Here is a 60,948-nt window from a genome sequence, read left to right on the forward strand (position 1 = left end):
CCCTTTCAAATTTCTTCCCTCGCATGAAAACTTGGTAAGACCATATGGTTTATTTTCTACAATTCAAGATTTTATTGGTGCATCGATCGCATGGCCCTATCCATTCATCTCGGTATGTATTTGTTAAACTTGTGATACAAATAATTTTAATATCATGGAACTTAATGCTTATACATGGATGGTTTATTTGTAGGTAGTCCATGAGGATTGAGGACACATGATGACTCAAGATTTGATGCTTCCTATTTCTTTAATTGCTTTTAATTTCTTTTGTTAAATGTTAAGACTTTATGGTAGATAATGTTATCACTTATTTATGGTTAGTGTTTTTGTTATGAACATGCTTATTTGAAATATAATGAAGTTTTATTTCTTTCATTAGTTGATGTTATACAATAACTATTAGGATGTTATATGTTGATGGTCTGTTTATAAAATTGGTTTTATAATCTTATTTGAGATATTAGGACCATTTTCTTGATATTAAAGTAGCTATAACGTTACATCATAAGGGTCCTATAAATTAATTTTTAAGGGTGATTGTATGTGTATCAAAAGATTAAAAGTAGATAATCACATATTAGAACATTGTAAAAGTGTCCTAATATGTTCTTTTTAGGACGCTATTTAAGTTGTCTATAGACACATTATGCGACCATAAATTGGTTTCATAATCTTATTTGTTATATTAGGACCTTTTTCTTGGTACTAAATTAGCTATAATGTTACATCATAAGGGTTCTATCAATTAATTTCTAAGGACGCTTATAAGTGTATCAAAAAATTTAAAGTATATAAGCACATGTTAGAACATCGTAAAAGTGTCCTAATATGTTTTTATTAGGACACTATTTTGGTTGTTCAAAGACATATTACGCGACCATAAAATTGGTTTCATAATCTTATTTGAGATGTTAGGACGCTTTTTTAGTTCCGGGACTTATTACGACCCCTTTACATGAAACGCTTTTACCGTTGGTCCTATTAAATGAAAGGTCCTATAAAATAACATTTTAGGACGCTTTTGCGCGTACTAAAAACCTAGTTTTCTTGTAGTGTTCACAAAGAATCACCTCTCCTTTCCTCCTTCTTCTCGGATTCAACCAACATCAAGAACATCCTCGGATTTGGCTCGGGATCACCAATCGAAGGCTTCATCCTTGCATCAACTTGAACACCTTTGTGTCTCACTAGAATCGGTTAGTGTTATGTTGTTCACTAAGTATTTGTTGCTTAATGTTGATAAGTTGCCTTAAAATGGTTGCATGATTTGTTGGTTATTTAGTGTTGTCCGATTTGTGTTAAATTGCAAAATGGTGTGTCATCCGAATGGTAATAGGGGATTTATGCATGATTTTGGGAGGTATATTGATGAAAGTGATTACTTGATGATTACTTGTTACAAAATAATACTTGCATGATGATTGTGTGTCTTAATAGTCGTGTTATCCGGTTTTATTATGATTGTTGGTTAAATATTGTTGATGTTTACATGTTTGAATGTATGAATATTGTTTGAATATATGAAGAACATGTATGAAGGTTATAAGAATATTCAAAATATGTGATTTTGATCTGTTTTAGACACAAAATAGACAAACAGACATGTTTTAGTGGCATAGTACACAATTTACATGAAAATGCAATATCATTGGATAGTACACTGCACAGGTTCTAGAAGGTCTTCATGTGCACGTAATCACGGTTGCGAGTCGCAACCTTTGGTTGCTACTCGAGACCACAGCAGGATTTGTCGAGACCTCCCGATTGCGAGTCGTAATCAACGCGTATCGAGTCCGGTTGCGAGTCGGAACTGCTGGTTGCGAGTCGTAATCTCTGGTTGCGGCTCGTAACCAAAACGTGACGAACCGAGACCTCGGTTGCGAGTCGCAACCTCGGTTGCGAGTCACCTTTGTCTCGACTGGGCTGTTATTGGGCCAAAGAACTTGTTGGATTATCTGTTAAATGGACTGCTTGTGTAACTGTTACTGTTTAGGCCCAATACCCCAACTGTTTGTGTATTCGCATGTTATACGTAATTGCTATATGTATTTCCATACGTGTTCGCTATGTGTTTACTTGTACCCGACTTGACCCATATTTGGTAACCATGTTAGGACGTGGTGACCAACAAACTTGACCGGGTAAAAATATCTACCGAGCAACCCAAGGTGAGTTCACAACTTAAAAGCATGCGTCCCGGTGGTTTGGGACACGAGACTAAAACAACCCTATCCCCTTGTAAAGGGGATACCATTTACATTCCTTCCCTAGTTACTGGGAACAAACTTACTTTTCCTTCCCTTGTATTGGGAAACCTTTTAGTTAATTACTGTTTATACGAAATGCAACCAAACAGCACTAAACGCAACTCTATCACTCAAGTCCCTACTACATAATACCGATTAGTCGCCGGGGCCAGGCGAACGGGTTATTAGTTGATAGCGCTATTTAGGTTTTACCAACCTCACACCGTGCCATGGTTTGGGATCGGTCGTGAACTAATGTACTCAGGCATCCGTCAATGATGATAGAACATTGACATCGGGGCATCCTGCGGAAACGCATTCGGTTACCTAGTGTTCGGTATTGGAAAACAGTTTAGTCGCTAACTTTTGGGGTAGCTCCCCATGGCATGTATAAACGGATAAATTAACTGGTGAAACAAGTTTTTGGTAATTAAAACTGGACAACTAGTGAACTCACTCAGCATTATTGTTGACCCCCTTACTGCATGCTTTGCAGGTGGCCAGTGACTGGAGCAGCTGCTTGGGATGTGTAGTGGTCGTCTGCCCGTGTGTTGGGCATTTATCATGACTTACCTTATGAACATTATTTAAAACTGTTTACTTATGCTTCCGCTACTCATTACTGTTTGAACTTGAAACCTTAAAACTCTGAACTTGATATTTGCTAATCTTATGGTTAGTAAGTATTACTTTTTGTTATCAATTTAATTGGTCAGTATAATTGGTGGCTGGATCCTGGTCGGTCACGCCCTCGAAGCGGGTGTTATCCGCAGGTGGATTTTGGGGGTGTGACAGATTGGTATCAGAGCCATTGGTTATAGTGAACTTGGTTTTAAAAAGGGGAAAATCTTTTTGAGAAAAACCAGACTATAACCCGTGACTCGTGACGACACTACACTCCAAGCGCAAGACTCGACTTACCTGACCTTATAGCTCGGACCCATATCTGCTTGCTCGTTTGTCTTATGTTACTGCTTTATTATACGTACTAGTTTGCCTGATTAGATAGATATGCCTCTCCTCTTCTATCTTATTCTCGCTATGTTGCGACACCACACTCATGATATGTTTTCTGGTTATGAAGACAATGAGTGGACGCGGACGAGGAAACGTCAACATGACTCAGGCTCAGTTCTCGAACCTGCTCAACACGGTGGCTGCAGCTTTCGCAGCTCACCCTATAGGTCAGCCTGCGCCTGTGCAACCACGTGTTTGTACTTTCAAGACTTTTATGGATTGCAAGCCTCTTCCTTTCAATGGCACTGAGGGTGCCATAGGTCTTCTGCACTGGATCGAGAAAGTGGAAGCTGTCTTCGCTGTCTGCGAATGTCCTCCAGCAAATTGGGTGAAGTTTGCTACTGGTACCCTTGAGGGTAGTGCGCTTTCGTGGTGGAAGGCACAAATTCAAATGCTTGGTTTGGAGACTGCTAATGCTACTGCGTGGGAAGATTTCAAGGATATGATCAAAGAGGAGTATTGTCACAGGGATGACATCCACAAACTCGAGGACGAGTACTATGCTCTCAAGATGGTTGGGTCAGAGATTGAGACCTACACCAAGCTGTCCAACGACTACGCTGCTCTATGCCCAAACTTGTCCAGACCCATGTATCGGAGAATCGAGTTGTACATCAAAGGCTTAGCCCCAGAGATCAGGAGTCATGTGACCTCGGCTAACCTCACTACTATACAGCCTGTGGTTCGTCTCGCCCACAAACTCACCAACCAGGCTGTGGAGGAGGGCAGGTTGCCCAAAAGGATCAGTGCTACAGAAGGAACTTCCAGTGATGGTAAACGAAAGTGGGATGGAAATCAGGGAAAGGATGCTAACCCTACCCAAGCCCCAGCTCAGCAAAGGAAAACAGATAACAACAAAGGCACTCAGCAACAAGGTGGCTATCGAGGAAGCTACCCTAAGTGCAACAAGTGTAACAGGCACCACAATGGGGCATGCAACAAAGGTCAGTGCCAGCGGTGCAACAAGATGGGGCATGAAGCCAAAGATTGTAGGAGTCAGTTCCCAGCAAGACAGAATCAGCAACAGCCCCAGCAGCAGCAACAGGGAAACAACCGTGGGTGCTTTAAGTGTGGAGCAGAGGGGCATATGCGAAAGGATTGCCCTCAACTGAACCAAGGCCGCAACAACAATAATCGAGGTGCTGGAAACAACGACAACAACAGGGAAGCTGGAAACAATGTCAGAGCATTTGTGATTGGGGCAGCTGAAGCAAGGAACGACCCTAATGTGGTGGCGGGTAAGTTCCTACTTAATGATCGCTATGTTTCCGTATTATTTGATTCTGGAGCCGATGCTAGTTATGTGTCCCTACGAATTAGTAAGAAACTTAAGTCCCCTCTCACGCCGTTAAGCGCCAAGCGCATCGTCGAAATAGCTAATGGTAAGAACCTCGAAGCCTCGCACGTCATTCGTGACTGCAAACTAGAATTGTCTGGTCAGACCTTCCGTATCGATCTCCTCCCCATAACTCTTGGAAGCTTCGACGTCGTCATCGGCATGGATTGGTTATCCCAGCATCGCGCTGAAATTCTCTGTCAAGAAAAGGCTGTTCGTATTCCTCGCCGTTCTGGCAAACCCCTCATCATTCAAGGCAGCAAAGGCGGAGAAGTCACAAGCATCATCTCATTCTTAAAAGCCCAGAAGTGTTTACAAAAGGGGCACACCGCTATCTTAGCACTCGTCACCGATACCCACGAAAAGGAAAAGAGAATTGAAGATTTTCCAATAGTACGCGATTACCCCGAGGTATTTCCTGAGGAACTACCTGGACTCCCTCCTCACCGTCAGGTCGAATTTCAAATCGAGCTAGCTCCTGGAGCAGCGCCTATAGCTCGTGCGCCTTATCGACTAGCCCCTGCCGAACTGAAAGAACTCTCTGCGCAATTGCAGGAACTATTGGACAAAGGATTTATCCGTCCTAGTTCATCACCCTGGGGAGCACCAGTACTCTTTGTTAAGAAAAAGGATGGCACATTCCGAATGTGCATCGACTATCGTGAGCTGAACAAGGTTACCATCAAGAATCGTTACCCTCTCCCGCGTATTGACGACCTATTCGATCAGTTGCAAGGATCGAGTTACTACTCCAAGATTGACCTGCGATCAGGCTATCATCAGCTTAGAGTTCGCGATGAAGACATCTCTAAGACTGCGTTCAGGACTCGTTACGGTCATTACGAGTTTCTCGTTATGCCTTTCGGAATGACTAACGCGCCGGCGGTTTTCATGGATCTCATGAACCGGGTGTGCAAACCCTACCTTGACAAATTCGTGATAGTGTTTATCGACGACATCCTGATCTACTCGAAAAGCCGAGAAGAGCATGAGAAACACCTACGCCTTATCCTCGAACTCTTGCGCAAAGAGCAGTTACACGCCAAATTCTCGAAATGCGACTTCTGGCTCCGCGAGGTCCATTTCCTTGGGCATGTGGTCAATAAGGATGGAATCCACGTCGACCCCGCTAAGATCGACTCGATAAAGAATTGGCCTACGCCCAAGACTCCAACTGAAGTCCGTCAATTCTTGGGATTGGCGGGATACTACCGCAGATTCATCAAGGGATTCTCAAAGATTGCTCAACCCCTCACGACTCTCACTCAGAAAGGCATTGCTTACGAGTGGAATGAAGCTCAGGAGTCAGCCTTTCAAAGGCTGAAGGATAACCTCTGTAGTGCTCCTATTCTCTCGTTACCTGAAGGTACTGACGACTTTGTGGTTTACTGCGACGCGTCTATCCATGGGCTCGGTTGCGTGTTGATGCAACGCGAGAAAGTTATTGCCTATGCTTCTCGACAACTCAAGACGCATGAGAGAAACTACACTACGCATGATTTGGAACTGGGAGCGGTGATCTTTGCTCTTAAGTTATGGAGACACTACCTGTACGGCACCAAGTGCACCATTTACACCGATCATAGAAGTCTCGAGCACATCTTTAAGCAGAAGGAATTGAATATGCGACAACGACGATGGGTCGAACTCTTGAACGATTACGAATGCGCCATCAGATACCATCCGGGCAAAGCCAATGTCGTGGCAGACGCCCTCAGCCGAAAAGACACTATCCCAAAGCGCGTGCGAGCATTGCAACTTACCATCCAGTCTAATCTCCCTACTCAGATTCGTAATGCTCAGATTGAAGCATTGAAACCTGAAAACATCAGGGCTGAGTCCCTGCGAGGATCGAGACAGCAGCTAGAACAGAAGGCAGATGGTGCTTGCTATGTAGCGGGGCGTATTTGGGTTCCCCTCTATGGAGACCTGCGTGAACTGGTGATGGACGAAGCCCATAAGTCTCGTTACTCCGTACGTCCTGGTTCGGATAAGATGTACCATGACCTGAGAACCACATATTGGTGGCCTGGCATGAAGGCCCACATAGCTGCATATGTCAGCAAGTGCTTGACTTGCTCAAGAGTCAAGGCAGAACACCAGAAACCAGCAGGTCTACTCCAACAACCAGAAATCCCGAAATGGAAATGGGAGCAGATTTCCATGGACTTTGTTACAGGGCTACCTAGGTCCCAACGCGGAAATGACACTATCTGGGTAATAGTAGATCGGTTGACCAAATCCGCACACTTTCTGGCCATTAAGGAAACAGATAAGTTTTCTACCCTGGCAGACGTGTACTTGAAAGAAGTGGTTTCGAAACACGGGGTGCCAACCTCCATTATCTCCGATCGAGACGCTCGATTTACTTCGGATTTGTGGCGAGCTATGCACAAGTCCTTTGGCTCACGTATAGATATGAGCACGGCTTATCATCCGCAAACGGATGGGCAGTCTGAACGCACCATCCAAACCCTAGAAGATATGCTCAGAGCATGTGTGCTCGACTTTGGCAAGAATTGGGAGAAACATCTACCGTTAGTAGAGTTCTCATACAACAACAGCTACCACACTAGCATTCAGGCAGCACCTTTTGAGGCATTGTACGGTCGTAAATGCCGATCACCCCTCTGCTGGGCGGAAATTGGCGACAGCCAAATCACAGGCCCCGAGACGGTGGTGGATACAACGGAAAAGATTGCCCAGATCAGACAACGCATGGCGGCAGCTCGTGACCGTCAGAAAGCCTACGCTGATAAGTGTAGAAAGCCACTAGAATTCCAGGTCGGTGACCGGGTTCTACTTAAAGTCTCACCCTGGAAGGGTGTGGTCCGCTTTGGTAAACGGGGCAAGCTTAATCCGCGATACATCGGACCTTTCGAAATTACCGAGAAAATCGGTAAGGTTGCTTACAGATTGAACCTGCCTGAGAAACTGAGTGCTGTGCACAACGTATTTCACGTATCTAACCTAAAGAAGTGCCTATCAGATGAAACACTTGTGATTCCTTTTAAGGAATTGACTATTGACGAACAGCTACACTTTACTGAGGAACCGATTGAAATCACTGATCGAGAGATCAAAACCCTCAAACGTAGCCAAATCCCTCTTGTACGAGTCCGTTGGAACTCGCAACGCGGCCCAGAGTTTACCTGGGAGCGGGAAGACCAGATGAAACACAAGTATCCCCAACTGTTTCCAAACGAAAACTCCAGCACTGAAGCTACGAACGAATTTCGGGACGAAATTCCAAACTAACGGGGGGATGATGTGACACCCCGTTGAAACGCTTTCACTTACGCTAGCTTGACAGTGGCTGCCTTAACTTTCGGGACGAAAGTTCCTAAAACTTGGGGATAATGTGACACTTCGGATTTTCCCGGACAATCTTTCGATGTAACACGTGTGTACGTATATTATTAAATGAAAAATTATGAATTGCTTGTTATTACGTGTTGTGTGCATGTATGTACGTATAGATATACATATATATATGCGAGTTATATATTAGAGCCGAAACCGTAAACAACCCGACTCGAGACCCGGTCTCGAGTGAACAAGAAGCATTGGGCCGGCTCAGTTGGGCCACCCCACTTGGAACCAAAACCGGGTATAAAACCCAAAACCCTCACAAGTCTCTCCTTTACACCCTCATTTTCTCTCACACTCTCACACTCTCCTCTCACACTAAAACCCTAAAACCTTCACAAAGAATCACCTCTCCTTTCCTCCTTCTTCTCGGATTCAACCAACATCAAGAACATCCTCGGATTTGGCTCGGGATCACCAATCGAAGGCTTCATCCTTGCATCAACTTGAACACCTTTGTGTCTCACTAGAATCGGTTAGTGTTATGTTGTTCACTAAGTATTTGTTGCTTAATGTTGATAAGTTGCCTTAAAATGGTTGCATGATTTGTTGGTTATTTAGTGTTGTCCGATTTGTTAAATTGCAAAATGGTGTGTCATCCGAATGGTAATAGGGGATTTATGCATGATTTTGGGAGGTATATTGATGAAAGTGATTACTTGATGATTACTTGTTACAAAATAATACTTGCATGATGATTGTGTGTCTTAATAGTCGTGTTATCCGGTTTATTATGATTGTTGGTTAAATATTGTTGATGTTTACATGTTTGAATGTATGAATATTGTTTGAATATATGAAGAACATGTATGAAGGTTATAAGAATATTCAAAATATGTGATTTTGATCTGTTTTAGACACAAAATAGACAAACAGACATGTTTTAGTGGCATAGTACACAATTTACATGAAAATGCAATATCATTGGATAGTACACTGCACAGGTTCTAGAAGGTCTTCATGTGCACGTAATCACGGTTGCGAGTCGCAACCTTTGGTTGCTACTCGAGACCACAGCAGGATTTGTCGAGACCTCCCGATTGCGAGTCGTAATCAACGCGTATCGAGTCCGGTTGCGAGTCGGAACTGCTGGTTGCGAGTCGTAATCTCTGGTTACGGCTCGTAACCAAAACGTGACGAACCGAGACCTCGGTTGCGAGTCGCAACCTCGGTTGCGAGTCACCTTTGTCTCGACTGGGCTGTTATTGGGCCAAAGAACTTGTTGGATTATCTGTTAAATGGACTGCTTGTGTAACTGTTACTGTTTAGGCCCAATACCCCAACTGTTTGTGTATTCGCATGTTATACGTAATTGCTATATGTATTGCCATACGTGTTCGCTATGTGTTTACTTGTACCCGACTTGACCCATATTTGGTAACCATGTTAGGACGTGGTGACCAACAAACTTGACCGGGTAAAAATATCTACCGAGCAACCCAAGGTGAGTTCACAACTTAAAAGCATGCGTCCCGGTGGTTTGGGACACGAGACTAAAACAACCCTATCCCCTTGTAAAGGGGATACCATTTACATTCCTTCCCTAGTTACTGGGAACAAACTTACTTTTCCTTCCCTTGTATTGGGAAACCTTTTAGTTAATTACTGTTTATACGAAATGCAACCAAACAGCACTAAACGCAACTCTATCACTCAAGTCCCTACTACATAATACCGATTAGTCGCCGGGGCCAGGCGAACGGGTTATTAGTTGATAGCGCTATTTAGGTTTTACCAACCTCACACCGTGCCATGGTTTGGGATCGGTCGTGAACTAATGTACTCAGGCATCCGTCAATGATGATAGAACATTGACATCGGGGCATCCTGCGGAAACGCATTCGGTTACCTAGTGTTCGGTATTGGAAAACAGTTTAGTCGCTAACTTTTGGGGTAGCTCCCCATGGCATGTATAAACGGATAAATTAACTGGTGAAACAAGTTTTTGGTAATTAAAACTGGACAACTAGTGAACTCACTCAGCATTATTGTTGACCCCCTTACTGCATGATTTGCAGGTGGCCAGTGACTGGAGCAGCTGCTTGGGATGTGTAGTGGTCGTCTGCCCGTGTGTTGGGCATTTATCATGACTTACCTTATGAACATTATTTAAAACTGTTTACTTATGCTTCCGCTACTCATTACTGTTTGAACTTGAAACCTTAAAACTCTGAACTTGATATTTGCTAATCTTATGGTTAGTAAGTATTACTTTTTGTTATCAATTTAATTGGTCAGTATAATTGGTGGCTGGATCCTGGTCGGTCACGCCCTCGAAGCGGGTGTTATCCGCAGGTGGATTTTGGGGGTGTGACAAAAGACAAGCCAGTCCCCCAAATCCGCCCAGCGAATTCACCACTGCTAACTTGTACGCTGCTCTGCCCCAAAACTGGTTGAACATAAAAGAATCCGAATCCTGTAGCTTTGTCTCCTGTATAGCGAGAAAGTGCACCCCATAACTAGTTTTTAGACCACGAATCCATTCTGATTTGCGAGAGTCTCGCACCCCCCTCAAATTAACGGACAGACAATTCATGATGAACCGTTATCAACACCTTCTTCAACTACTAATTTCTCGGCGGCTTCTGACTCAAATCCGTTGAGATTGATACCGATAATAGACCCAATTCGAATAGTCTCCTCGACCTCCTGCCTCAAAACTTGCGACTGATTTGGTTCAGGATCAACCCTATCTTCCACCTGGTTTGAGACGTGTATATCTTCAAATCCACCAGAGCCACTTACCTCCCGATTATTTCCAATGGCATCTGAAGCTTCAAAGAAAACTCCTCTAAACCGTAATTGATACCTAAGGGGGAGTTCAGATCTATCTGAGCAGCTGGGGGAATCAGCGAATGGTAAACGGGTCTTTGGGCCGGCCCTTGGATAGAACCAAGTGATGGTGGGCTTCTTTCATCTCAATTTCTTTTACCTAAATTTTGGGCCGGAGTAGGGCCTTCCCCATCAAGAGAATTATTAGGCCCACTAAACTTCTCACAAGAAATATATTTGTTTGAACCACAGTCCCCAACATTACCATTATTTGTTGACTTTATTTGACATACCCCCATTCTCACCATGAATATTGGGAATATGAGTCACGTGTACCCCTTCCCCATGCAGATTGCACTCCTCCACATTCTCTTGATTGTCGACTGACGTTTGGCCTACTGAAGTCGATTGGGCTCCCGACACCCTTCCATTGTCCACCGGTTACGTTTCATTTCCTCCGGCCGGCAATTCACTCTCCCCGGCAACCGGTTGATCGTCATTGATTTGATTGTGACTGCCCCCAGACAAGATGTCCCTAATTTCACCTTCTTCAACATCCTCCATGTCTATCGGACTTTCCTCTTCCTCCGACTCAGACTCTAGTTCAGAATCGCTGGAATCCATCAAAGAGTCACTATCACAATTGAATGAACACTGTTCACAGGATTCCACCACCCGGGCCGTGATTGTCTTCTCATTCCACTTTAGAACCACCACCTCATCGATTTTTGATATGGAGGGAGTAGCAATCATAACCGATCCATTAGAGTTATCCTCGTTCTGCCAAGAAAATGTTGATTTTTGAACCACCTCGCCAAACTGACTGCCAATCTTATCAAACAGTAAACCATCCCGGATAATAAACGGCACACCAAGAATGTACAAATTAACCAGACGAACAGACGGGATATCCTCTCCATTCCATAAGAAAAACTTAGAAAAAATCTTCTGAAAAAAAACCGAGTGTTTACCTAGTAAATCCTTAGCACTCGTCTTATCATTGCACGTAATCATGAACATCACTCCCCCAATATACGACAGACCAGCTTCAGCCAACCCATCAGCAGACAATGCTCTTCTAATATTACTGATAGGTTGCATCGCCTTCACATAGCCAATAATAGACCTCTTGATGCAATACAACGGATAAAGGGATCCTTTACCATCCACCATGACGACCTTTGCCTCATGAATTTTCCCCTGGGTGTTACCTCTAACCCGGTCAGCATATGATGTCCCATTTTGAACAAATGCAGGCCCAGCAAAAGTCGGACCCGGAGGGTGAGACTTCATGGATGGATTCCCTTGAACATTAGTTCCACCAGTATTATTATTGTTAGTGTTGGTATACTCTTTTGGACGCCATTCACTCCGACCATAACTATCTGGGGAATAGTTGAACTTATTATGGTCTTTATCATACTTTGCTAGTGACACCATGGCTTTCATTCCAAACATTTTCACAGTATTCATCGACGATAGGGTCTCCTTCATATGTTCTACCCCCACATACCTGACAAATCCAAAACACCTCCCCCGAGTATCCCTTTTCCGCGCCACGTAGACATCCGAGATAAATCCATATTGCTGGAATGCCCTCCATAAGATGTTCCTGTTAACTTTATCCGACAGGTTTTGAATCAGAAAGGTCCACTCAACACCGTCACCTTTACTTTTTCTGTTTCTCCGGTATTGAACATTATTCCAAGGGCCACCATCTTCAAGCTCTCCTTGTCTACCATTCATCATTGCCTTTTAGATTACCACAGAGCAACCGAAGTGGCGAATGGATTATGCATAAACCCGATTAAGGAGAACGGTTAGATCTAGATGAACACAAAGATTCGATCGATTAAACCCCGCACACTAACCAGGTTTAGGCAATCATCGTCGAGCACACTAAGCGTTATCCGGGCGGCGAGAAGCCCCTTTTGACAATTTTAAAGTACCATTTGTTAACTAGAATTCAGTCTTTCATTTTTTTAACGGCGAAAACTTCTATATAGTCTAGCAAGAAACTGAGAAGACATGCAAAAACATCAACCGGACAAAACAAAGGTAATTACAACATAGCAACAACATCAAAATCAGACCGATTCACCCAAGAAGAAGCTCGGATCTTTGATCTGTTGCACACCCACAAATACGCGTCTTCCTTTAAAAGTTCCACCGTCTTCTTGACCGGAACAAACTTATCTTTGAAAATCTTCTCATATCTAGCAAGCCATATTCTCCAAACGGTCGCAATGTCTATCATGTGAACAAGATTCTTCCATCTCTTGGAACCTGGACTCGAGGAGATCACCTCAAAAATGCTGGCGAGAGTATTCACGGAATTAGGCACTTGAATCCTAACCCATACGAACACCTACCACCAAATACTTATAGCAAAAAGGCACAAAGCGAAGACATAATCCTTAGTTTCTGCCATATAGCGGCATCTCCCACAGTTCAAGTCGGTAACTTAACTGGAACACCTCAGATTTAACTTAGTGTACTTTTTTACTACATAATAAAAAGGGTAAATTACTTTTTGAGTCTCTGTGTTTTATAGGTTTTAACTAGTTGAGTCCAAAAGCAAAAAGTTTAACGACCTGAGTCCCCATATGCATTTTCTTTAACCATTTGAGTCCAAATTTCTAACTCCATCCACCAAGTTTGTTAACTACAAGGGTAATTTTGTTTTAATATTATATAAAATTAAATTATATATATAATACCACCTACCTGTACACACACACACACACTCTCACTTCTCTTTCTCACTCTTACCATCTTACCACCACCGCACCGTCACCACCCTCCCCAGTCCCCACAACACATCCACCACCCTCTCCAACTCAAGACGGCGGCTGGGTATCGCAAATCCGGTGCTGGGTATTAAAGACGACAGCTGGGTATTACAAATCCAGACGGCGGGGATTGTCAGGATAGGTATTGCCACCACCACTGCCACCTACCCACTCTTCACCCGCATCCGCCTGGCCACCAAACAAGGCGTCCCCGTCATCCACAAAATGATCCACCAAATGGCAGTTTAAAGTTACCCCCCTTTTCACAACCCTCAACGTCGGACACCAAATGCACCCACTTCCCCCATACCCACCTTCTGATCATCATCAAAATCACAAATTTTTACCTAAATAACTCGATCAGCACCCCTAACCCACAAAAACAAGAATGATTTAAAGTTACCCCTTTTCACAACCCTAACTAACTTTCACTCTTACTTATACATGCCTGATGTTAGCCCTCCTAATTTTTACACAAAATTAATGGATTCATGATATGTTTGTGATGAGATCCATGTGGATTCCGGCTTTTTACCAGCACGAGCCAATGTCTGGAATTATTAGAACAACTTCGAGATCAGAGAGTGAGAACCATTTTGTAGGTCCCGAAATCGGAGGATCGATAACAACCTAATCCTTGTTTATGACAAACAATGTTACGGGTGCGAAATCCCCGTAACTATGCCAAATCAAACACAGTTATGCAAGAACACGGTTTAACCAATGAAATACAATCTATTGATTAAACGGGATGAGAACCAGATCAAACTGATACACACACACAATTTGACAGAGTAACTCTAAGGGTATTCTCTTATCTCAGACTTCTAAAGTGAGACAGAAAGTGCTTATATATAGCAGCCGGGCCAGTGTTCGACGAAACACAAGGTGGGTCGACGAAACAGAACTGGGCCATAACACTAGGCCATGAGAAGCCCATCAGACGACGAAACAAGTTTGTTTCGTCGCTGACCATGACGAAACAGAATTAAATGACCAAGGCCTGTTTCGTCGTTATATCTTCGACGAAACAGCCTGTTTCGTCGAAGGCTGCAATATGTGATCTGTTTGATGCAAACTGACAGTTGCAGCAAACCACAAACAAACACAAACAAAATGACAGAAATACCCTTGTATGCAACATCCAATGTTCAGAGACCATTACATAACAAAAGGAGACAAACAAGTCGGACACAAGCGGATAGGAGGATATCCGACTTGGTCGACGGCAAATACAGACTCGATAAACGATAAAAGACCGTACAAAATACATCGTAATTACAAGACAAGTGACAGACACAAAAGTGCATCAACAAACTCCCCTTGTCTGTTACTCGTCTTCGGTCTTCGAATCTTCTTTCTTCAATGTCGTTCGGACCACGAACTGCCCGCATGGATTCCCCGGTAATAGCAGAAATAAGCGACGCGCTGAAATTTCAACGCTTGTTGCGCGTCCTTGTCTTCGTAGAAGATGTCGTGCCTATACAACTTTTCAATGTCTGATGCGAACATGTTAACGATCCACATCGGATCCAACATCCTGAAATTTTCACGATCGCCATTAAAAACGATCACAGCCTCGTGTGTGTCGGAGTCATAACACCATAACCTCATTTCTCCAAGAAAATCTTGCTTCATCGGCATCAAGGGTATCTTATCCACCACTTTCGCTGGCTCATAAACAAGCTTGTATCTGCCAGTGTTAGTTGCCGGATCAAGAGTAAACTTGATTTGTTGATAAATGAGGAACTGAGGCTTGTATGACTTGTCTTTCCAGCAAGACTTCTTGTTCATCTTTATCAGTCGTGCGAATAAGGTTGCACCTTCAAAGTTTGAGCGATTTATGAGCTCAATCTTTGTCAGTGCTGCCACATCGTAAAACGGCAAAGATAGAATGCTCAGCAACGACCGAAAGTATTGTATACCAAACTCCCGTTTGATGGCGACGCAATGTATTTCTTTCACAAACATCCAGCAGAGAATTCGCCCACTCGGCTTCGCTTTCTCGGGCCGTAAGTAATCAACTTGAGCAGCCTCTGGTACCGGCTTGGAAACCTTCGACAAGAACCGTTGGCGCCACGCGGAGAACGCATCTGTGGCATTTTCTGATGAATCACGGTTCTTCAAATGCTCATCAATGTCTTCCACATTTTTCTTTAGCCAATCGTCATCAAAATGGGCGAATTCAGTCCCATCTTGTCTAACATATGAAGACTTCTTCTCATTTCCCTCAAAGACTATTTCTTCAATGTTTCCAACATCAGTAAATTCCGGCTCACTAGGCATCTTTTCAATCTCATCGTCATCAATATCTCTCATTGCGTTTAGAGTAATCAACAGCTGATGTGAGAGATCCTCAACAATTTCGCCTTCTTCAAGAAATTCGCCAGTAATTGGATGAATAACCTGTAATGCCAGATAAGCTGAGCTAGGAACAGAAGATATACCGGTCAAAGCTTCAAGCAGTTGTTCTTCAGCAACTGTTCCACTGGAGGTTCCTTGAGAAGATCCGATCACTGATGGTTGAAAGACAACGATTGCAGAAGATGTAGCGGCGGGTGGCTGCTGTGATGTAGCAGAACTCCTTTAAGATCTTCAGCTAACTTTTGAAGTACAGAACTCCTTCTCTCCCTCTCTGCGTCTGCAGCTTTCAAGCGTACATTTTTAGCTTTAAGTAGATCAATCTCAGCTTGTTGGCGTTGTATTATGGCTTGTTGTTCACCAACAGTGGACTTCAACTGATCTATGTCCACCTGATGACTGATCTGATCATTTTTCGTGATCTTAATGAAATCAATCTGTCTCTGAATACACCACATGAGTTTCTTGAATTGGTTCTTGAGGATCAGATTGCCGAGCTGGAGTTCTCATGTATTTTCTAGATTTCTTCTTCTTCTGATGTTCAGCTGCTTTCTCAGCTTTCCTTTTCTTTGAACGTTCCGCTTCAGAATCAGAAGGAACGTATTCTGGATCATCTTCCTGCCGGATCTTTCTGAATCTTTTAACACCACGTTCATCGAGATACATTTCGTATCCAGGCTCGAGTAGATAATCATCACCAGAATCAGAATCGGCCTCGTCATCGCCACCTGCCGATACACCACCTGCTGATGTACCACCCGCTAATGTACCACCTGCTGATGTACCACCAGTTGTACCAACACTAGATGCACCAACGGCACCTGTATCGCCACCATCATCACCTTCATCATCACTCTCCGACATGTCTGAATCAACTGGATCTGGACCAAACTTTTCACTCATTTTTCTTTTCAACTCCGGCTCTTCGTCATCGGATTGACTGTCATCGAGACGCCACTTATCATTATCAGGAGCAACGTAGGCAGTATTTCCTAGCGCACCGATCAACTTTCTTGGAGGATCACTTTCTTTGTATCTTTTGTGTGCAAGATTCTTGATTATCCTCAAGGAATTGAAGTTCATTGCCTCTATCTTCAGAATGTCATTGTCGGCTTTAGGAAGACCACAATGTTGAACATTCATAATCATTTGAAGAAACCGCGAATACATCCAGAACTTGTTCCCGGTTATTCTGCTTCCAATTCTAGTCATGTTTTCCTTCATATTGCCGAAGATGTACTTTGAGATGCTAAACGGTTTGTTCAGCACCAATGCCACCATGAAACCAACTAGATCATTGCCAGCCATGTCCTATCCGGCACGTCTATTGCAAAGGCACTAAATGAGAACATGTAGCAGAAACTTGTAGCGTAAAGGCATATCACCCTTGTTGATTTGAGTGCTGCAGATGTCTCCTGTACAATTCATACGTACTAAGCAGCCTCGCGTACACATGATAGGAATAGAATCAGGAGTGTCCGGATGGTCTTGCAGTTGTAACACATCGTTCAGGATATCCGGAGAGACTATGACATCCAAATCGTTCACACGGCCCTTAATAACATCCTTTCCATCCACTTGCACAACGCTTACGGAATCCCAAAACGCTTTGATAAGAGACTTGTAAACCGGCGTCGAGAAAGTGACAGCATAATTTATCCGCGACTCTCTGATCCATTTCGTTATATCTTTCAGTTCATCAAGCTTTTCTTCCAGATCCAGATAAGCGATTTGATTATGACGCTTTTCAGACATAATTTCCTCTTCCGTCTTGTTCTCTTTCTTTGTCGTGGGTTTCCATTTGCCTTCTTTCGGTGCCATCTGAAACTGAAAATGTCCACAATAAGCAACAATCATATCACATATGCATTTAGACATGTATGGATACAAGTTCATGTATCCAATTGGCAGTTAACCTATCAAAGCACATCTACTATGAACACACACCAAACGGTAAAATTTGCCAAGGCATGGACGACGAAACAGACATCATTCGACGAAACAGATTATGTTCGACGAAACAGAGTTTGACAGTTGACCAGCTCCGTTTCGTTGACCATTTCGTTCCGTCGATCGGTTCCTCGACGAAACGGATCCAATTCGTTTCCAGTTACACGACGAAACAGATTCGTTTCGTTGACTGTTCGTTTCGCCGACTGTTTGTTTTTCCGTAGTTAGGGTTTCTCTGTTTCGTCAATTTTGGGGGTTTCTTTGTTTTAACCGATGATCAATAATCAAACAATTCATCTATTTGATAGTTATGATACCCAAGACAAATAGAAAAACAACCTTAGATGTAACATCGACATCAGTTATATCAGAAAACCCACCCAAACAAGTCAAACAACAAATAAACCCACATCCCCTGTTTTTTTTACAAGAACCCAAACCCAGATCAAAGCACATACACCCGCATAAACCCTACATCTATCTGATTTCATAAGATGCCATACTAGAAACAAGCGTAAATCATGAAATCATTAGGAAAACAAGGGTCTCCGACGTTTCAAACAAAAACATACGGTTCACAATGATCGAGGCATAAACGGTATATTTTTATACCTTTAATTTTTGTGAGTTTTGAAGGTAAAATGGGGATTTTCAGTGATGGTGAAAGGGTATGGTAAAAGGGTATGGCGGGGAGTGTTTAGAGAAGATGAACAGGGGGTTGTTTGAAAAAGTAAACAAATATCTGACCTGCGACCCTTATAAACACCGACTCCACTCGACGAAACAGAAATCTCGACGAAACGGAAAATGGGCTTCGGTGAAACAGACAGTTGGGCTTGGACTTGGGCCTTGGAAGTTAGCCCATGACGAAACAGACTGGGCCAATTTCGTTTCGCCGTTACCTCGACGAAACGGCCTGTTTCGTCGATGACCAAATATGTCTGACCAAGGTTGACCAAAATGAAACTTTGACTTTGACCAAGCTTTGTTTCGTCGATACACATCCGTTTCGTCGACCATACTTTGATTCGTCGACATCATTTTAAAACACACTAAGGCATGAAAATTTTTCACACCGAACAAACAGATTTTGATTAATTGAGCACTTTTCCATTTTGTGTGCGTTTTCAAATGCAAGGACGTTTGATGAAGTAGGTTTCAGGCTTCCGGCAATAACACCAAGCTACAACTTTGGCTTAATCAAAAACGAACTTACAAACTACACTAAAAACAAATTTAAAGCGTGAAAAACTAAACGAAAAGCAATTGAAAGAAATAAACAACTGTACAAGTGCAAACTTTTTGGGAGTTTCAAGGATAAGGAATCATACCAGCTTACGGTCTTAGTCAACATGATTTTGATTTCTGTTTAAAGCTCTGGATAAGTATACTACCTCGATTATCGGTATTGTTGTCCACATAAACTCAAGCTTATCAAACGTAATCACAATTAAGAGATACGATTTACGGTAAGGATTATACTTACAAGTCGATGTGACTCCACTCACGACACATTCCCGTATCAAGGTATGTACGAGAGTTCATTTTACTGGTGACTATACCGATTATCATCTGTTTGACCGTATAGCGATGTGAGATACTCACTTTTTTTGATTTGAAAACAATCCCTATGTGATAGAATCACTTATTGATGAGGAACTTGATTTTCGATGATGCATGAGGGCACATGAGCAAGTCCATGAACAGGTCAGTACTTTCGTACAGCAGAGAGACCAACTTGACTCCCGGATAAATGTGATATTTTACCACTTATTTGTTTGGACATGTGATTGTTGATCACTTGTTGATGTCGAATGCAATATGTATACGTATGTATGGTATCATGGAAGATCTAGACTTGCGTCCCCGTTATTTTTCGGTAAAAGATACAACCATGATACCCAGATGATAAGCAGCATAAAGACCGAATATCTCTGAACCTCGGCAATCTATCAAACGAAATTTCGGTACCAAGTCCATATGCCAATGAATGGTTCCCACCTGACTTGAAGTCTGTTAGGTTTGTATCATCCTGCACATTTTAGTTTGATTGTGAGCCTACCGATGCATCGTTAGTAGAGATACTTATCATTTGTTTAACATTTTTGAACACGTTGACCGACCACACCAGTGAATATCATCATCTTCCTTTTTCCAAGAAACTCAGTTTTTCATTTTCTAATTTTTTTGAATTTTTGAATTTTCAGATTTTTTTTTTAATATTTTTTCTGAAATTTTCAAACGAAAAGACATCTTTTTGGATTTTTTTTATTTTTTTAAATATTTTTGTATTTTCTTGAAATTTTCTCCCCATAAAATGCTAAAAGGTTACGAAAAAGAAAATCTTTTTGTATTTTTAGAGTTTTGAAAGAAAATATTTACAAAAACGATTAGCCAAAGAAGTTTGCTCAGGTATCACCTTAATGCCATTGAACAAAAGTAGATAATCAAACCGTGATTTATCAAAAGCTTTTGTAAACAGGTGGGCACGTTGGTGATCGGTGGGGATATGAACGACATCGATTAATCTTTTGTCAAAACAATCACGTATGAAGTGATATTTAATTTCGATGTGTTTGGTCTTGGAATGCTGCACAGGATTTCTAGTGATCTGTAAGGCAGCATTATTATCAACAAAAATAGGAGTAGATAAGAATTCAAAACCGTAGTCGCGCATTTGTTGTATCCACAAGACTTGGGAGCAACAACTGGAGGCAGCAATGTATTCTGCTTCACAAGTTGATGTAGCAACACACGTTTGCTTCTTGCACTGCCACGTAACCAGGCGATTTCCTAGGAATTGACATCCTGCTGTTGTTGATTTGCCATCAATTTTGCAACCACCGAAATCAGAATCACTGTATGCAGTCAAGTCAAAGCTATCATCCTTAGGGTACCAAAGACCGGTGTCTGGGCATCCCTTCAAATAGGGAAAAATCCTTTTAACAGCTGACAAATGAGAGGCCTTCGGGTTGGCTTGATATCTTGCAAGCAGGCACGTTGGATACATGATGTTAGGCCTCGAAGCAGTGAGATACATGCGAGATCCGATGATAGCGTGATAATATGAAGAGTTGATGCTTTCACCCTTCAAATCCGGAGTAATCCCGTGATTCTGCGGAAGTGCGGTACCAATGGGCGTTGCATCTGACATCTAGAACCGGCTCAAGATGTCACCAACATATTTAGTCTGATGGATGAATATCCCAGACTCGGTTTGTTGAACTTGTAGGCCCAAAAAGAAGTTCATCTCCCCCATAGCGCTCATCTCGAACTTTTCCTGCATAATAAGTTCAAATTGCCTGCAGAAAGAATCATTAGTAGAACCAAATATGATATCATCAACGTATACCTCCACCAGCAGAAGATCTCCATTTTGTTCCTTCATAAAGAGAGTGCAATCAATAAGACCTCGTCGAAATCCATTCTCCAGAAGATAGTTGGATAGGGTTGCGTACCAAGCTCTAGGTGCCTGATGTAAACCATAAAGAGCTTTGTTGAGCAACCAACCCGATCGGGATGGATAGGATCTTCAAAACCTGGAGGTTGTTCGACGTACACCTTTTCTTGAACTATCCCGTGAAGGAAAGCACTTTTGACGTCCATCTGGTAGACTTTGATCCTTTGAAAGAAGCATAAGCTAGAAAGATCCGAATAGCTTCCAGACGTGCAACTGGTGCATAAACTTCATTGTAATCAATGCCTTCAATTTGGCGAAAACCTTGAACAACCAATCTCGCCTTGTTACGAATAACTACTCCACGATCGTCCTTCTTGCGTTTAAAAACCTAGTGAGTGCCAATTTTCTTGTAATTTTTCGGTCTTTCAACAAGCTTCCAAACACCAAGCTTTTGAAATTGTTGCAGTTCGTCCTACATGGCTTCAACCCAAGCTTTATCCTTTAAAGCTTCCTTCCAAGATTTCGGTTCTTCTTGTGAAACGTAACACGCGAAGGACCAATCATTTTGAAGACCAGATTCTCTAATGGCTGAATATAAACCAGCATTCTGGTTATTTCTCAGTTGGCTACGCATCTGCACACCGCGTTGGACATCTCCTATAATGTACTGCTGCGGATGGGTATCGTGAATTCTCATTTCAGGATTTTCAGAAACACGAGCATTGATACCCAAATTGTTAAGATTAAGATCAACAACCAACTCCACACCGGGAATATGTGTAGAAGTGGATGCATTCCCTTCAGCAGTATCTACATTTTGCACATGAGGAGTTTCCAATGAAGCACCTTGAACAGGAGCAACTGGAGCTGAAGATCCTTCTGCTGCATCATGATATTCATCATCTTCCGAAGACTCATTGTAATCAGCAGCATCTTCAAATACCTCATTTTATATCATATTGTTAACCGAAGAAGAACCTTGGGGGTTAACGATAACAGGTTTGACCAATGGCGAGTCAGCAGCGTTGTCACTGTCGAATAACATTCTAGCAACTGCAGATTCTTCGTCAAAGGTTGGCATATTAAAGGAGTCAAATAGTCCATCGTAATGGAACATCCAAGGATCACCCGGAGCTCTAACAGGACTTGTGTACCTTTGAACCTTTACTTCACTCCATAGTTCAATCCTTTTGGTTGCCAGATTCCAGACGCGAAAATTTGGAGTTGCATATCCAAGGAGAAACCATCGATAGCTTTAGCGCCAAACTTTCCATCTTGCTCAATCATAGTACATGGAGCACCAAAGGGTTCTAAGTAAGAAAGATCTGGTTTCCTTTCCTGTAGAAGTTCGAAACAAGTTTTGCCATGCCTCTTAACTGTAAGAACTCGGTTTAATGTGTAGCAAGCAGTCGACACGGCCTCCCCCTAGAATTGAACAGGGAGTTCCGACTCTACCAACATTGTTCTTGCAGTTTCAATTATCGTCCGATTCTTCCTCTCCGCGACACCATTTTGTTGTGGAGTGTAGCGAGAACTATATTTATGAAGAATGCCTTTAGAAGTAGAGAATTCATCCATCACTTGATTCTTAAACTTAGTTCCATTGTCGCTTTGGATCCTCTTAACTTTCAATGATTAGAAATTTTCCAACATTGTAAGAAGATTCTTGAGGATGCCTGGAGTATCACTCTTGTGTGCCATAAATGATACCCAAGAAAATCTAGAATAATCATCAGTAACCACCAGACAATAAGCATCCCCGATGTTGTCTTGTGTTTCATAGGTCCAAAAAGGTCCATATGAAGACGTTCGAGAGGCATGCTAAGAGTGGTGATTTTCTTGTGTTTCACAGATATCTTGTAGATGAAAACTTCTCACAGGCACACCATTCACCAGATTGTTTTTCACCCAATGGTTCATTTTCCTCAAGTGAATGTGTCCCATTCTTCCGTGCCAAGATATAGACTCCTTTTCTGTGGCTTTTGAGACAAAACATGTTACTTGTGCAGAGGTCGTAATTGCTTGGCTCATATCAAGAATATAAAGATCATTCACTCTTGGAGCCGATAAGAGAATCCATTCTTGTGGAATTTTGAACCCAGGTTTAAGCACATAACAACCGGCATCATCAAAATGCACGGTGAACTTTTTATCGCAGATCTGCGACACACTGAGAAGATTATGATCAATTTGACGAACATAATTGATCTTATCGAAACATACAACACCATTGGAGATCATTCCCTCTTCAGTGATGTATCTGCCTTTGTCTCCAGCAAATGAGACATAGCCTCCTCTAATATTTTTCACATCATATAGAAGCCGTAAGTCGCCTGTCATGTTCCTGGATGCTCCACTATCAACAATCCAATGACTATTAATAGTTCCTCCTGGAACACCCTGAACATATCGTTCAAACATCAGTTGAGGATGGGGACCCAAGCCTCAGTGGTCTTGGGTCGTCCCTGAGCATCACGAAAAGTGATCTCAATTTCTTGATGATTTTGAAAAACAGCAGCTCCCCCTGAACTATCACCCATCTTAGGTTTCCAAGTTTGTTTTGGTTTACCAGATTGAGTTTTGTACACAGTTTTTGAAACTTCTGATTTTAATGGTTGTGAACCACTTGGTTCCCTTTTTACTGTTTTGGCTTCAGATTTTAATGCCTTCTCAACAGCTTTTATGTTTTTACGTCGTTGTTTCGTTTCTTGTTCCTTAACAGTTCGTTTATCATGTTTTGGTGAAACGGGACGACGTTGAGGGTGAACATTTTCAGGTGGTGCTTTTTCAACAAATTTATCTTTTGGAGTGTTTGTGCAGTTCTTAATGATATGCCCAAACTCTCCACATTTAAAACATGTTCTCCTTTCCACAAACTTAGGAGAATCTGATTGACCAACAGATGTCGAACCCGTAGAACCTGAGGTACTTGCTTTCTCATTACACTCGTTTGTATATTGAGTGTAATTGTTTTGACTGTTACGTTTTAAAATCTTGACTTGTTGTACAAAATTGGTGTTTGATTTGTTTTCAAAAGTCTCAATTTTATCCGTACCCTTCGATGCTACAAATTTGACATTATTGTTTTTCTTCTGATAACGAGCTCTTTTTGTTTCAACGTTTGATTGAGAAACGTTAGGCTTTTGAGCTCGCCTTTCAGGTTGTTTACCCTTAGAAGCAATAGGTTGTGGCTTTGTTGGTGGTTTTCGATTTCCAAATTATTTTCTAATCTCAGCTTTTGGAATTGGATCACATTGAGTTACAACGACTCCTGGAATTGTTTTTCCCAAAAACTTGTTTGTATTATCTTCAAAAACTTTATCAATCGAAGATGGATTGACATTTTTAATTGGAAAATCGTGATCTGAATAGATTTTAGAATCACCAACCAAAGTGTACAACACATTATTACTCTTAATGGTAGACACAGATGTCTTGTCATTTTTGACAGGATCTATCACTTGTTTGACAACTGATTGAACAGCAGGAGTATCAGGATCACAAAGAATATGATTTTCAAGTGGAATTTCTACTCCTTTCATCTTGTTAAGTGATTTATCCTGATCACTAACATTTGATTCTGATTCATCATCCGACGACTCATAGTCCTCAATGATTGGAGGACTTTGTTTCGTAGATGTTGAAGTTTCTGGTTGCTCTGAGGATGTACTTGAAGAACTGTCTGGTTTGAACCCTAGGCCAGTAGAAAATTTCTCATAATCAAGAGGCACACTGGGTTCATACCGAGGCATATCCTCTTCATCGGGCATTCGAGTGTAGTTGTGTCTCAAAGGGGGCGGACACTTCTCATACCCTACGCCTTTCTTGTTTCCTTTCAGTTGTTGAACATCAATGATGTGATCGAGCACAAATCGGGAGTTAAAATAACTCTCCAATTTTTGCTTGATAGCATCATGCTCACATTTGGCAATGGCTAGTTCCTTTTTAGTTTCCTCAACAATGTTAATATAATCATTAACACTAACTTGTTTATGATAAACAACTTTGTTCACTTCGGAAACACTTTTCTTTAAGGTTTCAATTACAGATTTAAATTCCTTTTCCTTTCGAACCAAAGCCATATTTGCCTCTTTGCACTTAGACAGTTCAATAACCAAACTTTGATTATGACTATGAAGCTTTTCAGATTCAAGCTTCAAATCTCCACAAGACTTACAAACACTAGGAGCAGGAGTTTCAGAATTTACCTGACTCGAAGAGGCTGAGACATTTGCCATAAAGGCAGTTTGAAAAGAAAAAGATCCATCTTCAGAGAAGAACTTCTCCATTTTTTTAGATGCTTCAGCAGCCTTCTTGATCAGAACGGATTTCGGATATTTCAACTCCTCTGCTTCATTTAATAAGTCATCAATGTTAGAACTTGCTTCTTCCTTCACATCAGATTCAGAATGATTGTCGCCCGAAATAGAACTTTCTTCATCAGAACTCCCGGTATAACCCGAACTGTCGTCACTTTCAGAAAATTCTTCCTTGTGAACGTGCTTGATGTGATTGATGATCTTTGCATAACACGATGTTCCTCCTCCTTGATCACCTTCCCCAAACTGTACAGACCAGTCACACCCTTCGTCAGCTTGAACGGTCAATGCTCGATTGGGATTTGATGGTCCAGACTGGTTCCGATTGTTATTTACTGCTACAATCCTCCTTTCACGATTCTCTTGATGGGCATGGTCCAGACTGGTTCTGATTGTTTGCTAGGTCGGGTGCACTCACGTTTGAAGTGCCCCTTTTCCCCACAATTGAAACATGTGACTGCATTTATATCAAACCCGTACTTCGTATCCTTTTTGCCTTCCGACGAAGTTCTTCCAGTTCGAGCCCTGAAGTCCTTTGCCCTTCTAACTGCACTTGCAAATGCCCATTTGAAATCCATTAACTCCATTTCATCACGGTCAATCTGTTGATAATCTTCATTGGTCATATTGATGTTTCCAGTTTGACCTGCGACCAAACCGCAGTAAGCACTGACCATCATATTAATGAGTTCCATATGCTCCTTTGCTACTTCAATGCTAACTTGTGAGAGTTTTGAAGTATCGACTCGGACCGTGTTAGAGTTTTGAGGTGGAGGATTGTTGGTATAATGAGCTTGCTGTTGTGGTTGGACTTGTGGTTGTGATGGAACAGGAATGTAAGCCCTCGGATCGAACTGAGGTTGAGCAGTATTAACTGGAGGTGGAGGTTGAGGTGTTGGAATATAAGCCCTTGGATCGAAAACCGGAGTAGGAGCTGACTGAGGAAACGGAAAGGAACTTGTATTAGACACAAATGCCGTTTGCAGTTTTGGTTGCTGAGCTGCACCTGATCTGGCCAAAGAGTCGAATCCTGGAAGGTACATTTCCGTATTTTGAGGAGCAGGAGCTCGTTTAGCTTTCCGGATTTCTTCATCATTCTTGTGTTCCAGCTTCTGAATGAACTCATAGATATTGACAGTATCTAGAGTACCCGTATGCTTTAGCAACTCAATGAAGGAACTCCACTTTGGAGGTAAAGCATCAGCAAACCTAGCAACCATTTCCTGTTGAGTTGCCAAAACCCCATAAGCAAACATTTCACTAATCAAAGGACAAAAATGTGTAGTCATATCATTTAGGGTTTCATTTTCGAAGAACTGAAATGATTCAAACTCTTTCTTTAACAGATCATGGCGAGACTTTCGAGTAGCTGCATTTCCTTCCCCTCTCGCTACCAAGGCATCCCATAATGTTTTCGTGTCTTTGCAGTAAGAGAATTGATGATAGATTTCTTTGTTAAGTGCTTGTGTAAGAATAGCAAACGCCTTTTTCTCTAAGTCATAGGCTTTCTTGTCATCTTCAAGCATATTAGCATAACCTGCTGAAGTTGATGCTGCTACTTCGAGGGCAGGGTTGAATGCATTAATGAAACACGTCCACAGTTCGGTGCTTTGCCCTTGTACGTATGTGTGAAAGCGACCTTTCCATGATGGAAAGTCGTTCATGTGATTCAACTTTGGTGGGCGATTGTTGCTACCCGTTTCACTCTCACTAAGCAGAAGATTTTGAATACTTTGATTCTGATTCGACACTAACGCCCACTGACTTGCACTGATAGCTGGTTGAGGAAACATACTCCTTGCCCACGCGGCTGCGGAAATTTGATCTTGACCTGGTTGTGGGTCCGTACTCCAATCCCACGGACTTGTGCAACTCATCTTTGATGTATACAAGTAGAATACATGATCAAATTCTTGAAAACATAATGTTATGACACTTTTGCAAACCTTCTGTTTAAAAAAAACAACACACACGACGAAACACTTCCCACGAAACAGATCGAAATCACTTATGACGTAACACAATGTGTTTCGTCGATGGATTATGGAGAAACTGAATATGTTTCGTCGCAGATTGTTATCAGCGAAATGCTTTTGTTTCGTCGTCTGATTGATTCGTCGACTGTCTGTTTCGTTGAAAAAGTAACCAGAGAGTTGGTGAGGTAGTTGAAACCTTATCCTCAAACAGACAAAGTACACAACTTTGTCAACTCACCCCATGCTTAGACTACCAACCAGGGTATGGAAACAAATTTTTAATTCAGTTTAATTCTTTTTTATTCTAATTTTTTAATTTAAATTCAACAAATATGCAAGAACACCTTGAATGTTACTTGAATATGTGAAGAACAAAACCCAGAAATATGAACTTTCCGGTCACCATGAAATTTTCCGAAACAACAAGTTTTGCATAATCTTTCACCAAAAACCCAGGTTTAACACGTGAACAAATACTAACAAGGTTTTTAATAAAAATTTTAGCAAAACAAGCAAGATCTACAGATTTTTCAGAGAATTTTTCCAGAAAACTTTGAATATTTGAAGATGACAGTTTCAGATAACACTTGATAAAAACCGAACTATGTTTGATTTTAAACAAGGATAAGAGCCAACGCTCTGATATCACTTGTAGGTCCCGAAATCGGAGGATCAATAACAACAACCTAATCGTTTTTTATAACAAACAATGTTACGGGTGCGGAATCCCCGTAACTATGCCAAATCAAACACAGTTATGCAAGAACACGGTTTAACCAATGAAACACAAACTATTGATTAAACGGGATGAGAACCAGATCAAACTGATACACACACAATTTGACAGAGTAACTTTAAGGGTATTCTCTCATCTCTGACTTCTAAAGTGAAACAGAAAGTGCTTATATATAGCAGCCTGGGCCAGTGTTCGACAAAACACAAGGTGGGTCGACGAAACAGAACTGGGCCATAACACTGGGCCATGAGAAGCCCATCAAATGACGAAACAAGTCTGTTTAGTCGCTGACCATAACGAAACAGAATCAAATGACCAAGGCCCGTTTCGTCGTTATATCTTCGACGAAACAGCCTGTTTCGTCGAAGGCTGCAATATGTGATCTGTTTGCTGCAAACTAACAGTTTCAGCAAACCACAAACAAACACAATCAAAATGACAGAAATACCCTTGTATGCAACATGCATTGTTCATAGACCATTACATAACAAAAGGAGACAAACAAGTCGGACACAAGCGGATAGGAGGATATCCGACTTGGTCGACGGCAAATACAGACTCGATAAACGATAAAAGACCGTACAAAATACATCGTAATTACAAGACTAGTGACAGACATAATAGTGCATCAACACATTAATTTGCCAGATGGCTAATTCACAACTCACTCTTGTAGAGTTTATAAATCATTTTGACGGTTCAATGGATGTCCAAAGGTTCAATCACAGAAAGAATGATCATATTTCAATATATACTAAGCCTGATGATTGGAGCAAAACTACTTTTGAAAAAGATGTTGCTAAGATATACACCAGGTCTATATTCTTCAATTAGCAAACAGAGATATATGGAACTATTACTGAATGTTTGCTAATGGACACCAAAATCGAGGGTCCCCAGATAAGGATATCGTTGAAAGACTTTAAAGCTCATGGAGATGGGTTTTTAGAGGTAATATATTTTTAAAACATGCGATTATTGAAACCCCCATGCGAATTTAATACAGAACATTATTTACAATATGCGATTTTGATTAACACATGCGATTTCAAATTACTTCAAGAAAATGATTTTTTTAAACATGCGAAATTGTTCACATACACATGCGATTTTAATTTTTTGGTTTTGTTTTTTTATTTCTGTAGGTGTGTTTCAAGAATCTTGAAGAAGATGTAACTGCACAATGTAGCTAGTTGTCTGCGTTTTGAACATTATGGGCTGCTATGTAAACACATCTATTTTATTTTCAAGATGTTTGGTGTTAAAGAAATACCAAACAAATATGTTATGAAGAGATGGACAAAAAGATGTGGTTCTGAATGAATTAAACGCCACGTATGATGTAAAGGTGGATGCTAAGGATGAGCAATACAAGGCCAAACAGATTGCTCGCAAAATCATGTACACAGGGGAGTATTTGGTATGCAATGAAAACGTCATGATATTCATACTTTCAAGATACTAAATGACAAACAACAAAACAAAATAAAGGGAGTCCAGATTGAAAAAGATCCCAGGCACAAATTCAACGAGGTCGAATACGATGAAGAGGAAGATGAGTTCGAAGATTACAGTGGAGGGAGTGAGGATGGCAATGTCACACCCAAACCGATGGCGGAAACATCGGGATGAGACGAAAACTAGATTGCAAGAGACATCATAACACTATGTGACAATATTATTTAAATCCAATTTCATAAATGATTAAAATTCCAATACATTGTTTCAAATAAAGACAAATTTCATCAAACATTGTTTATTATTGGAATGAGTATCTAAGTCCATCCTAACTTGATTTCTTCATCATCTTGTCTATCAACCTGCAACATGTATTAAAATAAAATCAACAAAAGCTGGCGAGTATACAAGTTTGAATACATAGCATAATAGTTTAAACGTTTAAAAACTCATATCCAACATGAACATAATAAAATAGTTTCAGCCATGCTTGTTCACGCAGTCCAAGTGATAGCCCAAGTTTCCAATGCGTTAAAGTGCCTTTCCCAAAGTTTAACGGGAGGTTATATGTCTCATCCTAACAATACCCCAAAGACTAACGGGGAGGTGCATTACCCCTATAGCGCTACTATTGTTAAGGCGGAACTACACACAAGAATTAAACGTTCACATAGCACAAAATAGTTTCAAGATTCACAAGTTTCATGTTTCATGTTTAAATGGATAGAGTAAGTTTCAAATAAGTTTCAAGTGTCATGTGCGTTTAATATAGAATACATGTTGCACCCAAAGTGTTAAAAGTAAAAATGGGTTCGAGTATACTCACATTGGTTGCGTTGCGATTTCTTGTAATAACGAACGAGTAGAGATTGGGGAACCAAGAGAACGAAATGATTATCCTAAATTAAAATAATACATAATGAACTCATTAATAATTGAGGGTTAAATGAAGTCCTAATGTTTATTGGTTATCATTTATGCTACGTTTTTAATTAGAACTCTAAAACTAATCTTCTATTAATATTTTTGTATAAAAGAAAAATAGAATAAATCATAAAATTAGGATATGTAAATGAATCTTTTATGAATTGTCTTTGTTATTAAGGATGTTGGATATGTAAATGAATGATGAAAAAAAAAACATAACAGTGCCTTTTAAGAGTAATTACTTATATCGGAAAATTGAATTAAGTCATAAACTGATTTTTAAATATAAACCAAATTTTGAAACTAAATTGATTAAAATTTAAATACAAAAATAGTTTCTTAAAAAAAATTGAAACAGATGTGTGAGAATCCCGAATCGAACTCGGGTCTGCTATCTGATGTTTGGTAAAGGATTTCTCAATATAGATTATTGAATTCACTCATTCATTGTCTTTTAAATAACACAAAAAAAGAACACGGTAACATGCTTCGCGAAAGACGAAAGTCAGGGGCCGGGACCGAACCCGCATCCTTGTGATTGATTTTTTTTTTTTTTGATTCCCTTATGCACACTTTGCATATCATCTTCACAAAATGAAACATACAAAACTGTGATATATTGTTTCCTACTTTTAGTTGGTTTGAAAATTTATAATCATTGAGAAATTGTAGTATCTCAACAGTGGGTTGAACGAGAAACAAAGGATTAAAGAAATGTATACCGAACGGAAATGGCGTGAATCCTGACGTAGGCTCCGACGTTGATACGAGTTATCCGGCGACTTGCGGTCTCCAACAAGGGTATCTCCGGTCGTCTTCTCGGTCTCCGGCGATGCCTCCGACCTTTCCGGCGAGCGTGTGGGTAATACGAAAAGAACGGTGAGTGTTGTTTGTGTCGGAACAGAATGAAGTGAGGTGTTAGGATACCGAAACGTGTTGCGAGTGTGAGGGTGTCGAGATGTGGGGGAGGGAAGTTATGGAAGGTTTAAAATGGTGAAGTATAGGTAAGATCATGACCAGCTTCTTGATTGACTGTAAAATCGGAAACGCGGAACGATGTCAATCACCGAAAAAAATCAGTGGAGTTAAGTTGGAAGGTGGCTGGATGCAAGCTGTTAGGTAACCCGGGGCGGGAGCGTGATGAGTTTTCATCACTCGTTGAAGTGGAACGGAACACCGCCGCCGGTGTTTCTATAACGCGTGGAAACATCAACGCGTGCTGCACATAACGCGTTAAACTTTGAGTTTTGATAGGGTATGACTTGTACATTGTGCATTAATACTTGTACATTGGAATCCCCATCACTAGTGATACCACCCCCACTACATTTCTATCACTATCACTAGAATATTGGGTGCTGACATGGCATGATTTGATTGGGTGCTCCCATCACTAGAACCCATCACTAGTGAACCACCCCGTGTGGCCTTATAGGCGGCAACTTTAGGTTCCAAGAATTTGACTGTAGCACGCGTATAATTAATACATGAGCTTTGCACCAAACAACCATGTGGTTTAATTCAGTTATATGCACAAACAGTCCCTTAAGTTTAAAGATTCAATTAACTAGTTAAATTAACTTGGTTAACTTATATGACCTTAAACAATTTTGAAACTTAACAAAACTAACTAGTTTATTTTTAAAATAAATAAATAAATAAATAAATAAAAAGAACAAATTTCCTAATTAATTAAATAAGTAATCCTACTTATAAACGAATTAATTTAGGATAAAAAAATCGCTCAACGATTGTTTATTTCGCGAAAATTTCCGTTTGTTCGAGCTTAGGATTTGAATTTTTTATTGTTTTTTTTTTATAAAACGGGTCGAATTTTGAAACGGGTTGATTTTGACAGATGTTACAGTCTCCCCTACTTTAGGAGATTTCGTCCTCGAAATCTAAGAGGAAAACTTTTGAAAAGATGACATCTAAAGATTCAAAAGAGATCATAGATGATACTTGATCGCGAATGGGGTTCGTATAAAAGAAAAAAGAATAATGGAGAATAATAGGAGTATAAAAGTGAACGATTGACTTTTAATAAACGAATGCAAGTATAAGAATGGTATAAGTTTCGGATAGACAAAGGTGATGTATTAAGAATGAAGTCTCGTCGTGGATAATCAGATATAATGCGTTTGTGAGTTGTTTAAAGGTTGTATTAGGTCAAACGGTCTGCAAAACACTGAATTTCTCATGGCACGTGTTATGAAAGTTTGGTAACATAGTGAAAACATTTATATATAGGAAGTACCAACGGCGTATCCACCATGTTTTGGCCACGTTACGTCCGTTTCGTATTCGGTGTCATGTTACATCCCGTGTCTTACCATACGCAGTAGTACACTCTATGGTTTCTCATACGCCCATCACTATAATCCCGTGTGCACCCGTGATTATATTAACCGTCGCATGATCCGCATAGCTTGTACTAGTTACGTATGACTCAAGGTATACATAAATTTTGAAAACAAGGATGCGTGAGTATAGAAATGTAGCATATAAGCATGTTTACGTTTCAAATAGTATAAAACCTACGTAAGCGAATCCCTCGGATTTCGCTCGCGTACAGGTGCAAGTGTATAAATTTTGAGTATGAATAAAAGCATGAGCTTAGTATAAGTTTAAACTTGAACGCGCACGTGAGCATAAACACAAAACACATGCCAGGAGTATGAGTAAAAGTATAAGCATAACGTGTATTAAAAATGAGCATAAATGTGAGCACAATTTGAGCACAAACGAATGACGTGAGTATAGACACAATTCGTATAAATGAGAGTACAAACAAAAGTACGAGTATAACAGAAATCTTATAAACGTGAGTATAAATGCGAGTACGAATATAACGTAAATCGTATAAACGGGAGTATAAATGCGAGTACGAAAATAACATAAATCGTATAAATAAGGGTATAAACACGGTTACGAGTGTGAATACGAGTATAAATATGAGTATAAACATAAGATGCATGAGTATGGATGTAAATGTGAAAATTAAGTGTAAAACATGAGTGTTTAAATACGAATGAAATGTATGAGTATATATATATATATGAGTGTAAACGTGATTGTATAAGTACAAGTACAAGTATGTTGTTGCGAGTATGAGTATAAATATGAGTACAAGTGTAAGCATATGAGCGTATTGTGGGGAGTACGTGTGTAAATATGAGTCAAAGTATAGACACGAAACGTGTCGTGGTAATTATGAGTATATAAATACGAGGATCATAAAAGACGTGAGAATGTGTCTGAATATAAATACAAGTATAAACATAGCGGTATAAGCGTATACGCAAATTGCATACGTATGAATGTGTATATGATTATAGTAAAACATAGGTGTATGAATATGAATGTAAGTATCACGTAAATTGCGTGAGTATAGAGGTGAGTGTGAATGTATACGGGTAAATATACGTGTATGAGTACAGCTATAAATGAAAGTGTAGGCTGTACAAGTATAAACATGAATATGAGTATAAGAGTAAACACAGGTGTATGAGCATGATTAAAATGTGGGATCATAAATGTAAGTGTAAATATATATATATATATATATATATATATATATATATGTATAAGTATGAATAAGGTGTAGGTGTATGAATATAAGTGTATACGTTCATGCATATTTGACAAATATAAGTATGAGCGTGTATCGTATGAATATGCTAAGTGTAACGTAAATGCATAAATGCGAATATAAGTGTAGACGTATAATTGTATGAATAAGAATAATAATTGGAACATAAGTGTAACATAATGCATTGTTGTGAGCGAAACATGGAGTTTATTGAATCAAAACAGGTTGGGTTGTTATGAAATGTAGAATCTAGTTTATGAATGTAAAGAGAGTATAAATCATCCACTATTTATGCAAATAGTACTTCGTAAAAGTATGGGAATGCTACTATGGTTTTAAAAGAATTTACATAGTTGAAAATTTGTCAGTCCTTATGAAGTTTCCGTGCCCACGTGTTTTTGAATTTAATTGGCGTATCGAGCGAGGTTTTGAAAAGTTCTTGTGATTAACAAGCTTGCATCGTTTTAAGTAACTTTTATATTAGAAAGTTTTGAAGTTTATAGATTCTTGAGAAAAAGTTGATCCTTAGAAAAAGGGATTTAGTATACGAGCTTAGTGAATGTAAAAAAAAATGTTTTATTGGTTTTGAAAGGAGTTTTAGTAAATGCTTAAATAATACTGGTAATATTTTATAGGTGTGTGCGAAAAAGTTGATTTGATTCTCAATTAAAAATAGAAAGTATCTAGTTTAATGACATGTGATGAGCTTGTTCTAATAGTTATGTTGAATACAAAATTCGTGGGCAATGGTTTTGTTAGACCGACTAAGTTGACGGGTAGTATTTCGTGAAATTCTGAATGTCGAGAAACAAGTGTCTACGGAAAAGTAAAAAAAAAATTCATGTGTGTAAGCTATATGAAAATATAGATTTTAGGATAAGAAGTCCATTCATATAAACAATGCATTTTGAAATAATTAGGGATTTGACTAACGATAATCGATTTAGATGTATAAAGGATCGTGTTTACATAACATAGTCTATTAAAAGAAAGTATCGGTAACGGTCACCTAGATAAGGGAATCACCCTAAATCCGTTGATGATGTCGTTGTAAGATGAGAAAAGAAGTTAATCATCAAGTTAAGGAAATCACTCCTATCTCGATGATATGTCTCAGTTCGTTGTTAAAAAAAAGGTAAATAATATTACGTGAAATCATGCATGCTAATAATGTACAGTCGTATGAAAAGTAAGAGTATGATGTTGCGCAAAGATGAAATCTCGAAAAATTGTTCAAAAGTGACAAAAGGTCGAAAATAATAAAGCGTAAGTTCGAATAAAACTTGGATGGTTCCAAACGGAACATTGACTAACCAAAGTGGTCGAAAAGTCTTTTGAATTTGAGAAACATGCTTTGGCCTAATAGGTGGAATACTCTCACGGACATGTCGGTTAACGGTATTCACCCTTCCAGTTACTACATGTCTCAATTCAAACGAAAATTCGAGACTTGGCGGGATTTATGAAAATTCAAGGGGTGGGACTAGTCGACGAGATGCGGGTTTCACCCCTAACTTGACGACTTTGTACCCTAAGTGTGGTTGGTACTCGTCGGGTCAAATTAAATTTTGAGACGTTGACGAGGGTCCACTAGAATTTAAATTTGAAATTTCCATTAAGATGTGGATTTCACTCCTAACTTAATGGTGAATTTCGTGCAAAAATAGAATCGAGCGAGATGAGAGTCGTTTACCAAATTGTGGGTTTCACGCCCATTTTGGTAAACTCGTCCCGTTCGTGTAATATGAGTGTTGTCAGATTCAGAATAATCGAGTAAAATGCATGAGGGAAAGAGTATGTTAAACGAATAAACAAACAAATATATAAGCACAATGAAGTATATCAAGAATAGCACATAATGAGTGGGATAATAAAACATGTATTAGCATATAATAAAGCAAGTATAACATGTCAAGGGTTAACACATAAGCGACATATATGCTTAAAAGGTCAAAAGAGAATAAATAAGAGCAAATAAGGTAGCATGCAAGTAGTTTCAAGTAAAACAAAAGAATAAAGCTCTAAAACTATAGACTAGGTTAAAGCATTCCTACTTTTCCTAATTCCCTATAGTTATGGCTCTGATACCAATCTGTCACACCCCAACCGATGGCGGAAACATCGGGATGAGACGAAAACTAGATTGCAAGAGACATCATAACACTATGTGACAATATTATTTAAATCCAATTTCATAAATGATTAAAATTCCAATACATTGTTTCAAATAAAGACAAATTTCATCAAACATTGTTTATTATTGGAATGAGTATCTAAGTCCATCCTAACTTGATTTCTTCATCATCTTGTCTATCAACCTGCAACATGTATTAAAATAAAATCAACAAAAGCTGGCGAGTATACAAGTTTGAATACATAGCATAATAGTTTAAACGTTTAAAAACTCATATCCAACATGAACATAATAAAATAGTTTCAGCCATGCTAGTTCACGCAGTCCAAGTGATAGCCCAAGTTTCCAATGCGTTAAAGTGCCTTTCCCAAAGTTTAACGGGAGGTTATATGTCTCATCCTAACAATACCCCAAAGACTAACGGGGAGGTGCATTACCCCTATAGCGCTACTATTGTTAAGGCGGAACTACACACAAGAATTAAACGTTCACATAGCACAAAATAGTTTCAAGATTCACAAGTTTCATATTTCATGTTTAAATGGATAGAGTAAGTTTCAAATAAGTTTCAAGTGTCATGTGCGTTTAATATAGAATACATGTTGCACCCAAAGTGTTAAAAGTAAAAATGGGTTCGAGTATACTCACATTGGTTGCGTTGCGATTTCTTGTAATAACGAACGAGTAGAGATTGGGGAACCAAGAGAACGAAATGATTATCCTAAATTAAAATAATACATAACGAACTCATTAATAATTGAGGGTTAAATGAAGTCCTAATGTTTATTGGTTATCATTTATGCTACGTTTTTAATTAGAACTCTAAAACTAATCTTCTATTAATATTTTTGTATAAAAGAAAAATAGAATAAATCATAAAATTAGGATATGTAAATGAATCTTTTATGAATTGTCTTTGTTATTAAGGATGTTGGATATGTAAATGAATGATGAAAAAAAAACATAACAGTGCCTTTTAAGAGTAATTACTTATATCGGAATATTGAATTAAGTCATAAACTGATTTTTAAATATAAACCAAATTTTGAACTAAATTGATTAAAATTTAAATACAAAAATAGTTTCTTAAAAAAATTGAAACAGATGTGTGAGAATCCCGAATCGAACTCGGGTCTGCTATCTGATGTTTGGTAAAGGATTTCTCAATATAGATTATTGAATTCACTCATTCATTGTCTTTTAAATAACACAAAAAAAGAACACGGTAACATGCTTCGCGAAAGACGAAAGTCAGGGGCCGGGACCGAACCCGCATCCTTGTGATTGATTTTTTTTTTTTTGATTCCCTTATGCACACTTTGCATATCATCTTCACAAAATGAAACATACAAAACTGTGATATATTGTTTCCTACTTTTAGTTGGTTTGAAAATTTATAATCATTGAGAAATTGTAGTATCTCAACAGTGGGTTGAACGAGAAACAAAGGATTAAAGAAATGTATACCGAACGGAAATGGCGTGAATCCTGACGTAGGCTCCGACGTTGATACGAGTTATCCGGCGACTTGCGGTCTCCAACAAGGGTATCTCCGGTCGTCTTCTCGGTCTCCGGCGATGCCTCCGACCTTTCCGGCGAGCGTGTGGGTAATACGAAAAGAACGGTGAGTGTTGTTTGTGTCGGAACAGAATGAAGTGAGGTGTTAGGATACCGAAACGTGTTGCGAGTGTGAGGGTGTCGAGATGTGGGGGAGGGAAGTTATGGAAGGTTTAAAATGGTGAAGTATAGGTAAGATCATGACCAGCTTCTTGATTGACTGTAAAATCGGAAACGCGGAACGATGTCAATCACCGAAAAAAATCAGCGGAGTTAGGTTGGAAGGTGGCTGGATGCAAGCTGTTATAGGCGGCAACTTTAGGTTCCAAGAATTTAACTGTAGCACGCGTATAATTAATACATGAGCTTTGCACCAAACAACCATGTGGTTTAATTCAGTTATATGCACAAACAGTCCCTTAAGTTTAAAGATTCAATTAACTAGTTAAATTAACTTGGTTAACTTATATGACCTTAAACAATTTTGAAAGTTAACAAAACTAACTAGTTTATTTTTTAAAAAAAAATAAATAAATAAATAAATAAAAAGAACAAATTTCCTAATTAATTAAATAAGTAATCCTATTTATAAACGAATTAATTTAGGATAAAAAAATCGCTCAACGATTGTTTATTTCGCGAAAATTTCCGTTTGTTCGAGCTTAGGATTTGAATTTTTTATTGTTTTTTTTTTATAAAACGGGTCGAATTTTGAAACGGGTCGATTTTGACGGATGTTACAGGCAGTGAAGAAGAGGTTTCAGAGGATGAAGATTAAATTTTTTTAATTGTAAATGCGATTTTACACGAGAAACATGCGATTTAATACACACGAGTTTTTATTATACAAACATGCAATTTTAGTATGTAAACATGCGATTTCATATGCATCTGTTTATAAGTAGTTTAACATGCGATATTGATTGTGTTTTCATTTGATGACATGCAATTTGAGTTATCTTGTATTCATTAGGAACATGCGATATATATGTATTTCATTCATGCGATTTATATATTAACTAACCATCATATGTTTTTCAAAAGATGTATACAAAACATAAACATAAAGTTATTGTTATTGTTTAACACAAATAAAGACTATAAAATGACAAAGAGAAATCTAGTTACTTGAAGCAAAGATTTTGTCACGTTCAGCCGAGCTGAACTCCATCTTCTCTTTCACTGTCTTTGGAGCATCACTCAGGAAAGAGAAGGCTAAGTCATCAGAGACTGTTCCTTGATGTGATCCAATGCGGCGTCTCTGAAGCTCGATGGTGGTTCTTCAAGGAGTCTCTCCCAAATGCTTTGATTTTTCTTGATTTTTGCAAGAATCTTCCCCTGCACATCAAGAATCAAGTGAGAAGAGTTGATATCGGTGCTTATTTCTATCAACGTGCGAGTTGACAATAGTTCCTTTATTGCAATGTTCTTTATTTGTTCTGCAGAAGACATTTTTGTGTGTGTGTTTGTGTTTGGTGTCTTAATATGGAAGGTTGTTATCCCTGGGTATTTTATATTAAAATAGTAAAATTATTATGTAGGTAGAGTGGTAAGTTAAGTAGTATTTATGTTAAAAGTGATCATTACAAGTCACATTACAGTCACATCGGTATTAAATTCACTTTTTATATAAAATTGTAAATTTATATTTATTTTAAGTATCAATTCATAATTTCTTATTTGTGCATTTCAATCAATGTGGACATAGTTACATAAAATCATCAGCATCATTTTTTAAAATCGCATGCGATTCGAAAAAGAATTCGCACACTATAAGAAACCACAAACAATATCCCATTTTTTTAGATCGCATGTGTCTAAAATTAGAATTCACACACTATAACAAACCACAAACAATATCAGCTTTTTTTAAATCGCATGTGTCTAAAAACAGAATTCTCACACTATAACAAACCACAAACAATATCACCTTTTTAAAATCGCATGTGGTTAGATACAGATATCACACACTATAACAAACCACAAACAATTATTTTGGCATGTTTTTAGAAATCAACAACCTTTCTTTTGTTTTTCAATTGTTTTTCACATGTTCAAAATGAATTTCATATATTATAATGTTCATCCTGGTTCATCTTCTTCGATAGACGGTCGATCGATGTTAATGTAGTTCAAAACTTCCAAATCAGTAGATATGAAATCGCAGAAGGGAGAAGGAGGTGTAACGCCCAACGTCCCTAAACTTTTGACTCTTGGCAAGAACAGTCCCTGAACTTCTAGTAATTGTCAATTTTGGTCCCTGTTGTTATGTAATGTTGATACTTTGGCAGTTTTGGTATGAATCTTAGTGAATCTTCATGCTTAACACTATGATACTTGACTCTTGATGCTTAATCTAGATACTTGATTTTTGATGCTTAATCTAGATACTTGACTCTTGATACTTAATCTAGACACTTGATTCTTAATGATTAAACTAGATACTTGATTCTTAATACTATGAAATCTAGACTCTTTATGTTGATTCTTGATACTTGATATTTGAGAAACTATGATTCTTGACTCTTGAAACTTATTTAGTGCTTGACTCTTTAAACTCGTGAAACTTGATTCTTGATTGAACGAGAGACTAGAGTCGGGTTACTGGCAGGATCTATGAAACTTTTGTGTTTATGATGTAATCTAGGTACTGTTACCCAAATAATACGCAACGCAATGTTTGAATCAAAGACGGGAACGCGAAGAGGTTGGGTTGGCCAGAGTGGCAATCCGATCGGACTACCACCCGATCGTACTACCACCCGATCGGACTACCACCCGATCGGACGAACACCCGATCGGGCCACCACCCTATCCATGTTACACTGCCTTCTCTTACTCCACATTATAAATAGACCAGTCACATCACCATTTTCAGTGATATGACAGCTCTGCTCAACCAGACACGCTATCTTCTCATTTCTTCGTTTCCTCATCGATTTCGGTACATTTTAGGCAAGATTCTTGTACTTTCTCGCTCTACACATCATTCTCTACGTGATTCTCACTTGAAATCACACTTTTCACCGTGAAATCTCTTAGAACTGAGTTCTTGAAGGTGATATCATCATGGTGGTTTGTACTAACTACTATGAGACATCATCGCTGGCAAGATCTAGCTCGGATCTAAGATAGTTCATGCGTTTTAACCCTAAATCTAAGCTAAAACTATACTTTTTCCTATAAAACTTGAGTATCTTTGTCTATTCTTCAACTTTGACTTTATTCGGTGGAAACCGGGTCTAAATGGACTTTAGATTTGACAAATAGTCTAGAGTCGGTGTTGATCTGAGTTCTTACTGGAAAAGGACGAGAAAAACACGGATTCCGACATAAACCCGTCAGAGGCATTGTCGGTAACGGAAAGGAGATTTCCTTTTGACTCGACCCGTGGATTATCGGTGAGCCTCTTAAACTGAGATTCCCTGATCCTTTTAGATTAGAATCTGCCAAAAAAATGCAAGGTTGCGGATCGTATTAGGAGACAAAGTAGTGACACGGTGCTGTTTTGGGAGTGGAGATCAGCGTTGGCGTCTTCGGGGGCTGCGGATAACCTTCAGCAGCTGATCGCTATGTTGGACGGCGTTCAGGTCTTGGACCGGGAAGATCGATGGTTCTGGCGTTCAGGTTCTATAGGTGTCTTATCGGTGAAGGCTGTTAAACAGTTGCTAAACGCAGATCAAGCGGCTGGTAATAATTTCATCATGGAGTGGTGCAAATGGATTCCCGCTAAATGAAACATTCACGCCTGGCGTACGGAAATGGACAAGATTCCTACTGGGGAAGCTTTAAAAAAAGGAATATTCATATTAAAGATACTACATGCCCTCTGTGCAACTCGGACGAAGAAACCTCGGAACATCTTTTCATCTCTTGCCCTGTCGCTTCAATTGTCTGGAACGGAGCCAGTTCTTGGTGTAAGATTCCAAATATCTTCGCTTTTTCCATTAAGGATCTTCTCGATATTCATACAAAGCTAAGGGCCTCGGAGAAAAAGAAGGAGACGGTTCAAGGTATTATCATGATCGTTTGCCGAAGTCTGTGGCGCGCTAGGAACAGCCTTAAATTTTCAAATAAACTGATAAAGATTGATTGTATTTTGAGTGAGGTCAAGGCTTTGGGTTTTTTTGTTTTCGAATAGGTCGAAATATAAAGGGACAGAGTGGGGGAGTGGTGTGCTTTTGTAAATATGTAGGTTGTTCTGTTGTTGTTTTTGTCGGCCCGATTTGGGTCGGCGATTTCGTTTAATGAAGTATACTTTTCAAAAAAAATACAATTAATACAACAAAATCATTTACACACACCCTTTGTAATCAATCAAATACAATTAATACAAGAAAATCACTTATACACACAATGGCTTTGTTAAACGATTTTTTTTCCTACGTGTTTTTCACGCCCATCTAATATTAACATGTTAAATTTAAATTTTTCATTTTCGTTTTCTTTTTCAAACTAGATATTAAAATACTAAGTGTGTTAGTTCACAGTTTTATAGGATCCTATCTTTTGATTATACTATTTTTAAATTCGCTTTCGTATCTTCTAGTTATATGGTTTTTGGTTTCGTAACTTTGTTATGAGTCGGTTTAGGTATTTGTATTTTCTATACCAAAATACTACGTAACTTGTTTGATGATGCATAACGAGTTCCCGCCGCATCACGCGAGTGAATCCACTATGTGTTACTATTTCAAAATTCAAATCACATATATACTTATATTTTTTATTAACACAAAGGAAAAAAATATGAGGATGTGCACATAATTGTATGTGGGCCTTTTATTTGTGACCTTGTAGAGAATCGAATACGTGTTAAAAGAATTGTGGATGAAAGTAATCAACCACCCGGAATTGAGTATGTTAACTACGAACTAATAAATTTGCATTAAAGAATGATTCGACCAAAAATGTATATATCTTGCGAAAACAGAATATAAAAAATTACACATATATTGTTGTTTATGAGATTAGGGATGTAAGTTAGCTTACTAATCATTAGAGTTGTTATATATTTCACTTAATATAAGGAGTTAAATGTTATTTTAGTCTCTGTGGTTTGTGCTATTTTACCTGTTTAGTTCAAATATTTGAAACGTTGTCATTTTAGTCCAAATAGTTTCAAGCGTTTCCATTTTAGTCCACTGGTTTAACTCTGTCCATTTTTTTATGTTAGCTAGAAAGGTAATTTCATCATTTTATATGGTCGAACTGCCCTTCTAGTTAAGAATTACATATAAAATGACCGAAATGCCCTACTAGTTAACAAAATAAAGGGATGAAGTTAACACAGTGGACTAAAATGACAACGTTTAAAACTATTTCGACTAAAATACAATGTTTCAAACTTTTGGACTAAACCGGCAAAATGGCTCAAAATACATGGACTAAAAAGGCATTGAGCTCTAATATAAGTGTTTTAGTCATTTTATATTAAGATACAACTCAATAAGTCATTTGTAAGATTTTGTAGTATTATCATGACTATAGCTAGGTTTTACAATTTTATTAATTAATTTAAATAAAAAATGCAAACATGTTCTTCTTTCTCTAATCATACCAGAAACGTTCTTCATTCCCTTCACGTGAAAGTGCGTCCGCAACTTCGTGTACATGCATGTTCATGACGGACAATAGGTGATTCTGCCCTTTATGTGTGTAGTTTTGCCAGAAATATGAAGGTATTGATGTATGTGTTGTCTATATTTTAGTCATAGGTCATGGGTTTATAAAAAAATTGTTGTTCGTTTTATATTTTGTGTTGGATTCAAATTCGTGTTTATGAACTCAAAAGGTTTATAGCTTATGTCTTATATCTGACTTTTTGTGTTACTGACTTGATCGTGTAGTTGAATTTTGGTGGTGGTTTTCTCTAGGTATGAATAACATTAAAGTTTTTTTGGCTTGTAGTATGTGATATGTGACCAGTATTGTGTGTAACACGCCCTTCATCATTTATGAGTGAAACGTGTAGGGATTCTGTGTGTCTCTTATGTGATGTGACACTACGTACGTGTCTCTTATGTGATGTGACTCTAAGTTCAGTGGTCGATCCAGGAATTATTTCCTGCGGGTGCAAACGAGAGGTTCAACCATATTTTCAAGCGATGCGATCCAGATCTTTGCTTATAAAATGCACTAGTTTTTTTAAGGAGGGCGCCCGCCCACCCAAGCCATAGCTTGGGTCCGCCCCTATCTACGTTAAGGAGTGGTCCTTGTGCTTAGATTATTAGGTAATAAAAGTATAATTCATGTGTTGTTATTGCATGTTTCTTGAACTTTTAGAAAAAAGATGCTCTATGCATATATCGAGGCTTGAAGGGTTGAAAACAGTTGGGCTTTTTGAATTTTGAATTTTGACAAGACAATTGATATGACTTGTGGCAGTTTTTCTTTGTGTCAAGCGGCGGTTTTAATTCTTCCCTTTAATTATATTATTTCTTAACTCATTAATTCACATACATTTTTCAGAAGAACATCATTTGCTCTCTTTCAAGTTTTCCCCTTTTTGGATCTGGTTAGTTCTGATTGCTTATTTTCTTCTCGTTTTCTATTATCATGGGTGCCCGTAAGGATTTAGCTTCTCGTTTTCTTTTTCTCGAATGACTCAAGAGGAAGTCGATTTGTTTTGTATGGAGTGGGGCATAGGGACGAAGTTTAAACCGGTGGCACCGGCTTGTGACGTTTCAATCGATAGAAGTCCCCTGGTTCCATTGCTCTATATTGTCGCCATTTCGAGTTTTCTAACCTTCGTCACCTGTTTTCAATCTTTGTTTTGAATATCTTAGAGTATTACCGCATATCTTTCTGTCAGATTCATCCCCTTGGCATGGCTAGGGTTTTACACTTTGAAATTTTGTGCCGGGCTTCCGGGTATGACCCAACCCTTTTATCGTTTCGCCGTTTTTTCCGGTTGGCTAAGAATGGTGTCTGGTTTACCTTCGAGACCACGCAAGTTAACACTTGCTTGATTTTGTCTATGGTTTCTACCCTTGGTGTCTGGAAGGGCCGTTTTTTCTTGGTGTCCGAGGAAATTGTTCCTTTTAAACTTGTTTAGAGGCACCCGGATTCTGTTTTGAATGAGCATGAGCCTTCTTCTTCTTATATAAATGCTCGTTTTTTAGAATCTCTTATGGAGTGCCCTTCAAGGCTTCGTCCCTTTCCCGAGCATTTGTTGGTGTTATTGGGTCTTACTAAGTTGTGGGAAAAACGTGATCGAGACCCGGTGCTTTTGAGAGATGGGAAGGGTATGCCTTTACTCTTCTTGTGCTGTTATGTTCTTGTTTCCTGCTTTCTGATATGTTTTTATGTTTGTTTTGCAGTTATGTCTGCACTCGATTTTATCAAAAGTGATGACACTTCTGACGTTTCCTTTGATGATGCTGCTGCTACTCCGGGCGAGGATGCGATTGTTAGGGGTTCCGATTATAGGTTCGAGGGTTCTGGGTATGTAAGTGTCCCTAATGTCAAGGGTTTTACCAAAGCTACGGTTTCTAAGGCTTCTGTTCGTTGTTCAAAACGTTATTTGAAAGGTGCTGACCAGCCATCTGGTTCGGAGCCCATCGATGTTAGTGATGATATTGAAGTATTAGCAGATCAAGCTATTGATGTTAGTAAGGGTAAGGAGAAAGAGTTGATTGTTTCTGGTAAAACGAAGAAGTTGGTTAAGAAATGTGGCACTCCTGTCGTTCAGGGTTCGTCTGTCAAAAGTGTTGAGAGCTTCGAAGGTTTAGAGGGTGAAGAGGTTTATGTACCCAACTGAGGGGTTAAAGTTGGAGATAGCTTCAAAGATCCGGCTGTTTGTGCTGAAGCCCTAGCTTATTTTGCTCCTCCCGACGTTCGAAGTGCTATTTCTGAGATGGAGACTGATCATCTTATTTCTAGGATGACGTTGAGTTCCTGCAACCTTTCAGCCTTGTTAGCTGAAGGTGTTACCCGTTTTGCCAAGGGCATGTAGGAATATGAGGAAGCCTCCAAGAAGAAGGAGAAAATGAAAACTTCAATGGCCGCTATGAAGAAAGAGACTGATAGTTTTTCTGAGAAGGAGCTAGCTTGGGTCAAAAAAGTGGGTGAATTGACGAGAAGGCACGAGATTGAGATGAATGATCTCAAAAAGGGTTTCGAAGCTGACCGGTTGAAGCTGAAATATGATAGGGAGGCCTTGGTTGTTCAACAGAAGGCCTTTGATGAAGAAAAATATGGCCTAAAGGCTTTGGTTGCCCAAGCCATTGGAGATAACCAGTGGCTTATTGAGCAGGGTTTCCATCAAGTTGTTACCTACCTTCTTCACTCTAAAGAGTTTAATTATGATCTTGGTGAAGTTTACACTAAACTGCTCAACTTGGGGAAACATCAAGGTCTTATTGCAGGTTATAAGCTTCATGAGTCTGGCCATCCTTTGGAAAAATCTCCTTTGTACCGTCCTGAAGCTTCTGAAGTCTTCAAGGGTTCTGTTGAGCTGATGGAGAGGGTGACGTACCTGTATGTGAGCCAGGTTGCTTCTTGTTTTGGTAAGCCCCTCTCTGTCTTGCAAGAACTAAAACCGGATGGTCTTAATGAGAAGGTATGTCTCGAGGTTCTTGGTTCTCTTTCAAGGAAAAGTTCCTATTCATGAGATATCGAGGATACCTTCTCGGGAGAACTTGATGCTGCCAAAGATGCAAGCTTGGAGGGTTCAGCAGTCGGTGGTGATGGTGGCTTGAAGGCTAAGAAGATCAAGAAGACCAAAAAGGCTAAAGGTAACAGTTCCGGGGCATCTAAGCCTTCCACTGATGCATGATATTTGTAGCTTTCTTAACACTTTTTAAAACAATTCGTAGTTTGTAATGTTAAGTTAAACAATTTTAGGTTTAGCAGGAACTGTCACACCCCAACCGATGGCGGAATCATCGGGGCGTGGCACTGAGCGAAACAGATTGTTCAGAAGTTTCCACAACAACTATCATACAATTCAGTTATATAACACGTCCCATACCGTGTCCCAAATAATAACAAGTTATCATAGAAATCAACTAAACAAGTTTAGAGCTGTTCCGACAACTCAGATTCTTAATTATTACAGACTGAATTAAATATTGTTTGATGACTTCTAAGACGGCTAACTGTAGATCCCACTGACTACAGGTGCCAGTACAAGATCTACAGATAACTATGGCCCTGGAGCAGGTACGTGGACACTGATCTAAGGTCACAGGCTCCTAGAAGCTTATTATTGCCTCACTTCCCTAGCAAGCTAGTAGTTTAAACACCTGTCACATACGTTAAAATAAAAGTCAATACAAATAATGTAAAGGTGAGTACACAAGTTTGATATAGCATATAGAGTTTGAATAGTTTACGCATAACCAAGCACGTACACAAGGGAAAACGATGCATGTAAATTATCAACATGGAACCATCGGTACCAACGACTTCGAGTTGACTGTCCGAGACAGTTCGCAATACATGATTACCACCGTAATCCATGCAAGTAATTGTCCTTAGCAACCCCCGTGTGAACGGGTGCTGAGTCCAAACTATAGTACTACGTTGCTAAAGCAGGTAGATAGCACTCCACGTGTAAACATAATAAACAGCAATCATTTAGACAAGTAATACATGCAAATAGGTTAGCGTTCAAATAGTTTGTGTTGTTTGTGAATTTGATAGATTACGTATGTAACACCCAAAAGTGCTGAAAGCAAAAAGGGATCGAGTATACTCACAGTGGTTGATTGTGGATTGAAGGGAGCACTGAGAATAGGTTAGCCTGAATAGTTTGGTAACATAACGATGAGTAACGCGGAAAAAGTAAACAATGGACATTGGGTCGAGTAGACCATTCGATCGGACGGTTGTTCGATCGAGTGGGCTGTTCGATTGGTTTGAAAGTCCGTTCGAACATCCATTCGATCGGCCGGCTGGCTCGATCGGCTGGTTCTTTCGAGTGGATTGTTTCTTCCTTTGATGAGAAGGATGTGTTTGTGTATGATGGTTTGAACTTTTGAAGTTCTTGCAGCATTACCTTTCAAGTTGGCCGATCGAACAGCTGTTCGATCGGTTAGCCCAACCGATCGGTTAGCAGCAAGGACTTGACACTATGTCACTCGATCGGGTGGCATGCTCGATCGGGTGACATTCCAATGTTTCGAAAAGGTTAAGTGTTGAAGTGGAGTATCTCATGATTCGATGAGTAATGTTTACAATCGAGTGGCTCGATCGATCGAACATCACCTCGTTAATACTTCACTTGTGAGTTTGTGGGCCCAGGTGCTAGTCGATCGGTTAGCCTAATCGATCGGCTGGCGTAGTCGTTCGGCTGGGCTGTTCGATTGAACAGCCTAACCGTTCGGCCAGCTTTCTGACCTGGTTAGCCTATCACCTAACACTTGGTTATTCCCGTTACTTAGTGATGATTTGGAGATAGTTTGACCACAAGTTGAACCATGAAACCTCAGCCTCTACTTGACTCACTGGCTCGGCTGGAATCACCCAAGTCCGGTCAGTGGGCGTTCAGGACCTAAGTCTAACGTTTAACTTGAAATCGGTAATCTCTTGGTAGAACCCGAATCTTGAACCATGTGTCAGTTTAGGATGGTTTATAGGTCGGTTCAAGCTTCGTTTTCCCCGGTTTGAGTGTAAAAGAGTTGAAAGATAGATGAAAACCCATCTCCCAATCCTTTTCCACCGTGAAATGTTAAGATCTTTAGAAGATTTTTGGTTATTTGTGTGGAAATCGGTTAGATCTAAGCTATTCATGCTGGATTGATGCCAAACTTAGTGTTCTTGAAGAACACCATGATGACATCACCCAAGAACACCTAGATTTTGGTGATTTCACGGTTGAAATTCAGATTTTGAAAGATAGAAAGATGGAGAATCGATTAATGAACAAAAACGTACAAAGATTTGAGTGAAATACTTACCGGTTTGAGAGAAATCTGAGAAATAGTGAGAAGAGAAGGCTGGTCGGTCAGAGCTTTTCCAAAAGTGGAAAGCTTGACAAGGACAGCCCTATTTATAGGCTTCCAAAAGAGGAAAGGGCAGCTGATCGAACAGCATCCCTGATCGAGTGGGCTGCTCGATCGAACAGCCTGTTCGATCGGCTAGCCTGTTCGATCAGGTTGCCCTGTTCGATCGGCTTGTCTTGTTTTGAGTGTTTCGCGACGATTTTTGATATTTCGATTTCGATAGATGAGGAGTAGAGTAGGATAGAGTTTCTATTCAAATTACTTTTAGTAGTCGGGACTATATCTAACATACAAGCATCCTTACAACCTATTTTCAAAGTCGGTTTCGATTGAGTTTGATTATCCTTCGAGTCTTGATTGATTTGGTTGATTCACCACACACTTTAACATAAAAGTAACATGCACAAGTAACACGTAAGGTACACACACACGTATAAAAGCATTAAAAGTATCCACATTGAGCTCGATTATTGATTCGATTGTCTTGATTGTTGATTGATTGACTTTATCGCATTGTTAGTTCCTACTATTCACAGTCGGTTGTCGATTCACGGCTTGATTATCGGTCGATTAGTTTAATTATACAGCACTTACTCAACATAATATGAAAATCAAAATGAAACTAAAACAAAATTAATCTTTATTGATCTTTAATTCCAATCACAGTCAACACCTTGACTTTGACTTTGACTTTTGGAAAACACGGGGTGTTACAGTCTCCCCTCCTTTAGGGAATTTCGTCCCGAAATTAGGCCGAGAACCGTACATCGCCGTGTGATTTTACCAATTTGATGCTTCAGATCTATCTGAACAACTGCGGGTACTTGGCCTTCATGTCACGTTCGAGTTCCCAAGTGAACTCCGCGCCTCGCTTGCCTTCCCATCGGACTTTCACTATAGGAATGCGGGAGCGCCTGAGCTGCTTGGTCTGTCGGTCCATGATCTCGACAGGCTTTTCCACGAAGTGCAGCGTCTCATTGACCTGAAGATCGTCGAGTGGTATTATCGCGTCGTGGTCGGCTACGCATTTCCGAAGGTTTGAAACATGGAAAGTCGGGTGAACATTGCTGAGTTCTTCCGGTAATTCGAGTTTGTAGGCGACTTTACCGATTCTTTCCAGAATCTTAAAAGGTCCAACAAATCGAGGCGCAAGTTTCCCTCTTTTGCCGAATCGGACTACACCCTTCCAAGGGGATACCTTTAGGAGTACATAGTCGCCAACTGCAAATTCTCGGGGCTTGCGTCGTTTATCGGCGTACATCTTCTGTCTATCCCGGGCCTTTACCAAGTTTTCCCTGATCTGGTGGATCTTGTCAGTCGTTTCTTGCAGAATCTAGGGCCCAGTCAATTGCGAATGACCGACCTCATGCCATACAATAGGCGAGCGACATCTCCTACCATACAAGGCTTCGAAAGGTGCCATTTCGATGCTGGAGTGATAGCTATTATTGTACGAGAATTCGACCAATGGCAGGTGTTTGCTCCAACTACCACCAAAGTCGATAACACACGCACGAAGCATGTCTTCAATAGTACGGATCGTTCTTTTAGTCTGTCCGTCGGTTTGCGGGTGGAATGCGGTACTCAAATTCAGCGTCGTACCAAGAGCCGCTTGAAATGTTTCCCACAATCTCGATGTAAACCGAGCATCGCGATCAGAAATGATGTCTCGAGGTGTACCATGATTCTTAATGATCTCGTCGGTGTAGATTTGGGCTAGTTTGGCCACCTTATAGTCTTCTCGTATTGGCAGAAAGTGGGCTGATTTGGTCAGACGGTCGACTATAACCCAAATGCTGTCGTGACCTGATGGCGTGGTCGGAAGCTTAGTTATGAAATCCATAGCTATGCTCTCCCACTTCCATACGGGTATCGGCGGTTGTTCGAGTAAGCCGGAAGGTCTTTGATGTTCAGCCTTGACTCTTGCACAAGTTAAACAGCTACCAACGTATAGGGCAATATCCCGTTTCATCCCAGGCCACCAGTACTTGTAGCGAAGGTCCTGGTACATCTTGTCTGCGCCGGGATGAATGGAGTATCGGGATTTGTGTGCTTCGTTCATGATGATCTTTCGCAAATCTGTCCTCCTCGGAACCCAGATTCGGTCCAGATAATAGAATATCCCATTGGCTTTGCTCACGAGCTGAGTCCCTTCGTGATAGATTCTTTCTCTTTTCAACGTACGCTCGTTGAAACAGGCGTGTTGTGCTTCACGGATGAGAGCTTCGAGGTTATACTGTGCTTGGATATTTCGAACACCTATCACGTAACTCTTCCTGCTGAGGGCGTCTGCAACTACATTCGCCTTGCCTGGGTGATAACGAATCTCACAGTCGTAATCGTTGAGAAGCTCTACCCATCGGCGTTGACGCATATTGAGTTCTCTTTGGTTAAAGATATGTTGTAGGCTCTTGTGATCGGTGAAGATCGTACACTTTGTACCGTACAGGTAGTGTCGCCAAATCTTTAAGGCAAAGACAACTGCGCCTAGCTCGAGGTCATGGGTTGTATAGTTCTTCTCGTGGATTTTGAGCTGTCGAGATGCGTAAGCTATAACCTTGTCTCGTTGCATGAGGACACAGCCAAGACCAAGGTTTGAAGCATCACAATAGACAACGAAGTCATCGCTTCCGTCCGGCAGTGTAAGAATTGGTGCATGGCACAGCATGTGTTTGAGGGTCTGGAAGGCAGTCTCTTGCGCGGTTCCCCACACAAAAGGCTTGTCTTTATGAGTAAGGGAGGTAAGCGGCACAGCAATCTTCGAGAACCCTTCGATGAATCGCCGGTAGTAACCAGCTAATCCGAGAAAAGAGCGAACTTCTGACGGATTCTTTGGCGTAACCCAGCCTTTAACTGCCTCGATCTTTGCAGGATCAACGTGTATACCCTGACTATTCACAATGTGACCCAGAAATTGAACCTCCTCCAACCAGAATTCACACTTGGAGAACTTGGCGTAGAGTTGATTTCCCTGAAGTAACTCGAGAACCAACCGCAAATGCTGCGCATGTTCGGCCCTCGATTTGGAATAGATCAAGACATCGTCGATAAACACAATGACGAAGCGGTCTAAGAACGGCTTACACACGCGATTCATCAGATCCATGAAGACCGCGGGTGCGTTCGTCAAACCAAAAGGCATGACAACGAATTCGTAATGGCCATATCGGGTTCGAAAAGCGGTTTTGGGTATGTCTTCCTCTTGAATCCGCAACTGATGATAGCCTGAACGTAGATCGATTTTGGAGAAGCACTGAGCGCCTTGTAACTGGTCAAACAAATCGTCGATTCTGGGTAAGGGGTATCGGTTCTTGATGGTCAGCTTGTTCAACTCCCGGTAATCGATGCACATCCGGAACGACCCGTCCTTCTTTTTGACGAAAAGGACTGGCGCGCCCCAAGGAGAAGTGCTCGGGCGAATGAAGCCTTTTTCAAGTAACTCTTGGAGTTGGTTTGAGAGTTCTCGCATCTCAGAGGGAGCGAGTCGATAAGGAGCTTTGGCTACGGGATTGGCTCCAGGAATAAGGTCGATTCGAAAGTCGATATCACGACTTGGAGGTAATCCAGGAAGATCGTCAGGAAATACCTGAGGAAATTCTCGGACAACTGGGACGTCTTTGACCTCAACTTTCTTTTTCTTTTCCTCCTCCGCTACTACAATATTGGCCAAGAAGGCTCGATATTCCTTGCGGAGATACTTGCGGGCTTGAAGACATGACATAAGTTTGAGATCCTTCGCAGTAGTTTCACCATACACACATAGAATATCACCACTAGCTAGCACAAAACGAATCATTTTATCGAAGCACACAACTTCAGCATGGTTTTCACGAAGAAAGTCCATGCCTACTATGACATCGAAGCTTCCAAGCGGCATTGGGATGAGATTAATCGGGAATATATGATTGTTGAGTTCAAGAGTACAATCACGGAGTACAGAATTGACAGCAATGGTTCTTCCGGTAGCGACTTCCACTTCGAATGACGACGAAAGATAAGAGCGCTTACGTCTAAGAAGCCTCTCAAATTCAAATGACACAAAGCAGTTATCGGCTCCAGTATCAAACAAACATGATGCATATATACCATTCACGAGGAACGTACCATTGACCACGTTGTTGTCGGCTTGGGCCTGACGTGCGTTGATGTTGAAGGTTCTGGCGTGAGCTGCTTGCTGTTGAGGCTGCTGTTGTTGTTGCTGGGGCTGTTGGGCTTCTTGTTTCACCACCCTGTTCGGGCACCGATTCGCAAAGTGGTTAGGGTCACCACATGCAAAGCAGGTCCGAACATTGGTTGCTGGGGCCTGAGCGGCTTGATGAGCTTGAGGAGCAGGGAGTAGAGCTTGATTAACAGCGGCTTGAGCTTGCACTTGACGAGGACCATAGCGGCAACTCGCAGTGAAATGCCCGTAAACATTGCAGTGGGCACAGAATCGGCAGGCCACACCCACCGGGTGATGATAAGAACATGTAGCACAGAGTGGGTGGGGCCGGTGTACGCACGCTTAGCCGGCGGCGCATTGATCACTGGCGCAGTGCGCTGTGGTTGTTGCTGTTGTGGCGGTACTGATTGAAGAGGAGCAGCATTGGTTGCAGCAGCGCAACTCTTGTTCTTCTTTCTTCTTCTTGAAGATTTGGAGGCTTGAGCAGTAGGGTTGTCGGTTGATGCGGTAGTGACTTGATGCAACGACTTGGATGGCTTATCCCAGACACCAGCCTTAACCCGCTTGTCGTTAATCTCGGCAGCGAGTAGGTAGGTTTCCTCGATCGATGCGGGTTTGGCGGCGAACACAAAATCTGCAACACAATCCGGAAGAGCACGGATGTATTTCTTGATGGTCATGTCAGGAGTCTTGACCTGGTCTGGACAGATAATGCTCAGCTGTTTGAAACGGGCAGTGAGACCAGCGTTGTCGCCCTCCTTTTGCTTGATGGTCCAGAACTCATCCTCCAACTTTTGGCGTTCGTGGGGAGGACAGAACTCATCCAGCATAATTGCCTTCAGTTCCTCCCACGTCAGCTCGTAGGCAGCGTCGTTCCCGCGCTTGTTCCTTTCGGCTGTCCACCAGTCCAAAGCTCGCGACTGGAAGACACCGGTAGCATTGAGGGTTCTGAGATGATCTGGGCATCCGCTTTGGCGAAGGGTAACTTCCACCGAGTCAAACCAATGAAATAAGCCAGTAGGGCCTTCTTCACCGGTGAACTCCTTTGGTCCACACGCCTTAAACTGCTTGAAACTGAACGGAGCTTTGCTGGATTCGGTGAGGGTTCGGGATTCTTCCGACGACTTGCTTGTGTTCTCGTACACTTCACTGACAGCTTTCGCGACAGACCTTGAGATGAGCTTGGCGAGACGTCGATCTCTCTTTTCCTGACGGGTAAGATGTTGGCGAGTCCTTGATGATGACGACATGGTCTGCAATAGACATTGTCGCAGGCTCAACACAACGAATTCGAGTCTCACACGTTCTTAGATTACTACAGCTTAGAATCACGTCGCATCTCACATCACGTAGATCATACAAACACGTAGACACATAAACACAGATTACACATAGTCCACATAATCACAGAGGCACATAAGTACATAAACAAGTAGAGCACATAAGCAATTAAACACAAAATTTCCTAAACACATACGTATTTTAGCACAGAGGCAGTCAGAAAACAGAAACCTATCAGTCACAAGTCGAGTGTCGTTCGTATAGCGTATAGTGTATCATAGCATATTGGTTTCGTCTAGATCACATCACCAGGGAATTGAATCGCAGTAGGATAGCAACAAAGGTCACGCAGATTGATATCAAATGGAGTAACCAACGAAATCGTAAAACACGTAAGCAGGCAAAGCATGTAAAATCAGCGAAGTAACTCTTAAAATCGAAAGATAGATTGTCTGCGGCTACTAGACTTCGACTAACCATGACAATTCGACTATTCACAGTTGACTTGTCGTCACTTTCGACTCTAGGGGACATGTTTCTGCCTCGATTCTTGGGCATCATGCACGCGCATTCTAGGTCATACTCATGAGTTCAGGTCGTTGGAGTCCGTCAATTGCCTTGGCGGGATGAAATAAAGTTGGAACAACTGTCAAGGTTAGGGTTTCACCCCTAGCTTAGCAATTTCTTCCTTGTTTTAAGAAAATTTAGAGGAAAATTTGCGTCAAATTGCGGGTTTTAGCCCTAATTTGGTATAATCTTCCCCGTTTGTTGACGGAAAATTACACATAAATAATTGGCAAAATCCAACAATTTAGACAGGAATTTACGGCTTTCACACCTAATCCCGTCCAAACTGTAGATTTTGGCTTGGAGTTCAAATGCAATGTCAGAATAGGATGAATGACAGATGTAAGCACATAGAGTTGGTCTCTTGGTTCTTAGCTATAGTCTAGGTCTCTAAGACAGCGATCCGGACTAGATCGTGTCCAACCTAATTCCCTATAGTTATGGCTCTGATACCAATCTGTCACACCCCAACCGATGGCGGAATCATCGGGGCGTGGCACTGAGCGAAACAGATTGTTCAGAAGTTTCCACAACAACTATCATACAATTCAGTTATATAACACGTCCCATACCGTGTCCCAAATAATAACAAGTTATCATAGAAATCAACTAAACAAGTTTAGAGCTGTTCCGACAACTCAGATTCTTAATTATTACAAACTGAATTAAGTATTGTTTGATGACTTCTAAGACGGCTAACTGTAGATCCCACTGACTACAGGTGCCAGTACAAGATCTACAGATAACTATGGCCCTGGAGCAGGTACGTGGACACTGATCTAAGGTCACAGGCTCCTAGAAGCTTATTATTGCCTCACTTCCCTAGCAAGCTAGTAGTTTAAACACCTGTCACATACGTTAAAATAAAAGTCAATACAAATAATGTAAAGGTGAGTACACAAGTTTGATATAGCATATAGAGTTTGAATAGTTTACGCATAACCAAGCACGTACACAAGGGAAAACGATGCATGTAAATTATCAACATGGAACCATCGGTACCAACGACTTCGAGTTGACTGTCCGAGACAGTTCGCAATACATGATTACCACCGTAATCCATGCAAGTAATTGTCCTTAGCAACCCCCGTGTGAACGGGTGCTGAGTCCAAACTATAGTACTACGTTGCTAAAGCAGGTAGATAGCACTCCACGTGTAAACATAATAAACAGCAATCATTTAGACAAGTAATACATGCAAATAGGTTAGCGTTCAAATAGTTTGTGTTGTTTGTGAATTTGATAGATTACGTATGTAACACCCAAAAGTGCTGAAAGCAAAAAGGGATCGAGTATACTCACAGTGGTTGATTGTGGATTGAAGGGAGCACTGAGAATAGGTTAGCCTGAATAGTTTGGTAACATAACGATGAGTAACGCGGAAAAAGTAAACAATGGACATTGGGTCGAGTAGACCATTCGATCGGACGGTTGTTCGATCGAGTGGGCTGTTCGATTGGTTTGAAAGTCCGTTCGAACATCCATTCGATCGGCCGGCTGGCTCGATCGGCTGGTTCTTTCGAGTGGATTGTTTCTTCCTTTGATGAGAAGGATGTGTTTGTGTATGATGGTTTGAACTTTTGAAGTTCTTGCAGCATTACCTTTCAAGTTGGCCGATCGAACAGCTGTTCGATCGGTTAGCCCAACCGATCGGTTAGCAGCAAGGACTTGACACTATGTCACTCGATCGGGTGGCATGCTCGATCGGGTGACATTCCAATGTTTCGAAAAGGTTAAGTGTTGAAGTGGAGTATCTCATGATTCGATGAGTAATGTTTACAATCGAGTGGCTCGATCGATCGAACATCACCTCGTCAATACTTCACTTGTGAGTTTGTGGGCCCAGGTGCTAGTCGATCGGTTAGCCTAATCGATCGGCTGGCGTAGTCGTTCGGCTGGGCTGTTCGATTGAACAGCCTAACCGTTCGGCCAGCTTTCTGACCTGGTTAGCCTATCACCTAACACTTGGTTATTCCCGTTACTTAGTGATGATTTGGAGATAGTTTGACCACAAGTTGAACCATGAAACCTCAGCCTCTACTTGACTCACTGGCTCGGCTGGAATCACCCAAGTCCGGTCAGTGGGCGTTCAGGACCTAAGTCTAACGTTTAACTTGAAATCGGTAATCTCTTGGTAGAACCCGAATCTTGAACCATGTGTCAGTTTAGGATGGTTTATAGGTCGGTTCAAGCTTCGTTTTCCCCGGTTTGAGTGTAAAAGAGTTGAAAGATAGATGAAAACCCATCTCCCAATCCTTTTCCACCGTGAAATGTTAAGATCTTTAGAAGATTTTTGGTTATTTGTGTGGAAATCGGTTAGATCTAAGCTATTCATGCTGGATTGATGCCAAACTTAGTGTTCTTGAAGAACACCATGATGACATCACCCACGAACACCTAGATTTTGGTGATTTCACGGTTGAAATTCAGATTTTGAAAGATAGAAAGATGGAGAATCGATTAATGAACAAAAACGTACAAAGATTTGAGTGAAATACTTACCGGTTTGAGAGAAATCTGAGAAATAGTGAGAAGAGAAGGCTGGTCGGTCAGAGCTTTTCCAAAAGTGGAAAGCTTGACAAGGACAGCCCTATTTATAGGCTTCCAAAAGAGGAAAGGGCAGCTGATCGAACAGCATCCCTGATCGAGTGGGCTGCTCGATCGAACAGCCTGTTCGATCGGCTAGCCTGTTCGATCAGGTTGCCCTGTTCGATCGGCTTGTCTTGTTTTGAGTGTTTCGCTACGATTTTTGATATTTCGATTTCGATAGATGAGGAGTAGAGTAGGATAGAGTTTCTATTCAAATTACTTTTAGTAGTCGGGACTATATCTAACATACAAGCATCCTTACAACCTATTTTCAAAGTCGGTTTCGATTGAGTTTGATTATCCTTCGAGTCTTGATTGATTTGGTTGATTCACCACACACTTTAACATAAAAGTAACATGCACAAGTAACACGTAAGGTACACACACACGTATAAAAGCATTAAAAGTATCCACATTGAGCTCGATTATTGATTCGATTGTCTTGATTGTTGATTGATTGACTTTATCGCATTGTTAGTTCCTACTATTCACAGTCGGTTGTCGATTCACGGCTTGATTATCGGTCGATTAGTTTAATTATACAGCACTTACTCAACATAATATGAAAATCAAAATGAAACTAAAACAAAATTAATCTTTATTGATCTTTAATTCCAATCACAGTCAACACCTTGACTTTGACTTTGACTTTGGAAAACACGGGGTGTTACAGGAACCCTTAAGGTTCCTGTTATGTGGTTGTGGTTAGGCCTGGATGGCCTTTTGAACAATTTCTTAGGCTTGCAAGCTACTAAGGCTTGCTTTAACTCTGTTTGGATATTTGGAAGTCTATTAAGACTTTCTTTGTTATGCTATTATGTTAAACTATTTACCTTGTGTTGTGTTTTTTATGCTTGTGTCTTATTTTGTTAAGGCAGTTTGGTTGGGTTCAAGCCTTCAAGCCTTCTGGCTATCCTGTATGTTGGTTGAAGCCTTTGAGACTTCTGGTTGTCACTTATATAGCTTGAAGCCTTCAAGGCTTCTTAGTTTCATGACTTGGCTTTAGTTTCATTACTTGGTTTGTATCTTTGAGTTTTGTAACTTTTTGTTCAAGTTGTTGCATTGTTCCTTAGGTTATTTCTTTTCCTCGTAGTTTTGTCTTTGTTGGGTTTGTGTTGTCTTTATGTTTTTCATACCTTAAAGGGTTTAGTGCTGCAGTCACTTAGCCTTGGTATTTTTAACAAGAAGATATAGCACCTATCCTATTCGTTATTTTTCTTGTTTTCATTTGATTTCGTAAGCCTGTTTGTTGATTATTTTTTTTAAGGCTTAAGGAACATTTGGTGTAGGTTGTACAAACCCGTTTATGAGACAACTTTGTTTTCAATAATAAGTCTTATGGAGTTGTATTGATTTAAGAACTCACCCCTTATATAGGTCCATTCAACCCTTGAACCTATTAAGCGATGTGGCCTGGGAGCTCATCCCCTTACATCGCCCCTGCCATGGAGTTTTTTGCTAGGTTCTCAACCTGATTTTAGGATAGAAAGACAAATTTGATAAAAAAAATTCATTCATTCAAGAGACATTGTGTTACAAAAGGTGGTCAACTCTTGAAATACAACTTTTTGAAATACAAACCAATCTTTCTTTATTAGACATGGAACCTTTTCAAGGATTTTCCATTCCAGTGTCTTCGAAGCTTTTTATCCTCTGAGTCTGCTAGCTCGTAAGATTCACCTTTATGTACTTCAAGGATGGTATATGGGCCTTCCCTTTTGGGCCGAGCTTTCCATGGTTCTCTTTTTTTCTAGCTTCATTGTTTCTAAGCACCAGGTCTCCTGGCTTGAAACGTTCATTCTTGACTCTTTTGTTATAGTAGGCTTCAATTCGTTGTTTGTACTTGGCCTCTTGTATTGCAACTTGGTCTCGTGCTTCCTCTAGGAGTTGTAAGTTCAACACGGTCTCTTTTTGGTTTGTTTCGGGATCCATGTTGACAATTCGTTGTGTTACAACTCCTACTTCAGCTGGAATCACGGCTTCAGACCCAAATACCACGCTATAGGCATGGTTGCAGAAATCGGCCAAGGCGGCCGATTAATCGGCGCCTAGGCGCTAAGCGGTAAGCTACTGATTAATTTTAAGCTAGTCGGTGGAATTAATCGGTTTTGGTCAAAGTCGGTCGTAGGCGGTCGTAATCGGTGAAAATCGGTCTTAGGCGTAATAAATCGGACTAATCGGTCCACTCTATTATAGCCCATTAAACCCATTTTTTGACCTTTTAAACCCATATTTTAAAGCAGACCCAATATATTACAGCCCATTATACCTATTTTTGACCTTTTAACCTATTTGAACTTCGGCCGACACATGTTTTGAGTCTTTGACCGTCGACCACAAGCAGCTACGAGTTCATCCACAACACCACCGCACACCACCAGCAGCTCTGAGTTCATCCACAGCTCCGCCGCACACCACCAGCAACTCCGAGTTCATCCACAGCTCCGCCTTCAAGGTAAGTTTCTGATTTACGGCTTCGAATCTTTGATTGTTTCGATTGTTTGTTATCATTTGTTTTCAATTAGTTATAGATTATAATACGGGTTCGAATCTTTGATTGTTTCTGATTTAGAGCTCCGCCTTTGGTGTTTCTGATTTATGGTTTCAACTTTCAATTTTTCGATTGTTTGATGTTTCAGCAACAGTAGGTTTCATTGTTCCAAATTTTCGATTGTTTGATGTTTCAGCAACAGTAGGTTTCATTGTTCCAATTTTTCGATTGTTTGATTGTTTGATGTTTCAGCAACAGTAGGAAATTAATGTGAACTTGATGATTGTTCTGTGCTTAGTTACATGACATCAATGGAATCAACCGCTAATGCTAGTCAAAATCTTAAACGAAAGTCGGATGATATTGGATAGGAATTTGGAAAGTTGGTGGATGCAACTAATTTAGACAAAACTCAATGTAATTTATGTGGCAAACTTATGTCCGGGGGAGTTTATAGATTAAAGCAACATATTGCGGGCGTAGGGGGAAATGTTGCATGTTGTAAAAAAGCAACCAAAGATGATCAAATGAGGGTTCGGAATGCTCTTAATGAAGTCAAAAACAAAAAAAGGGCAAAAGAAAAGGATGATGAATCTTTGCGAGCCGAGGTGGACATTGGTAACAATGAAACAATCGACCTCGATGATTGTTTTGGAGACTTAAAGGAACCTCGTACTTTTGGTGCATTTGATAGATATTCAACTTCGAAAAGCAAACAAAGTAATCTCAACAATGTTATTCGAAAAGAACAATTGATCAAGGTAAAAGAATACATTTGTTTTAAGATTTCATAAATGCCAAATTAATATATTATGTTTATATTAACGTTATAGCAAATTGGTGGGAAACGTATGGTAACTCAACTCCAAATTTGAAAAGGATTGCAATGAGAATACTTTCTTTGACTACTAGTTCGTCAGGCAGGATGTGAAAGAAATTGGAGCATGTTTGAAGGGGTTAGTGA

At 40.3% G+C, this 60,948-nt stretch overlaps 1 protein-coding gene and 2 long non-coding RNA genes across 3 annotated transcripts; all 3 read right to left on the reverse strand.

Annotated features, from left to right (window-relative positions):
* Positions 1 to 11,184: 11,184 nt before the first annotated feature.
* On the reverse strand, positions 11,185 to 12,489 carry LOC110902018. The gene has a single exon (XM_022148761.1). It carries the CDS (start codon positions 12,487 to 12,489, stop codon positions 11,185 to 11,187), a length of 1,305 nt encoding a protein of 434 aa, XP_022004453.1.
* A 17,561-nt stretch (positions 12,490 to 30,050) lies between these two features.
* Positions 30,051 to 32,874, reverse strand: LOC118479290. The gene is made up of 3 exons (XR_002570584.2): positions 31,385 to 32,874; positions 30,562 to 30,634; positions 30,051 to 30,097 (listed from the first exon to the last, which is right to left on the reverse strand). It is a non-coding gene; the product is annotated as an uncharacterized LOC118479290 (long non-coding RNA).
* A 3,651-nt stretch (positions 32,875 to 36,525) lies between these two features.
* On the reverse strand, positions 36,526 to 38,256 carry LOC110899829. Its single transcript, XR_002570583.2, has 3 exons — positions 37,856 to 38,256; positions 37,037 to 37,109; positions 36,526 to 36,572 (listed from the first exon to the last, which is right to left on the reverse strand). It is a non-coding gene; the product is annotated as an uncharacterized LOC110899829 (long non-coding RNA).
* Positions 38,257 to 60,948: the final 22,692 nt, after the last annotated feature.

This window comes from Helianthus annuus, chromosome 13 (assembly GCF_002127325.2).
Source record: "Helianthus annuus cultivar XRQ/B chromosome 13, HanXRQr2.0-SUNRISE, whole genome shotgun sequence".
In the NCBI taxonomy this organism is placed as follows: Eukaryota; Viridiplantae; Streptophyta; class Magnoliopsida; order Asterales; family Asteraceae; genus Helianthus; species Helianthus annuus.

What these genes read in the sequence shown, in the direction of transcription:
- LOC110902018 (XM_022148761.1), bottom strand. Translation starts at nt 12,489, where the DNA reads ATGAATGGTAGACAAGGAGAGCTTGAAGATGGTGGCCCTTGGAATAAT.